Source organism: Ovis canadensis, chromosome 16 (genome assembly GCF_042477335.2).
Source record: "Ovis canadensis isolate MfBH-ARS-UI-01 breed Bighorn chromosome 16, ARS-UI_OviCan_v2, whole genome shotgun sequence".
In the NCBI taxonomy this organism is placed as follows: domain Eukaryota; kingdom Metazoa; phylum Chordata; class Mammalia; order Artiodactyla; family Bovidae; genus Ovis; species Ovis canadensis.
The window spans coordinates 3,587,000-3,658,039 of NC_091260.1; positions in this window are offsets into that span (position 1 = coordinate 3,587,000).

Below are 71,040 nucleotides of genomic sequence, written 5' to 3' on the forward strand. Positions count from 1 at the left end.
GTTTTCCCTGCACTGCCTTGACGTTCAAGCCGAGGATCGACTCCCCCCACGTGTGCACGTGGGACAGCCCTGTGGGAAAGCCTCGTGGGAAAGACTGGAGGGAAAGCCATAGATCCTTTGATCTATGCGATGGACTGCGTGACACTGCTGCTACCACTCTAGAGGAAAGCGCAAGTGCATGCCCGCATTCGAGACGAGGACTGACTCCCCTGGGGAGACTCCAGAAGTACCCCAAGATCCATGTCAGCACTGGAGAGGAATCCTCAGGTTCCGGCCCCGACTCCACACAAGGTCTTAGGCCCCGGCATCAACGGGAGAGAAATCCTGAGAGGCCCCCGAGGAACTCGCATGGGGACTATCCTTTCCTGAGGCCACCAGAGCGGGGCCCTGAGGTCCCCGTCGTAAGTCCAGAGCACCTGCCGCGAACTGAGAAAATCCAGGAGGTTTTGCCCTCCAGGCGAGATGAGGCCTATTTCCGCTGAGGCTTCTCGAGGCTAATCACACCTAACCTCTGGAACTTCAAAAAGGTCCTTCACACCCTTGCTGCAACTCAAGTAGTTCCCCGACATACCCCTCTCCAATCTAGAGGAAGCACGAGGGCCCCGCCCACATCCAGAGGAGCCCCATTTCCGCCTCGCCCCTTGAGATACGGGGTCCTTTCCCTGCTTGGTCGGGAAAGAATTCTGGGCATTCCCGTCACATCTCAAGAGGAGGCACTCTAAACAGGAAAGGCGAGAGGAACTCCAGCGTCGTGCCACCATTCCAAGAGTCCCCCAGAAGTCTCTGTCAATTCCAAAGGAACCTGTTTTCCCTGCACTGCCTGGACTTTCACGCCGAGGATCGACTCCCACCACTGTGGCACGTGGGGCAGCCCTGTGGGAAAGCCTCCTGGGAAAGCCTCGAGGGAAAGCCTAGATGTAAAGCCACATATCCCTTGTTCCAGGCGATGGGAAGTCTGCCACTGCTGCTACAGCTCTGGAGGAAAGTGCACGTGCATTCCCCCATTCGAGACGAGGACTTACTCTAGTGGGGTGAGTCCAGAAGTACCCCAAGATCCATGTCAGCACTGGAGAGGAATCCTCAGGTTCCGGCCCCGACTCCACACAAGGTCTTAGACACTGTCATCAAACGGAGAGGAACCCCTAGAGGCCCCTGAGCAACTCGCATGGGGACTGGCCTTTCCTGAGGCCACCAGAGCGGGTCCCTAAGGTCCCCGTCGTAAGTCGAGAGCACCTGCCGCAACTCGAGAAAATCTTGGAGGTTTTGCCCTCCAGGCGAGATGAGGCCCATTTCCGCTGAGGCTTCTCAAGGCTAATCACATCTAACCACTGGAACTTCCAAAGGGTCCTTCACACCCTTGCTGCAACTCAAGGAGTTCCCCGACATACCCGTCTCCACTCGAGAGGAAACACGAGGTTCCCGCACAGATCCAGGGGATCCCAGTTTCCGCCTCCTAGCTCGAGATGAGGGATCCTTTCCCTGATTCGTAGGGAAAGAATTCCCGGCGTTCCCGTCGCATCTCAAGAGGAGGCGCTCTCCACAGGAAAGGAGAGAGGAACTCCAGGGTCGTGCCACCATTCCAAGAGTCCCCCAGATGTGTCAGTCCATTGCAGAGGAACCTGTTTTCCCTGCACTGCCTTGACGTTCAAGCCGAGGATCGACTCCCACCACGTGTGCACGTGGGACAGGCCTGTGGGAAAGCCTCGTGGGCAAGCCTCGTGGGCAAGACTCCAGGGAAAGCCATCGATCCTTTGATTCACGCGACGGAATGCGTGACACTGCTGCTACCGCTCTGGAGGAATGCACAAGTGCATGCCCGCATTCGAGACGAGGACTGACTCCCCTGGGGAGACTCCAGATGTACCCCTAGATCCATGTCAGCACGGGAGAGGAATCCTCAGGTTCCGGCCCCGACTCCACACAAGGTCTTAGGCGCCGGCATCGACGGGAGAGGAATCCCGAGAGGCCCCCGAGGAACTCGCATGGGAACTGGTCTTTCCTGAGGCCACCAGAGCGGGTCCCTGAGGTCCCCGTCGTAAGTCGAGAGCACCTGCCGCAACTCGAGAAAATCCAGGAGGGTTTGACCTCCAGGCGAGATGAGGCCCATTTTTGCTGAGGCTTCTCAAGGCTAATCACATTTAACCACTGGAACTTCCAAAGGGTCCTTCACACCCTTGCTGCAACTCAAGAAGTTCCCCGACATACCCGTCTCCACTCGAGAGGAAGCACGAGGGTCCCGCACACATCCAGGGGAGCCGCGTGTTGGCCTCCTAGCTCGAGATGAGGGATCCTTTCCCTGTTTCGTAGGGAAAGAAATCCCGGCGTTCCCGTCGCATCTCGAGAGGAGGCGCTCTCCACAGGAAAGGCGAGAGGAACTCCAGGGTCGTGCCACCATTCCAAGAGTCCCCCAGATGTGTCAGTCCATTCCAGAGGAACCTGTTTGCCCTGCACTGCCTGGACATTCAAGCCGAGGATCGACTCCCACCACGTGTGCACGTGGGACAGCCCTGTGGGAAAGCCTCGTGGGAAAGCCTCGTGGGAAAGACTCGAGGGAAAACCATAGATCCTTTGATCCACGCGGCGGACTGCGTGACACTGCTGCTACCGTTCTGGAGGAAAGCGCAAGTGCATGCCCGCATTGGAGACGAGGACTGACTCCCCTGGGGAGACTCCAGAAGTACCCCAAGATCCATGTCAGCACTCGAGAGGAATCCTCAGGTTCCGGCCCCGACTCCACACAAGGTCTTAGGCCCCGGCATCGACGGGAGAGGAATCCCGAGACGCCCCCGAGGAACTCGCATGGGGACTGGCCTTTCCTGAGGCCACCAGAGCGGTTCCTTGAGGTCCCCGTCGTAAGGTGAGAGCACCTGCCGCAACTCGAGAAAATCCAGGAAGTTTTGCCCTCCAGGCGAGATGAGGCCCATTTCCGCTGAGGCTTCTCGAGGCTAATCACATCTAACCACTGGAACTTCCAAAGGGTGCTTCACACCCTTGCTGCAACTCAAGAAGTTCCCCGACATACCCGTCTCCACTCGAGAGGAAGCACGTGGTGTCCCGCACACATCCAGGGGAGCCCCGTTTCCGCCTCCTAGCTCGAGATGAGGGATCCTTTCCCTGTTTCGTAGGGAAAGAATTCCCGGAGTTCCCGTCGCATCTCAAGAGAAGGCGCTCTCCACAGGAAATGCGAGAGGAACCCCAGGGTCGTGCCACCATTCCAAGAGTCCCCCAGATGTGTCAGTCCATTCCAGAGGAACCTGTTTTCCCTGCACTGCCTTGACGTTCAATCCGAGGATCGACTCCCACCACGTGTGCACGTGGGACAGCCTCGTGGGAAAGCCTCGTGGGAAAGACTCGAGGGAAAACCATAGATCCTTTGATCCACGCGGCAGACTGCGTGACACTGCTGCTACTGCTCTGGAGGAAAGCACAAGTGCATGCCCGCATTCGAGACGAGGACTGACTCCCCTGGGGAGACTCCAGAAGTACCCCAAGATCCATGTCAGCACTGGAGAGGAATCCTCAGGTTCCGGCCCCGACTCCACACAAGGTCTTAAGACCCGGCATCGACGGGAGAGGAATCCCGAGAGGCCCCCAAGGAACTCGCATGGGGACTGGCCTTTCCTGAGGCCACCAGAGCGGTTCCCTGAGGTCCCCGTCGTAAGTCGAGAGCACCTGCCGCAACTCGAGAAAATCCAGGAGGTTTTGCCCTCCAGGCGAGATGAGGCCCATTTCCGCTGAGGCTTCTCGAGGCTAATCACGTCTAACCACTGGAACTTCCAAAGGGTGCTTCACACCCTTGCTGCAACTCAAGGAGTTCCCCGACATACCCGTCTGCACTCGAGAGGAAGCACGTGGGGTCCCGCACACATGCAGGGGAGCCCCGTTTCCGCCTCCTAGCTCGAGATGAGTGATCCTTTCCCTGTTTCGTAGGGAAAGAATTCCCGGCGTTCCCGTCGCATCTCAAGAGGAGGCGCTCTCCACAGGAAATGCGAGAGGAACTCCAGGGTCGTGCCACCATTCCAAGAGTCCCCCAGATGTGTCAGTCCATTCCAGAGGAACCTGTTTTCCCTGCACTGCCTTGACGTTCAATCCGAGGATCGACTCCCACCACGTGTGCACGTGGGACAGCCTCGTGGGAAAGCCTCGTGGGAAAGACTCGAGGGAAAACCATAGATCCTTTGATCCACGCGGCGGACTGCGTGACACTGCTGCTACCGCTCTGGAGGAAAGCGCAAGTGCATGCCCGCATTCGAGACGAGGACTGACTCCCCTGGGGAGACTCCAGAAATACCCCAAGATCCATGTCAGCACTGGAGAGGAATCCTCAGGTTCCGGCCCCGACTCCACACAAGGTCTTAGGCCCCGGCATCGACGGGAGAGGAATCCCGAGAGGCCCCCGAGGAACTCGCATGGGGACTGGCCTTTCCTGAGGCCACCAGAGCGTTTCCCTGAGGTCCCCGTCGTAAGTCGAGAGCACCTGCCGCAACTCGAGAAAATCCAGGAGGTTTTGCCCTCCAGGCCAGATGAGGCCCATTTCCGCTGAGGCTTCTCGAGGCCAATCACATCTAACCACTAGAACTTCCAAAGGGTCCTTCACACCATTGCTGCAACTCAAGAAGTTCCCCGACATACCCGTCTGCACTCGAGAGGAAGCACGTGGTGTCCCGCACACATGCAGGGGAGCCCCGTTTCCGCCTACTAGCTCGAGATGAGGGATCCTTTCCCTGTTTCGTAGGGAAAGAATTCCCGGCGTTCCCGTCGCATCTCAAGAGGAGGCGCTTTCCACAGGAAAGGCGAGAGGAACTCCAGGGTCGTGCCACCATTCCAAGAGTCCCCCAGATGTGTCAGTCCATTCCAGAGGAACCTGTTTTCCCTGCACTGCCTTGACGTTCAAGCCGAGGATCGACTCCCACCACGTGTGCACGTGGGACAGCCTCGTGGGAAAGCCTCGTGGGAAAGACTCGAGGGAAAAACATAGATCCTTTGATCCACGCGGCGGACTGCGTGACACTGCTGCTACCGCTCTGGAGGAAAGCGCAAGTGCATGCCCGCATTCGAGACGAGGACTGACTCCCCTGGGGAGACTCCAGAAGTACCCCAAGATCCATGTCATCACTGGAGAGGAATCCTCAGTTTCCGGCCCCGACTCCACACAAGGTCTTAGGCCCCGGCATCGACGGGAGAGGAATCCCGAGACGCCCCCGAGGAACTCGCATGGGGACTGGCCTTTCCTGAGGCCACCAGAGCGGTTCCCTGAGGTCCCCGTCGTAAGTCGAGAGCACCTGCCGCAACTCGAGAAAATCCAGGAGGTTTTGCCCTCCAGGCGAGATGAGGCCCATTTCCGCTGAGGCTTCTCGAGGCCAATCACATCTAACCACTGGAACTTCCAAAGGGTCCTTCACACCATTGCTGCAACTCAAGAAGTTCCCCGACATACCCGTCTGCACTCGAGAGGAAGCACGTGGTGTCCCGCACACATGCAGGGGAGCCCCGTTTCCGCCTCCTAGCTCGAGATGATGGATCCTTTCCCTGTTTCGTAGGGAAAGAATTCCCGGCGTTCCCGTCGCATCTCAAGAGGAGGCGCTCTCCACAGGAAAGGCGAGAGGAACTCCAGGGTCGTGCCACCATTCCAAGAGTCCCCCAGATGTGTCAGTCCATTCCAGAGAAACCTGTTTTCCCTGCACTGCCTTGACGTTCAAGCCGAGGATCGACTCCCACCACGTGTGCACGTCGGACAGCCCTGTGGGAAAGCCTCGTGGGAAAGAGTCGAGGGAAAACCATAGATCCTTTGATCCACGCGGCGGACTGCGTGACACTGCTGCTACCGCTCTGGAGGAAAGTGCAATGCATGCCCGCATTCGAGACGAGGACTGACTCCCCTGGGGAGACTCCAGAATTACCCCAAGATCCATGTCAGCACTGGAGAGGAATCCTCAGGTTCCGGCCCCGACTCCACACAAGGTCTTAGGCCCCGGCATCGACGGGAGAGGAATCCCGAGAGGCCCCCGAGGAACTCGCATGGGGACTGGCCTTTCCTGAGGCCACCAGAGCGGGTCCCTGAGGTCCCCGTCGTAAGTCGAGAGCACCTTCCGCAACTAGAGAAAATCCAGGAGGTTTTGCCCTCCAGGCGAGATGAGGCCCATTTCCGCTGAGGCTTCTCGAGGCCAATCACATCTAACCACTGGAACTTCCAAAGGGTCCTTCACACCCTTGCTGCAACTCAAGAAGTTCCCCGACATACCCGTCTCCACTCGAGAGGAAGCACGTGGTGTCCCGCACACATGCAGGGGAGCCCCGTTTCCGCCTCCTAGCTCGAGATGAGGGATCCTTTCCCTGTTTCGTAGGGAAAGAATTCCCGGCGTTCCCGTCGCATCTCAAGAGGAGGCGCTCTCCACAGGAAAGGCGAGAGGAACTCCAGGGTCGTGCCACCATTGCAAGAGTCCCCCAGATGTGTCAGTCCATTCCAGAGGAACCTGTTTTCCCTGCACTGCCTTGACGTTCAAGCCGAGGATCGACTCCCACCACGTGTGCACGTGGGACAGCCCTGTGGGAAAGCCTCGTGGGAAAGCCTCGTGGGAAAGACTCGAGGGAAAACCATAGATCCTTTGATCCACGCGGCAGAATGCGTGACACTGCTGCTACCGCTCTGGAGGAAAGCGCAATGCATGCCCGCATTCGAGACGAGGACTGACTCCCCTGGGGAGACTCCAGAAGTACCCCAAGATCCATGTCAGCACTGCGGAGGAATCCTCAGGTTCCGGCCCCGACTCCACACAAGGTCTTAGGCCCCGGCATCGACGGGAGAGGAATCCGGAGACGCCCCCGAGGAACTCGCATGGGGACTGGCCTTTCCTGAGGCCACCAGAGCGGTTCCCTGAGGTCCCCGTCGTAAGTCGAGAGCACCTGCCGCAACTCGAGAAAATCCAGGAGGTTTTGCCCTCCAGGTGAGATGAGGCCCATTTCCGCTGAGGCTTCTCGAGGCCAATCACATCTAACCACTGGAACTTCCAAAGGGTCCTTCACACCATTGCTGCAACTCAAGAAGTTCCCCGACATACCCGTCTGCACTCGAGAGGAAGCACGTGGTGTCCCGCACACATCCAGGGGAGCCCCGTTTCCGCCTCCTAGCTCGAGATGAGGGATCCTTTCCCTGTTTCGTAGGGAAAGAATTCCCGGCGTTCCCGTCGCATCTCAAGAGGAGGCGCTCTCCACAGGAAAGGCGAGAGGAACTCCAGGGTCGTGCCACCATTCCAAGAGTCCCCCAGATGAGTCAGTCCATTCCAGAGGAACCTGTTTTCCCTGGACTGCCTTGACGTTCAAGCCGAGGATCGACTCCCATCACGAGTGCACGTGGGACATCCCTGTGGGAAAGCTTCGTGGGAAAGCCTCGTGGGAAAGACTCCAGGGAAAATCATAGATCCTTTGATCCACGCGGCGGACTGTGTGACACTGCTGCTACCGCTCTGGAGGAAAACGCAATGCATGCCCGCATTCGAGACGAGGACTGACTCCCCTGGGGAGACTCCAGAAGTACCCCCAAGATCCATGTCATCACTGGAGAGGAATCCTCAGTTTCCGGCCCCGACTCCACACAAGGTCTTAGGCCCCGGCATCGACGGGAGAGGAATCCCGAGAGGCCCCCGAGGAACTCGCATGGGGACTGGCCTTTCCTGAGGCCACCAGAGCGGGTCCCTGAGGTCCCCGTCGTAAGTCGAGAGCACCTGCCGCAACTCGAGAAAATCCAGGAGGTTTTGCCCTCCAGGCGAGATGAGGCCCATTTCCGCTGAGGCTTCTCGAGGCTAATCATGTCTAACCACTGGAACTTCCAAAGGGTCCTTCACACCCTTGCTGCAACTCAAGAAGTTCCCCGACATACCCGTCTCCACTCGAGAGGCAGCACGTGGGTCCCGCACACATCCAGGGGAGCCCCGTTTCCGCCTCCTAGCTCGAGATGAGGGATCCTTTCCCTGTTTCGTAGGGAAAGAATTCCCGGCGTTCCCGTCGCATCTCAAGAGGAGGCGCTCTCCACAGGAAAGGCGAGAGGAACTCCAGGGTCGTGCCACCATTCCAAGAGTCCCCCAGATGTGTCTGTCCATTCCAGAGGAACCTGTTTTCCCTGCACTGCCTTGACGTTCAAGCCGAGGATTTACTCCCACCACGTGTGCACGTGGGACAGCCCTGTGGGAAAGCCTCGTGGGAAAGCCTCGTGGGAAAGACTCGAGGGAAAACCATAGATCCTTTGATCCACGCGGCGGACTGCGTGACACTGCTGCTACCGCTCTCGAGGAAAGCGCAAGTGCATGCCCGCATTCGAGACGAGGACTGACTCCCCTGGGGAGACTCCAGAATTACCCCAAGATCCATGTCAGCACTCGAGAGGAATCCTCAGGTTCCGGCCCCGACTCCACACAAGGTCTTAGGCGCCGGCATCGACGGGAGAGGAATCCCGAGACGCCCCCGAGGAACTCGCATGGGGACTGGCCTTTCCTGGGCCACCAGAGCGGGTCCCTGAGGTCCCCGTCGTAAGTCGAGAGCACCTGCCGCAACTCGAGAAAATCCAGGAGGTTTTGCCCTCCAGGCGAGATGAGGCCCATTTCCGCTGAGGCTTCTCGAGGCCAATCACATCTAACCAATGGAACTTCCAAAGGGTCCTTCACACCATTGCTGCAACTCAAGAAGTTTCCCGACATACCCGTCTGCACTCGAGAGGAAGCACGTGGTGTCCCGCACACATCCAGGGGAGCCCCGTTTCCGCCTCCTAGCTCGAGATGAGGGATCCTTTCCCTGTTTCGTAGGGAAAGAATCCAGGCGTTGCCGTCGCATCTCAAGAGGAGGCGCTCTCCACAGGAAAGGCGAGAGGAACTCCAGGGTCGTGCCACCATTCCAAGAGTCCCCCAGATGTGTCAGTCCATTCCAGAGGAACCTGTTTTCCCTGCACTGCCTTGACATTCAAGCCGAGGATCGACTCCCACCACGTGAGCACGTGGGACAGCCCTGTGGGAAAGCCTCGTGGGAAAGCCTCGTGGGAAAGACTCGAGGGAAAACCATAGATCCTTTGATCCACGCGGCAGACTGCGTGACACTGCTGCTACCGCTCTGGAGGAAAGCGCAAGTGCATGCCCGCATTCGAGACGAGGACTGATTCCCCTGGGGAGACTCCAGAAGTACCCAAAGATCCATGTCAGCACTGGAGAGGAATCCTCAGGTTCCGGCCCCGACTCCACACAAGGCCTTAGGCCCCGGCATCGACGGGAGAGGAATCCCGAGAGGCCCCCGAGGAACTCGCATGGGGACTGGCCTTTCCTGAGGCCACCAGAGGGGTTCCCTGAGGTCCCCGTCGTAAGTCGAGAGCACCTGCCGCAACTCGAGAAAATCCAGGATGTTTTGCCCTGCAGGCGAGATGAGGCCCATTTCCGCTGAGGCTTCTCGAGGCTAATCACGTCTAACCACTGGAACTTCCAAAGGGTCCTTCACACCCTTGCTGCAACTCAAGAAGTTCCCCGACATACCCGTCTCCAATCGAGAGGAAGCACGTGAGTCCCGCACATATCCAGGGGAGCCCCGTTTCCGCCTCCTAGCTCGAGATGAGGGATCCTTTCCCTGTTTCCTAGGGAAAGAATTCCCGGCGTTCCCGTCGCATCTCAAGAGGAGGCGCTCACCACAGGAAATGCGAGAGGAACTCCAGGGTCGTGCCACCATTCCAAGAGTCCCCCAGATGTGTCAGTCCATTCCAGAGGAACCTGTTTTCCCTGCACTGCCTTGACGTTCAAGCCGAGGATCGACTCCCACCACGTGTGCACGTGGGACAGCCCTGTGGGAAAGCCTCGTGGGAAAGCCTCGTGGGAAAGACTCGAGGGAAAACCATAGATCCTTTGATCCACGCGGCGGACTGCGTGACACTGCTGCTACCGCTCTGGAGGAAAGCGCAAGTGCATGCCCGCATTCGAGACGAGGACTGACTCCCCTGGGGAGACTCCAGAAGTACCCCAAGATCCATGTCAGCACTGGAGAGGAATCCTCAGGTTCCGGCCCCGACTCTACACAAGGTCTTAGGCCCCGGCATCGACGGGAGAGGAATCCCGAGACGCCCCCGAGGAACTCGCATGGGGACTGGCCTTTCCTGAGACCACCAGAGCGGTTCCCTGAGGTCCCCGTCGTAAGTCGAAAGCACCTGCCGCAATTCGAGAAAATCCAGGAGGTTTTGCCCTCCAGGCGAGATGAGGCCCATTTCCGCTGAGGCTTCTCGAGGCCAATCACATCTAACCACTGGAACTTCCAAAGGGTCCTTCACACCATTGCTGCAACTCAAGAAGTTCCCCGACATACCCGTCTGCACTCGAGAGGAAGCACGTGGGTCCCGCACACATCCAGGGGAGCCCCGTTTCCGCCTCCTAGCTCGAGATGAGGGATCCTTTCCCTGTTTCGTAGGGAAAGAATTCCCGGCGTTCCCGTCGCATCTCAAGAGGAGGCGCTCTCCACAGGAAAGGCGAGAGGAACTCCAGGGTCGTGCCACCATTCCAAGAGTCCCCCAGATGTGTCAGTCAATTCAAGAGGAACCTGTTTTCCCTGCACTGCCTTGACGTTCAAGCCGAGGATCGACTCCCACCACGTGTGCACGTGGGACAGCCTTGTGGGAAAGCCTCTGGGGAAAGCCTCGTGGGAAAGACTCGAGGGAAAACCATAGATCCTTTGATCCACGCGGCAGACTGCGTGACACTGCTGCTACCGCTATTGAGGAAAGCGCAAGTGCATGCCCGCATTCGAGACGAGGACTGACTCCCCTGGGGAGACTCCAGAAGTACCCCAAGATCCATGTCAGCACTGGAGAGGAATCCTCAGGTTCCGGCCCCGACTACACACAAAGTCTTAGCCCCCGGCATCGACGGGAGAGGAATCCCGAGAGGCCCCCGAGGAACTCGCATGGGGACTGGCCTTTCCTGAGGCCACCAGAGCGGGTCCCTGAGGTCCCCGTCGAAAGTCGAGAGCACCTGCCGCAACTCGAGAAAATCCAGGAGGTTTTGCCCTCCAGGCGAGATGAGGCCCATTTCCGCTGAGGCTTCTCGAGGCTAATCACGTCTAACCACTGGAACTTCCAAAGGGTCCTTCACACCCTTACTGCAACTCAAGAAGTTCCCCGACATACACGTCTCCACTCGAGAGGAAGCCCGTGGGTCCCGCACACATCCAGGGGAGCCCCGTTTCCGCCTCCTAGCTCGAGATGAGGGATCCTTTCCCTGTTTCGTAGGGAAAGAATTCCCGGCGTTCCCGTCGCATCTCAAGAGGAGGCGCTCTCCACAGGAAAGGCGAGAGGAACTCCAGGGTCGTGCCACCATTCCAAGAGTCCCCCAGATGTGTCAGTCCATTCCAGAGGAACCTGTTTTCCCTGCACTGCCTTGACGTTCAAGCCGAGGATCGACTCCCACCACGTGTGCACGTGGGACAGCCCTGTGGGAAAGCCTCGTGGGAAAGCCTCGTGGGAAAGACTCGAGGGAAAACCATAGATCCTTTGATCCACGCGGCGGACTGCGTGACACTGCTGCTACCGCTCTGGAGGAAAGTGCAAGTGCATGCCCGCATTCGAGACGAGGACTGACTCCCCTGGGGAGACCCCAGAAGTACCCCAAGATCCATGTCAGCACTGGAGAGGAATCCTCAGGTTCCGGCCCTGACTCCACACAAGGTCTTAGGCCCCGGCATCGACGGGAGAGGAATCCCGAGACGCCCCCGAGGAACTCGCATGGGGACAGGCCTTTCCTGAGGCCACCAGAGCGGTTCCCTGAGGTCCCCGTCGTAAGTCGAGAGCACCTGCCGCAACTCGAGAAAATCCAGGAGGTTTTGCCCTACAGGCGAGATGAGGCCCATTTCCGCTGAGGCTTCTCGAGGCCAATCACATCTAACCACTGGAACTTCCAAAGGGTCCTTCACACCCTTGCTGCAACACAAGAAGTTCCCCGACATACCCGTCTCCACTCGAGAGGAAGCACGTGGTGTCCCGCACACATGCAGGGGAGCCCCGTTTCCGCCTCCTAGCTCGAGATGAGGGATCCTTTACCTGTTTCGTAGGGAAAGAATTCCCGGCGTTCCCGTCGCATCTCAAGAGGAGGCGCTCTCCACAGGAAAGGCGAGAGGAACTCCAGGGTCGTGACACCATTCCAAGAGTCCCCCAGAAGTGTCAGTCCATTCCAGAGGAACCTGTTTTCCCTGCACTGCCTTGACGTTCAAGCCGAGGATCGACTCCCACCACGTGTGCACGTGGGACAGCCCTGTGGGAAAGCCTCGTGGGAAAGCCTCGTGGGAAAGACTCGAGGGAAAGACTCGAGGGAAAACCATAGATCATTTGATCCAGGAAGCGGACTGCGTGACACTGCTGCTTCCGCTCTGGAAGAAAGCCCACGTGCATGCCCCCATTCGAGACGAGGACTGACTCCCCGGGGGAGACTCCAGAAGTTCCCCAAGATCCATGTCAGCACTGGAGAGGAATCCTCTGGTTCCGTTCCCGACTCCACACAAGGTCTTAGGACCCGGCATCGAAGGGAGAGGAATCCCGAGAGGCCCCCGAGGAACACGAATGGGGACTGGCCTTTCCTGAGGCCACCAGAGCGGGTCCCTGAGGTCCCCGTCGTAAGTCGAGAGCACCTGCCGCAACTCGAGAAAATCCAGGAGGTTTTGCCCTCCAGGCGAGATGAGGCCCATTTCCGCTGTGGCTTCTCCAGGCTAATCACATCTAACCACTGGAACTTCCAAAGGGTCCTTCACACCCTTGCTGCAACTCAAGAAGTTCCCCGACATACCCGTGTCCACTCGAGAGGAAGCACGAGGGTCCCACACACATCCAGGGGAGCCGCGTGTTGGCCTCCTAGCTCGAGATGAGGGATCCTTTCCCTGTTTCGTAGGGAAAGAAATCCCGGCGTTCCCGTCGCATCTCAAGAGGAGGCGCTCTCCACAGGAAAGGCGAGAGGGACTCCAGTGTCGTGCCACCATTTCAAGAGTCCCCCAGATGTGTCAGTCCATTCCAGAGGAACCTGTTTTCCCTGCACTGCCTTGACGTTCAAGCCGAGGATCGACTCCCACCACGTGTGCACGTGGGACAGCCCTGTGGGAAAGCCTCGTGGGAAAGCCTCGTGGGAAAGACTCGAGGGAAAACCGCAGATCCTTTGATTCTCGCGCGGGAATGCGTGAAACTGCTGTTACCGCTCTGGAGGAAAGCACAAGTGCATGCCCGCATTCGAGACGAGGACTGACTTCCCTGGGGAGACTCCAGAAGTACCCCAAGATCCATGTCAGCACAGGAGAGGAATCCTCAAGTTCCGGCCCCGACTCCACACAAGGTTTTAGGCCCCGGAATCGAAGGGACAGGAATCCCGAGAGGCCCCCGAGGAACTCGCATGGGGACTGGCCTTTCCTGAGGCCACCAGAGCGGGTCCCTGAGGCCCCCATCGTAAGTCGAGAGCACCTGCTGCAACTCGAGAAAATCCAGGAGGTTTTGCCCTCCAGGCGAGATGAGGCCCATTTCCGCTGAGGCTTCTCGAGGCTAATCACATCTAACCACTGGAACTTCCAAAGGGTCCTTCACACCCTTGCTGCAACACAAAAAGTTCCCCGACATACCCGTCTCCACTAGAGAGGAAGCACGAAGGTCCCGCACACATCCAGGGGAGCCGCGTGTTCGCGTCCTAGCTCGAGATGAGGGATCCTTTCCCTGTTTCGTAGGGAAAGAATTCCCGGCGTTCCCGTCGGATCTCAAGAGGAGGCGCTCTCCACAGAAAGGCGAGAGGAACTCCAGTGTCGTGCCACCATTCCAAGAATCCCCAAGTTGGGTCAGTCCATTCCAGAGGAAACTGTTTTCCCTGCCTGCCTTGACGTTCAAGCCGAGGATCGACTCCCACCACGTGTGCACGTGGGACAGCCCTGTGGGAAAGCCTCGTGGGAAAGCCTCGTGGGAAAGACTCGAGGGAAGACCATAGATCCTTTGATCCACGCGGCGAAACGCGTGACACTGCTGCTACCGCTCTGGAGGAAAGCGCCAGTGCATGAACGCATTCGAGACGAGGACTGACTCCCCTGGGGAGACTCCAGAAGTACCCCAAGATCCATGTCAGCACTGGCGAGGAATCCTCAGGTTCCGACCCCAACTCCACACAAGGTCTTAGGCCCCGGAATCGACGGGACAGGAATCCCGAGAGGCCCCCGAGGAACTCGCATGGGGACGGGCCTTTCCTGAGGCCACCAGAGCGGGTCCCTGAGGTCCCCGTCGTAAGTCGAGAGCACCTGCCGCAACTCGAGAAAATCCAGTAGGTTTTGCCCTCCAGGCGAGATGAGGCCCATTTCCGCTGAGGCTTCTTGAGCCTACTCACATCTAACCACTGGAACTTCCAAAGGGTCCATGACACCCTTGCTGCAACTCAAGAAGTTCCCCGACATACCCGTCTCCACTCGAGAGGATGCACGAGGGTCCCACACACATCCAGGGGAGCCCCGTTTCCACCTCCTAGCTCGAGATGATGGATCCTTTCCCTCTTTCGTAGGGAAAGAATTCCCGGCGTTCCCGTCGCATCTCAAGAGGAGGCGCTCTCCACAGGAAAGGCGAGAGGAACTCCAGGGTCGTGCCACCATTCCAAGAGTCCCCCAGATGTGTAAGTCCATTCTAGACGAACCTTTTTTCCCTGCACTGCCTTGACGTTCAAGCCGAGGATCGACTCCCACCACATGTGCACGTGGGACAGCCCTGTGGGAAAGCTCGTCGGAAAGACGCAGGGGAAAGACTCGAGGGAAAACCATAGATCCTTTGACCACGTGGCGGACTAGGTGACACTGCTGCTACCGCTCTGGAGGAAAGCGCAAGTGCATGCCCGCATTCGAGACGAGGACTGACTCCCCTGTGGAGACTCCAGAAGTACCCCAAAATCCATGTCAGCACTGGAGAGGAATCCTCAGGTTCCGGCCCCGACTGCACACAAGGTCTTAGGCCCCGGCATCGATGGGAGAGGAATCCCGAGAGGCCCCCGAGGAACTCGCATGGGGACTGGCCTTTCCTGAGGCCACCAGAGCGGGTCCCTGAGGGCCCCGTCGTAAGTCAAGAGCACCTGCCGCAACTCTAGAAAATCCAGGAGGTTTTGCCCTCCAGGCGAGATGAGGCCCATTTCCGCTGAGGCTGCTCCAGGCTAATCACATCTAACCACTGGAACTTCCAAAGGGTCCTTCACACCCTTGCTGCAACTCAAGAAGTTCCCCGACATACCCATCTCCACTCGAGAGGAAGAACGAGGGTCCCGCACACATCCAGGGGAGCCCCGTTTCCGCCTCCTAGCTCGACATGAGGGATCCTTTCCCTGTTTCGTAGGGAAAGAACTCCCGGCGTTCCTGTCGCATCTCAAGAGGAGGCGCTCTCCACAGGAAAGGCGAGAGGAACTCCAGGGTCTTGCCACCATTCCAAGAGTCCCCCAGATGTGTCAGTCCATCCAGAGGAACCTGTTTTCCCTGCACTGCCTTGACGTTCAAGCCGAGGATCGACTCCCACCACGTGTGCACGTGGGAGAGCCCTGTGGGAAAGCCTCGTGGGAAAGAATCGAGTGAAAATCATAGATCCTTTGATCCACGAAGCGGACTGCGTGACACTGCTGCTACCGCTGGAGGAAAGCGCAAGTGCATGCCCGCATTCTAGACGAGGACGGACACCCCTGGGGAGACTGCAGAAGTACCCCAAGATCCATGTCAGCACTGGAGAGGAATCCTCAGGTTCCGGCCCCGACTCCACACAAGGTCTTAGGACCCGGCATCGAAGAGAGAGGAATCCCGACAGGCCCCCGAGGAACTCGCATGGGGAATGGCCTTTCCTGAGGCCACCAGAGCGTGTCCCTGAGGTCCCCGTCGTAAGTCGAGAACACCTGCCCCAACTCGAGAGAATCCAGGAGGTTTTGCCCTCCAGGCTAGATGAGGCCCATTTCCGCTGAGGCTTCTCGAGGCTAATCACATCTAAACACTGGAACTTCCAAAGGGTCCTTCACACCCTTGCTGCAACTCAAGAAGTTCCCCGACATACCCGTCTCCACTCGAGAGGAAGCACGAGGGTCCCGCACACATCCAGGGGAGCCCCGTTTCCGCCTCCTAGCTCGAGATGAGGGATCCTTTCCCTGTTTCGTAGGGAAAGAATTCCCGGCGTTCCCGTCGCATCTCAAGAGGAGGCGCTCTCCACAGGAAAGGCGAGAGGAACTCCAGGGTCGTGCCACCATTCCAAGAGTCCCCCAGATATGTCAGTCCATTCCAGAGGAACCTGTTTTCCCTGCACTGCCTTGACGTTCAAGCCGAGGATCGACTCCCCCCACGTGTGCACGTGGGACAGCCCTGTGGGAAAGCCTCGTGGGAAAGACTGGAGGGAAAGCCATAGATCCTTTGATCTATGCGATGGACTGCGTGACACTGCTGCTACCACTCTAGAGGAAAGCGCAAGTGCATGCCCGCATTCGAGACGAGGACTGACTCCCCTGGGGAGACTCCAGAAGTACCCCAAGATCCATGTCAGCACTGGAGAGGAATCCTCAGGTTCCGGCCCCGACTCCACACAAGGTCTTAGGCCCCGGCATCAACGGGAGAGAAATCCTGAGAGGCCCCCGAGGAACTCGCATGGGGACTATCCTTTCCTGAGGCCACCAGAGCGGGGCCCTGAGGTCCCCGTCGTAAGTCCAGAGCACCTGCCGCGAACTGAGAAAATCCAGGAGGTTTTGCCCTCCAGGCGAGATGAGGCCTATTTCCGCTGAGGCTTCTCGAGGCTAATCACACCTAACCTCTGGAACTTCAAAAAGGTCCTTCACACCCTTGCTGCAACTCAAGTAGTTCCCCGACATACCCCTCTCCAATCTAGAGGAAGCACGAGGGCCCCGCCCACATCCAGAGGAGCCCCATTTCCGCCTCGCCCCTTGAGATACGGGGTCCTTTCCCTGCTTGGTCGGGAAAGAATTCTGGGCATTCCCGTCACATCTCAAGAGGAGGCACTCTAAACAGGAAAGGCGAGAGGAACTCCAGCGTCGTGCCACCATTCCAAGAGTCCCCCAGAAGTCTCTGTCAATTCCAAAGGAACCTGTTTTCCCTGCACTGCCTGGACTTTCACGCCGAGGATCGACTCCCACCACTGTGGCACGTGGGGCAGCCCTGTGGGAAAGCCTCCTGGGAAAGCCTCGAGGGAAAGCCTAGATGTAAAGCCACATATCCCTTGTTCCAGGCGATGGGAAGTCTGCCACTGCTGCTACAGCTCTGGAGGAAAGTGCACGTGCATTCCCCCATTCGAGACGAGGACTTACTCTAGTGGGGTGAGTCCAGAAGTACCCCAAGATCCATGTCAGCACTGGAGAGGAATCCTCAGGTTCCGGCCCCGACTCCACACAAGGTCTTAGGCACTGTCATCAAACGGAGAGGAACCCCTAGAGGCCCCTGAGCAACTCGCATGGGGACTGGCCTTTCCTGAGGCCACCAGAGCGGGTCCCTAAGGTCCCCGTCGTAAGTCGAGAGCACCTGCCGCAACTCGAGAAAATCTTGGAGGTTTTGCCCTCCAGGCGAGATGAGGCCCATTTCCGCTGAGGCTTCTCAAGGCTAATCACATCTAACCACTGGAACTTCCAAAGGGTCCTTCACACCCTTGCTGCAACTCAAGGAGTTCCCCGACATACCCGTCTCCACTCGAGAGGAAACACGAGGTTCCCGCACAGATCCAGGGGATCCCAGTTTCCGCCTCCTAGCTCGAGATGAGGGATCCTTTCCCTGATTCGTAGGGAAAGAATTCCCGGCGTTCCCGTCGCATCTCAAGAGGAGGCGCTCTCCACAGGAAAGGAGAGAGGAACTCCAGGGTCGTGCCACCATTCCAAGAGTCCCCCAGATGTGTCAGTCCATTGCAGAGGAACCTGTTTTCCCTGCACTGCCTTGACGTTCAAGCCGAGGATCGACTCCCACCACGTGTGCACGTGGGACAGGCCTGTGGGAAAGCCTCGTGGGCAAGCCTCGTGGGCAAGACTCCAGGGAAAGCCATCGATCCTTTGATTCACGCGACGGAATGCGTGACACTGCTGCTACCGCTCTGGAGGAATGCACAAGTGCATGCCCGCATTCGAGACGAGGACTGACTCCCCGGGGGAGACTCCAGAAGTACCCCAAGATCCATGTCAGCACGGGAGAGGAATCCTCAGGTTCCGGCCCCGACTCCACACAAGGTCTTAGGCCCCGGCATCGACGGGAGAGGAATCCCGAGAGGCCCCCGAGGAACTCGCATGGGAACTGGTCTTTCCTGAGGCCACCAGAGCGGGTCCCTGAGGTCCCCGTCGTAAGTCGAGAGCACCTGCCGCAACTCGAGAAAATCCAGGAGGGTTTGACCTCCAGGCGAGATGAGGCCCATTTTTGCTGAGGCTTCTCAAGGCTAATCACATTTAACCACTGGAACTTCCAAAGGGTCCTTCACACCCTTGCTGCAACTCAAGAAGTTCCCCGACATACCCGTCTCCACTCGAGAGGAAGCACGAGGGTCCCGCACACATCCAGGGGAGCCGCGTGTTGGCCTCCTAGCTCGAGATGAGGGATCCTTTCCCTGTTTCGTAGGGAAAGAAATCCCGGCGTTCCCGTCGCATCTCGAGAGGAGGCGCTCTCCACAGGAAAGGCGAGAGGAACTCCAGGGTCGTGCCACCATTCCAAGAGTCCCCCAGATGTGTCAGTCCATTCCAGAGGAACCTGTTTTCCCTGCACTGCCTGGACATTCAAGCCGAGGATCGACTCCCACCACGTGTGCACGTGGGACAGCCCTGTGGGAAAGCCTCGTGGGAAAGCCTCGTGGGAAAGACTCGAGGGAAAACCATAGATCCTTTGATCCACGCGGCGGACTGCGTGACACTGCTGCTACCGTTCTGGAGGAAAGCGCAAGTGCATGCCCGCATTGGAGACGAGGACTGACTCCCCTGGGGAGACTCCAGAAGTACCCCAAGATCCATGTCAGCACTCGAGAGGAATCCTCAGGTTCCGGCCCCGACTCCACACAAGGTCTTAGGCCCCGGCATCGACGGGAGAGGAATCCCGAGACGCCCCCGAGGAACTCGCATGGGGACTGGCCTTTCCTGAGGCCACCAGAGCGGTTCCTTGAGGTCCCCGTCGTAAGGTGAGAGCACCTGCCGCAACTCGAGAAAATCCAGGAAGTTTTGCCCTCCAGGCGAGATGAGGCCCATTTCCGCTGAGGCTTCTCGAGGCTAATCACATCTAACCACTGGAACTTCCAAAGGGTGCTTCACACCCTTGCTGCAACTCAAGAAGTTCCCCGACATACCCGTCTCCACTCGAGAGGAAGCACGTGGTGTCCCGCACACATCCAGGGGAGCCCCGTTTCCGCCTCCTAGCTCGAGATGAGGGATCCTTTCCCTGTTTCGTAGGGAAAGAATTCCCGGAGTTCCCGTCGCATCTCAAGAGAAGGCGCTCTCCACAGGAAATGCGAGAGGAACCCCAGGGTCGTGCCACCATTCCAAGAGTCCCCCAGATGTGTCAGTCCATTCCAGAGGAACCTGTTTTCCCTGCACTGCCTTGACGTTCAATCCGAGGATCGACTCCCACCACGTGTGCACGTGGGACAGCCTCGTGGGAAAGCCTCGTGGGAAAGACTCGAGGGAAAACCATAGATCCTTTGATCCACGCGGCAGACTGCGTGACACTGCTGCTACTGCTCTGGAGGAAAGCACAAGTGCATGCCCGCATTCGAGACGAGGACTGACTCCCCTGGGGAGACTCCAGAAGTACCCCAAGATCCATGTCAGCACTGGAGAGGAATCCTCAGGTTCCGGCCCCGACTCCACACAAGGTCTTAAGACCCGGCATCGACGGGAGAGGAATCCCGAGAGGCCCCCAAGGAACTCGCATGGGGACTGGCCTTTCCTGAGGCCACCAGAGCGGTTCCCTGAGGTCCCCGTCGTAAGTCGAGAGCACCTGCCGCAACTCGAGAAAATCCAGGAGGTTTTGCCCTCCAGGCGAGATGAGGCCCATTTCCGCTGAGGCTTCTCGAGGCTAATCACGTCTAACCACTGGAACTTCCAAAGGGTGCTTCACACCCTTGCTGCAACTCAAGGAGTTCCCCGACATACCCGTCTCCACTCGAGAGGAAGCACGTGGGGTCCCGCACACATGCAGGGGAGCCCCGTTTCCGCCTCCTAGCTCGAGATGAGGGATCCTTTCCCTGTTTCGTAGGGAAAGAATTCCCGGCGTTCCCGTCGCATCTCAAGAGGAGGCGCTCTCCACAGGAAATGCGAGAGGAACTCCAGGGTCGTGCCACCATTCCAAGAGTCCCCCAGATGTGTCAGTCCATTCCAGAGGAACCTGTTTTCCCTGCACTGCCTTGACGTTCAATCCGAGGATCGACTCCCACCACGTGTGCACGTGGGACAGCCTCGTGGGAAAGCCTCGTGGGAAAGACTCGAGGGAAAACCATAGATCCTTTGATCCACGCGGCGGACTGCGTGACACTGCTGCTACCGCTCTGGAGGAAAGCGCAAGTGCATGCCCGCATTCGAGACGAGGACTGACTCCCCTGGGGAGACTCCAGAAATACCCCAAGATCCATGTCAGCACTGGAGAGGAATCCTCAGGTTCCGGCCCCGACTCCACACAAGGTCTTAGGCCCCGGCATCGACGGGAGAGGAATCCCGAGAGGCCCCCGAGGAACTCGCATGGGGACTGGCCTTTCCTGAGGCCACCAGAGCGTTTCCCTGAGGTCCCCGTCGTAAGTCGAGAGCACCTGCCGCAACTCGAGAAAATCCAGGAGGTTTTGCCCTCCAGGCCAGATGAGGCCCATTTCCGCTGAGGCTTCTCGAGGCCAATCACATCTAACCACTAGAACTTCCAAAGGGTCCTTCACACCATTGCTGCAACTCAAGAAGTTCCCCGACATACCCGTCTGCACTCGAGAGGAAGCACGTGGTGTCCCGCACACATGCAGGGGAGCCCCGTTTCCGCCTACTAGCTCGAGATGAGGGATCCTTTCCCTGTTTCGTAGGGAAAGAATTCCCGGCGTTCCCGTCGCATCTCAAGAGGAGGCGCTTTCCACAGGAAAGGCGAGAGGAACTCCAGGGTCGTGCCACCATTCCAAGAGTCCCCCAGATGTGTCAGTCCATTCCAGAGGAACCTGTTTTCCCTGCACTGCCTTGACGTTCAAGCCGAGGATCGACTCCCACCACGTGTGCACGTGGGACAGCCTCGTGGGAAAGCCTCGTGGGAAAGACTCGAGGGAAAAACATAGATCCTTTGATCCACGCGGCGGACTGCGTGACACTGCTGCTACCGCTCTGGAGGAAAGCGCAAGTGCATGCCCGCATTCGAGACGAGGACTGACTCCCCTGGGGAGACTCCAGAAGTACCCCAAGATCCATGTCATCACTGGAGAGGAATCCTCAGTTTCCGGCCCCGACTCCACACAAGGTCTTAGGCCCCGGCATCGACGGGAGAGGAATCCCGAGACGCCCCCGAGGAACTCGCATGGGGACTGGCCTTTCCTGAGGCCACCAGAGCGGTTCCCTGAGGTCCCCGTCGTAAGTCGAGAGCACCTGCCGCAACTCGAGAAAATCCAGGAGGTTTTGCCCTCCAGGCGAGATGAGGCCCATTTCCGCTGAGGCTTCTCGAGGCCAATCACATCTAACCACTGGAACTTCCAAAGGGTCCTTCACACCATTGCTGCAACTCAAGAAGTTCCCCGACATACCCGTCTGCACTCGAGAGGAAGCACGTGGTGTCCCGCACACATGCAGGGGAGCCCCGTTTCCGCCTCCTAGCTCGAGATGATGGATCCTTTCCCTGTTTCGTAGGGAAAGAATTCCCGGCGTTCCCGTCGCATCTCAAGAGGAGGCGCTCTCCACAGGAAAGGCGAGAGGAACTCCAGGGTCGTGCCACCATTCCAAGAGTCCCCCAGATGTGTCAGTCCATTCCAGAGAAACCTGTTTTCCCTGCACTGCCTTGACGTTCAAGCCGAGGATCGACTCCCACCACGTGTGCACGTCGGACAGCCCTGTGGGAAAGCCTCGTGGGAAAGACTCGAGGGAAAACCATAGATCCTTTGATCCACGCGGCGGACTGCGTGACACTGCTGCTACCGCTCTGGAGGAAAGTGCAATGCATGCCCGCATTCGAGACGAGGACTGACTCCCCTGGGGAGACTCCAGAATTACCCCAAGATCCATGTCAGCACTGGAGAGGAATCCTCAGGTTCCGGCCCCGACTCCACACAAGGTCTTAGGCCCCGGCATCGATGGGAGAGGAATCCCGAGAGGCCCCCGAGGAACTCGCATGGGGACTGGCCTTTCCTGAGGCCACCAGAGCGGGTCCCTGAGGTCCCCGTCGTAAGTCGAGAGCACCTTCCGCAACTAGAGAAAATCCAGGAGGTTTTGCCCTCCAGGCGAGATGAGGCCCATTTCCGCTGAGGCTTCTCGAGGCCAATCACATCTAACCACTGGAACTTCCAAAGGGTCCTTCACACCCTTGCTGCAACTCAAGAAGTTCCCCGACATACCCGTCTCCACTCGAGAGGAAGCACGTGGTGTCCCGCACACATGCAGGGGAGCCCCGTTTCCGCCTCCTAGCTCGAGATGAGGGATCCTTTCCCTGTTTCGTAGGGAAAGAATTCCCGGCGTTCCCGTCGCATCTCAAGAGGAGGCGCTCTCCACAGGAAAGGCGAGAGGAACTCCAGGGTCGTGCCACCATTGCAAGAGTCCCCCAGATGTGTCAGTCCATTCCAGAGGAACCTGTTTTCCCTGCACTGCCTTGACGTTCAAGCCGAGGATCGACTCCCACCACGTGTGCACGTGGGACAGCCCTGTGGGAAAGCCTCGTGGGAAAGCCTCGTGGGAAAGACTCGAGGGAAAACCATAGATCCTTTGATCCACGCGGCAGAATGCGTGACACTGCTGCTACCGCTCTGGAGGAAAGCGCAATGCATGCCCGCATTCGAGACGAGGACTGACTCCCCTGGGGAGACTCCAGAAGTACCCCAAGATCCATGTCAGCACTGCGGAGGAATCCTCAGGTTCCGGCCCCGACTCCACACAAGGTCTTAGGCCCCGGCATCGACGGGAGAGGAATCCGGAGACGCCCCCGAGGAACTCGCATGGGGACTGGCCTTTCCTGAGGCCACCAGAGCGGTTCCCTGAGGTCCCCGTCGTAAGTCGAGAGCACCTGCCGCAACTCGAGAAAATCCAGGAGGTTTTGCCCTCCAGGTGAGATGAGGCCCATTTCCGCTGAGGCTTCTCGAGGCCAATCACATCTAACCACTGGAACTTCCAAAGGGTCCTTCACACCATTGCTGCAACTCAAGAAGTTCCCCGACATACCCGTCTGCACTCGAGAGGAAGCACGTGGTGTCCCGCACACATCCAGGGGAGCCCCGTTTCCGCCTCCTAGCTCGAGATGAGGGATCCTTTCCCTGTTTCGTAGGGAAAGAATTCCCGGCGTTCCCGTCGCATCTCAAGAGGAGGCGCTCTCCACAGGAAAGGCGAGAGGAACTCCAGGGTCGTGCCACCATTCCAAGAGTCCCCCAGATGAGTCAGTCCATTCCAGAGGAACCTGTTTTCCCTGGACTGCCTTGACGTTCAAGCCGAGGATCGACTCCCATCACGAGTGCACGTGGGACATCCCTGTGGGAAAGCTTCGTGGGAAAGCCTCGTGGGAAAGACTCCAGGGAAAATCATAGATCCTTTGATCCACGCGGCGGACTGTGTGACACTGCTGCTACCGCTCTGGAGGAAAACGCAATGCATGCCCGCATTCGAGACGAGGACTGACTCCCCTGGGGAGACTCCAGAAGTACCCCCAAGATCCATGTCATCACTGGAGAGGAATCCTCAGTTTCCGGCCCCGACTCCACACAAGGTCTTAGGCCCCGGCATCGACGGGAGAGGAATCCCGAGAGGCCCCCGAGGAACTCGCATGGGGACTGGCCTTTCCTGAGGCCACCAGAGCGGGTCCCTGAGGTCCCCGTCGTAAGTCGAGAGCACCTGCCGCAACTCGAGAAAATCCAGGAGGTTTTGCCCTCCAGGCGAGATGAGGCCCATTTCCGCTGAGGCTTCTCGAGGCTAATCATGTCTAACCACTGGAACTTCCAAAGGGTCCTTCACACCCTTGCTGCAACTCAAGAAGTTCCCCGACATACCCGTCTCCACTCGAGAGGCAGCACGTGGGTCCCGCACACATCCAGGGGAGCCCCGTTTCCGCCTCCTAGCTCGAGATGAGGGATCCTTTCCCTGTTTCGTAGGGAAAGAATTCCCGGCGTTCCCGTCGCATCTCAAGAGGAGGCGCTCTCCACAGGAAAGGCGAGAGGAACTCCAGGGTCGTGCCACCATTCCAAGAGTCCCCCAGATGTGTCTGTCCATTCCAGAGGAACCTGTTTTCCCTGCACTGCCTTGACGTTCAAGCCGAGGATTTACTCCCACCACGTGTGCACGTGGGACAGCCCTGTGGGAAAGCCTCGTGGGAAAGCCTCGTGGGAAAGACTCGAGGGAAAACCATAGATCCTTTGATCCACGCGGCGGACTGCGTGACACTGCTGCTACCGCTCTCGAGGAAAGCGCAAGTGCATGCCCGCATTCGAGACGAGGACTGACTCCCCTGGGGAGACTCCAGAATTACCCCAAGATCCATGTCAGCACTCGAGAGGAATCCTCAGGTTCCGGCCCCGACTCCACACAAGGTCTTAGGCGCCGGCATCGACGGGAGAGGAATCCCGAGACGCCCCCGAGGAACTCGCATGGGGACTGGCCTTTCCTGGGCCACCAGAGCGGGTCCCTGAGGTCCCCGTCGTAAGTCGAGAGCACCTGCCGCAACTCGAGAAAATCCAGGAGGTTTTGCCCTCCAGGCGAGATGAGGCCCATTTCCGCTGAGGCTTCTCGAGGCCAATCACATCTAACCACTGGAACTTCCAAAGGGTCCTTCACACCATTGCTGCAACTCAAGAAGTTTCCCGACATACCCGTCTGCACTCGAGAGGAAGCACGTGGTGTCCCGCACACATCCAGGGGAGCCCCGTTTCCGCCTCCTAGCTCGAGATGAGGGATCCTTTCCCTGTTTCGTAGGGAAAGAATCCAGGCGTTGCCGTCGCATCTCAAGAGGAGGCGCTCTCCACAGGAAAGGCGAGAGGAACTCCAGGGTCGTGCCACCATTCCAAGAGTCCCCCAGATGTGTCAGTCCATTCCAGAGGAACCTGTTTTCCCTGCACTGCCTTGACATTCAAGCCGAGGATCGACTCCCACCACGTGAGCACGTGGGACAGCCCTGTGGGAAAGCCTCGTGGGAAAGCCTCGTGGGAAAGACTCGAGGGAAAACCATAGATCCTTTGATCCACGCGGCAGACTGCGTGACACTGCTGCTACCGCTCTGGAGGAAAGCGCAAGTGCATGCCCGCATTCGAGACGAGGACTGATTCCCCTGGGGAGACTCCAGAAGTACCCAAAGATCCATGTCAGCACTGGAGAGGAATCCTCAGGTTCCGGCCCCGACTCCACACAAGGCCTTAGGCCCCGGCATCGACGGGAGAGGAATCCCGAGAGGCCCCCGAGGAACTCGCATGGGGACTGGCCTTTCCTGAGGCCACCAGAGCGGTTCCCTGAGGTCCCCGTCGTAAGTCGAGAGCACCTGCCGCAACTCGAGAAAATCCAGGATGTTTTGCCCTGCAGGCGAGATGAGGCCCATTTCCGCTGAGGCTTCTCGAGGCTAATCACGTCTAACCACTGGAACTTCCAAAGGGTCCTTCACACCCTTGCTGCAACTCAAGAAGTTCCCCGACATACCCGTCTCCAATCGAGAGGAAGCACGTGAGTCCCGCACATATCCAGGGGAGCCCCGTTTCCGCCTCCTAGCTCGAGATGAGGGATCCTTTCCCTGTTTCCTAGGGAAAGAATTCCCGGCGTTCCCGTCGCATCTCAAGAGGAGGCGCTCTCCACAGGAAATGCGAGAGGAACTCCAGGGTCGTGCCACCATTCCAAGAGTCCCCCAGATGTGTCAGTCCATTCCAGAGGAACCTGTTTTCCCTGCACTGCCTTGACGTTCAAGCCGAGGATCGACTCCCACCACGTGTGCACGTGGGACAGCCCTGTGGGAAAGCCTCGTGGGAAAGCCTCGTGGGAAAGACTCGAGGGAAAACCATAGATCCTTTGATCCACGCGGCGGACTGCGTGACACTGCTGCTACCGCTCTGGAGGAAAGCGCAAGTGCATGCCCGCATTCGAGACGAGGACTGACTCCCCTGGGGAGACTCCAGAAGTACCCCAAGATCCATGTCAGCACTGGAGAGGAATCCTCAGGTTCCGGCCCCGACTCTACACAAGGTCTTAGGCCCCGGCATCGACGGGAGAGGAATCCCGAGACGCCCCCGAGGAACTCGCATGGGGACTGGCCTTTCCTGAGACCACCAGAGCGGTTCCCTGAGGTCCCCGTCGTAAGTCGAAAGCACCTGCCGCAATTCGAGAAAATCCAGGAGGTTTTGCCCTCCAGGCGAGATGAGGCCCATTTCCGCTGAGGCTTCTCGAGGCCAATCACATCTAACCACTGGAACTTCCAAAGGGTCCTTCACACCATTGCTGCAACTCAAGAAGTTCCCCGACATACCCGTCTGCACTCGAGAGGAAGCACGTGGGTCCCGCACACATCCAGGGGAGCCCCGTTTCCGCCTCCTAGCTCGAGATGAGGGATCCTTTCCCTGTTTCGTAGGGAAAGAATTCCCGGCGTTCCCGTCGCATCTCAAGAGGAGGCGCTCTCCACAGGAAAGGCGAGAGGAACTCCAGGGTCGTGCCACCATTCCAAGAGTCCCCCAGATGTGTCAGTCCATTCAAGAGGAACCTGTTTTCCCTGCACTGCCTTGACGTTCAAGCCGAGGATCGACTCCCACCACGTGTGCACGTGGGACAGCCTTGTGGGAAAGCCTCTGGGGAAAGCCTCGTGGGAAAGACTCGAGGGAAAACCATAGATCCTTTGATCCACGCGGCAGACTGCGTGACACTGCTGCTACCGCTATTGAGGAAAGCGCAAGTGCATGCCCGCATTCGAGACGAGGACTGACTCCCCTGGGGAGACTCCAGAAGTACCCCAAGATCCATGTCAGCACTGGAGAGGAATCCTCAGGTTCCGGCCCCGACTACACACAAAGTCTTAGCCCCCGGCATCGACGGGAGAGGAATCCCGAGAGGCCCCCGAGGAACTCGCATGGGGACTGGCCTTTCCTGAGGCCACCAGAGCGGGTCCCTGAGGTCCCCGTCGAAAGTCGAGAGCACCTGCCGCAACTCGAGAAAATCCAGGAGGTTTTGCCCTCCAGGCGAGATGAGGCCCATTTCCGCTGAGGCTTCTCGAGGCTAATCACGTCTAACCACTGGAACTTCCAAAGGGTCCTTCACACCCTTACTGCAACTCAAGAAGTTCCCCGACATACACGTCTCCACTCGAGAGGAAGCCCGTGGGTCCCGCACACATCCAGGGGAGCCCCGTTTCCGCCTCCTAGCTCGAGATGAGGGATCCTTTCCCTGTTTCGTAGGGAAAGAATTCCCGGCGTTCCCGTCGCATCTCAAGAGGAGGCGCTCTCCACAGGAAAGGCGAGAGGAACTCCAGGGTCGTGCCACCATTCCAAGAGTCCCCCAGATGTGTCAGTCCATTCCAGAGGAACCTGTTTTCCCTGCACTGCCTTGACGTTCAAGCCGAGGATCGACTCCCACCACGTGTGCACGTGGGACAGCCCTGTGGGAAAGCCTCGTGGGAAAGCCTCGTGGGAAAGACTCGAGGGAAAACCATAGATCCTTTGATCCACGCGGCGGACTGCGTGACACTGCTGCTACCGCTCTGGAGGAAAGTGCAAGTGCATGCCCGCATTCGAGACGAGGACTGACTCCCCTGGGGAGACCCCAGAAGTACCCCAAGATCCATGTCAGCACTGGAGAGGAATCCTCAGGTTCCGGCCCTGACTCCACACAAGGTCTTAGGCCCCGGCATCGACGGGAGAGGAATCCCGAGACGCCCCCGAGGAACTCGCATGGGGACAGGCCTTTCCTGAGGCCACCAGAGCGGTTCCCTGAGGTCCCCGTCGTAAGTCGAGAGCACCTGCCGCAACTCGAGAAAATCCAGGAGGTTTTGCCCTACAGGCGAGATGAGGCCCATTTCCGCTGAGGCTTCTCGAGGCCAATCACATCTAACCACTGGAACTTCCAAAGGGTCCTTCACACCCTTGCTGCAACACAAGAAGTTCCCCGACATACCCGTCTCCACTCGAGAGGAAGCACGTGGTGTCCCGCACACATGCAGGGGAGCCCCGTTTCCGCCTCCTAGCTCGAGATGAGGGATCCTTTACCTGTTTCGTAGGGAAAGAATTCCCGGCGTTCCCGTCGCATCTCAAGAGGAGGCGCTCTCCACAGGAAAGGCGAGAGGAACTCCAGGGTCGTGACACCATTCCAAGAGTCCCCCAGAAGTGTCAGTCCATTCCAGAGGAACCTGTTTTCCCTGCACTGCCTTGACGTTCAAGCCGAGGATCGACTCCCACCACGTGTTCACGTGGGACAGCCCTGTGGGAAAGCCTCGTGGGAAAGCCTCGTGGGAAAGACTCGAGGGAAAACCATAGATTCTTTGATCCACGCGGCGGACTGCGTGACACTGCTGCTACCGCTCTGGAGGAAAGCGCAAGTGCATGCCCGCATTCGAGACGAGGACTGACTCCCCTGGGGAGACTCCAGAATTACCCCAAGATCCATGTCAGGACTGGAGAGGAATCCTCAGGTTCCGGCCCCGAATCCACACAAGGTCTTAGGCCCCGGCATCGACGGGAGAGGGATCCCGAGAGGCCCCCGAGGAACTCGCATGGGGACTGGCTTTTCCTGAGGCCACCAGAGCGGGTCCCTGAGGTCCCCGTCGTAAGTCGAGATCACCTGCCGCAACTCGAGAAAATCAAGGAGGTTTTGCCCTCCAGGCGAGATGAGGATCATTTCCGCTGAGGCTTCTCGAGGCTAATCACGTCTAAACACTGGAACTTCCAAAGGGTCCTTCACACCCTTGCTGCAACTCAAGAAGTTCCCCGACATATCCGTCTGCACTCGAGAGGAAGCACGTGGTGTCCCGCACACATCCAGGGGAGCCCCGTTTCCGCCTCCTAGCTCGAGATGAGGGATCCTTTCCCTGTTTCGTAGGGAAAGAATTCCCGGCGTTCCTGTCGCATTTCAAGAGGAGGCGCTTTCCACAGGAAAGGCGAGAGGAACTCCAGGGTCGTGCCAAGATTCCAAGAGTCCCCCAGATGTGTCAGTCCATTCCAGAGGAACCTGTTTTCCCTGCACTGCCTTGACGTTCAAGCCGAGGATCGACTCCCACCACGTGTGCACGTGGGACAGCCCTGTGGGAAAGCCTCGTGGGAAAGCCTCGTGGGAAAGACTCGAGGGAAAATCATAGATCCTTTGATCCATGCGGCAGACTGCGTGACACTGCTGCTACCGCTCTGGAGGAAAGCGCAAGTGCATGCCCCCATTCGAGACGAGGACTTACTCCCTTGGGGAGACTCCAAAAGTACTCCAAGATCCATGTCAGTACTGGAGAGGAATCCTCATGTTCCGGCCCCGACTCCACACAAGGACTTAGGCCCCGGCATCTACGGAAGAGGAAACCCGAGAGGACCCGGAGCAATTCGGATGGGGAGGGGCCAGTCTTGAGGCCACCAGAGCGGGTCCCTAAAGTCCCCATCGTAAGTCGAGAGCACCTGCGGCAACTCGAGAAAATCAAGGAGGTTTGGCACTCCAGGCGAGATGACGCCCATTTCCGCTGAGGCTTCTGGAAGGTAATCACATCTAACCTCTGGAACTTCTAAAAGGTCCTTCACAGCCTTGCTGCAACTCAGAAGTTCCCTAACATACCCATCTCCACTCGAGAGGAAGCACGACGGTCCCGCCTACATCCAGAGGAGCCCCGTGTCCGCCTCGTAGCTCAAGATGAGGGATCCTTTCGCAGCTTTTTCGGGAAATAATTCTGGGAGTTCCTGTTGCATCTCAAGTGGAGGCGCTCCCCACAGGAAAGGCGAGAGGAACTCCAGCGTCGTGCCACCATTCCCAGAGTCCCCCAGATATCTCAGTCCATTCCAGAGGAACCTGTTTTCCGTGCATTGCCTCGAGTTTCACACCGAGCATCGACTCACACCACGGTGGCACTTGGGACAGCCCTGTGGGAAAGCCTCGTGGGCAAGACTCGAGGGAAAGCCATCGATCCTTTGATCCACGCGGCGGACTGCGTGACACTGCTGCTACCGCTCTGGAGGAATGCGCAAGTGCATGCCCGCATTCGAGACGAGGACTGACTCCCCTGGGGAGACTCCAGAAGTACCCCAAGATCCATGTCAGCACTGGAGAGGAATACTCAGTTTCCGGCCCCGACTCCACACAAGGTCTTAGGCCCCGGCATCGACGGGAGAGGAATCCCGAGAGGCCCCCGAGCAACTCGCATGGGGACTGGCCTTTCCTGAGGTCACCAGAGCGGGTCCCTGAGGTCCCCATCGTAAGTCGAGAGCACCTGCCCCAACTCGAGAAAATTCAGGAGGTTTTGCCCTCCAGGCGAGATGAGGCCCATTTCCTCTGAGGCTTCTCAAGGCTAATCACACCTAATTTGTGGAAATTCTAAAAGGTCCTTCACACACTTGCTGCAACTCAAGAAGGACCCCGACATACCTGTCTCCACTCTAGAGGGAGCACGAGGCTCCCTCGCACATCCAGGGGAGCCCCGTTTCTGCCTCATAGCTCGAGATGAGGGATCCTTTCCCTGCTTGGTTGGGAAAGAATTCCCGTCGTTCCCGTTGCATCTAAAGAGGAGGCCGTCTCCACAGGAAAGGCAAGAGGAACTCCAGGGCCGCGCCACCATTCCGAGTCCCCCAGATTTCTCAGTTCATTTCAGAGGAACCTGTTTTCCCTGCACTGCCTCGACTTTCTCGCCGAGGATCGACAGCCACAACGGTGGCACGTGAAGCAGCCCTGTGGGAAAGCCTAGTGGAAAGCCTCGTGGGAAAGCCTCGAGGGAAAGCCACAGATCCCTTGATCCACGCGACGGGAAGCGTGACACTGCAGCTACAGCTCTGGAGGAAAGCGCACGTGCATACCCCCATTCGAGACGAGGACTTACTCCCCTGGGAAGACCCCAGAAGTACCCCAAGATCCATGTGAGCACTGGAGAGGAATCCTCAGGTTCTGGCCCCGCTTCTACACAAGTCTTAGCCCTAGCATCAAAGGGAAAGGAATCCAGAGAGGCCCCCGAGCCACTCGCATTGGGACTGGCCTTTCCTGAGGCCACAAGAGCGGGTCCCTGAGGTCTCCGTCGTAAGTCAAGAGCACCTGCCGTAACTCGAGAAAATCCAGTAGGTTTTGCCCTCCAGTCGTGATGAGGCCCATTTCCGCTGAGGCTTCTCAAGGCTAATCACATCTAACCTCTGGAACTTCCAAAAGGTCCTTCACACCCTTGCTGGAACTCAAGAAGTTCCCCGACATACCCGTCTCCACTCTAGAGGAAGCACGAGGGTCCCACCCACATCCAGAGGAGCTCCGTTTCTGCCTCGTAGCTCGAGATGAGGGATCCTTTCGCTGCTTGGTCGGGAAAGAATTCCCGGGGTTCCCTTCGCACCTCAGAGGAGGCGCTCTCCACAGCAAAGGCGAGAGGAACTCCAGCGTCGTGCCACCATTCCAAGAGTCCCCCAGATGTCTTAGTCCATTCTAGAGGAACCTGTTTTCCCTGAACTGCCTCGACTTTCACGCCGAGGAGAGACTCCCACCACGGTGGCACGTGGGACATCCCTGTGGGAAAGCCTCGTGGGAAAGCCTAGCAGGAAAGACTTAGATCCCTTGATCCAGGCGATGGGAAGCGTGACACTGCTGCTACAGCTCTGGAGGAAAGCGCAAGTGCATGCCCGCATTCGAGACGAGGACTTACTCCCCTGGGGAGACTCCAGAAGTACCCCAAGATCCATGTCAGCATTGAAGAGGAATCCTCAGGTTCAGGGCCCGACACCACACAAGGTCTTAGGCCCTGGCATCGAACGGAGAGGAATCCCGAGAGGTCCCCGAGCAACTCGCAGGGGAATGGCCTTTACTGAGGCCACAAGAGCGGGTCCCTGAGGTCTCCATTGTAAGTCGAGAGCACTTGCCGCAACTCAAGAAAATCCAGGAGGTTTTGCTCTCCAGGCGAGATGAGGCCCATTTCCATGAGGCTTCTCGAGGCTAGTCACACCTAAACTCTGGAACTTCCAAAAGGTCCTTCACACCCTTGCTGCAACTCAAGAAGTTCGCCGACATCCTCGTCTCCACTCTAGAGGAAGCACGAGAGTCCCGGCACCATCCAGAGGAGCCCCGTTTCCGCCTTGTAGATCGAGATGAGGGATCCTTTCCCTGCTTGGTCGGGAAAGAATTCCCGGTATTCCCGTCGCACCTCAGAGGAGGCGCTCTCCACAGGAAAGGCGAGAGGAACTCCATCGTCGTTCCACCATTCCAAGAGTCCCCTTGATGTCTCAGTCCATTCTAGAGGAACCTGTTTCTCTGCACTGCCTCGAATTTCACGCCGAGGATCGACTCCCACCACAGTCTCACGTGGGACAGCCCTGTGGGAAAGCCTCGTAGGAAAGCCTCAGGGAAAGCCACAGATCCCTAGATCCACGCGACGGGAAGCCGGACACTGCTGCTACAGGTTGGAAGGAAAGCGCACGTGCATGCCCCCTCTTGAGACGAGGACTCACTCCCCTGGGGAGACTCCAGAAGTGACCCAAGATCCATTTCAACACTAGAGAGGAATCCTCATGTTCCGGGCCTGACTCCACACAAGGTCTTAGGCCCCGGCATCAAAGGGAGAGTAATCCCCACAAGCCCCCGAACAGCTCGAATGGGGACTGACAGTCCTGAGGCCACCAGAGTCAGTCCCTTTCGTCACCGTCATAAGACGAGAGCATCAGCCACAACTTGAGAAAATCCAGGACGTTCTCACCTAAAGGATAGATGAGGCCCATTTCAACTGAGGCATCTCTAGGATAATCACATCTAACCCTGGAGAGTAGAAAGGGTAATTCACAGCCTTGCTGCAACTCAAGAAGTTCCCCGACATACCCGTCTCCACTCGAGAGGAAGCAGGAGGGTCCTGGCCACATCCAGAGGAGCCCAGTTCCCGACTCGTAGCTCGAGATGAGGGATAATTTCGCTGCTTGTTCGGGAAAGAATTCTGGGAATTCCCGGCGCGTCTCAAGAGGAAGTGCTCTCCACAGGAAAGGCGAAAACTCCAGCGTCGTGCAACCATTCCCAGAGACCCCTAGATGTCTCAGTCCATTCCAGAGGAAGCTGTTTTCCCTGCACTGCCTTGACTTTCACGCCGAGGATCGACTCCCACCACTGTCTCACGTGGGACAGCCCTGCGGGAAAGCCTCGTGGGAAAGCCTCGTGGGAAAGCATCGAAGGAAAGCCACAGATCCCTTGATCCACGCGACGGGAAGCATGGCACTACTTCTACTGCTCTGGAGGAAAGCGCACGTGCATGCCCCCATTCGAGACGAGGACTTACTCCCCTGGGAGACTCCAGAAGTACCCCAAGATCCATGTCAGCACTGGAGAGGAATCCTCAGGTCCCGGTCTCGACTCCACACAAGGTCTTAGGCCCCGGCATCGAAGGGAGAAGAATCCCGAGAGGCCCCCGAGCAACTCGCATGGGAACTAGCCTTTCCTGAGGCCACCAGAGCGGGTCCCTGAGGTCCCCGTCATAAGTCGAGAGCACCTGCCCCAACTCGAGAAAATCCAGAAGGTTTTGCCCTCCAGGCGAGATGAGACCCATTTCCGCTGAGCCTTCTCAATGCTAATCACACCTAACTTCTCGAAATTCCAAAAGGTCCTTCACACACTTGCTTCAACTAAAGAAGTTTCCCGACATACAGGTCTCCATTCTAGAGGAAGAACGAGGGTCCCGCCCACATCCAGAGGAGCCCCGTTTCCGCCTCGTATCCGAGATGAGGGATCCTTTACCTGCTTGGTTGGGAAAGCATTCCCAGCGTTCACGTCGCATCTGAAGAGGAGGTGCTCTCCACAGGAAAGGCGAGAGTAACTCCAGGGTCGTGTCCACATTCCAAGAGTCCCGCAGATGTCTCAGTCCATTCCAGAGGAAACTGTTTTGCTCCACTGCCTCGACTTTCATGCCGAGGATGGACTCCCACCACGGTGGCACGTGGGACAGCCCTGTGGGAAAGCCTCCTGGGAAAGCCTCGGGGGAAAGCCTCGAGGGAAAGACACAGATCCCATGATCGACCCGACGGGAAGCGTGATATTTCTGCTCCAGCGCGGGAGGAAAGCCCATTTGCATGTCCCCTCTAGAGGCGAGGACTGACTCCCCTGGGGAGACTCCAGAAGTACCCAAAGTTCCATGTCAGCACTGGAGAGGAATCCTTAGGATCCGGCCCTGACTCCACACAAGGTCTTAGGCCCGGCATCGACGGGAGAGGAATCCCGAGAGGCTCCCGAGCCACTGGAATGGGTACTGGCCAGTCCTGAGGCCACCAGAGCGGGTCCCTTAGGTCACCGTCGTAAGACGAGAGCACCTGCCGCAACTCGAGTAAATCCAGGAGGTTTTTCCCTCCAGGCGAGATGAGGCCCATTTCCGCTGAGGCTTCTCCAGGCTAATCACTTCTAGCCTCTGGAACTTCCAAAAGGTCCTTCACACCCTTGCGGCAACTCAAGAAGTTGCCTGACATGCGCGTCTCCACTCTAGAGGAAGCACGAGTCTCCCATCCACATCCAGAGGAGCCCCGTTTCTGCCTCGTAGCTCGAGATGAGGGACATTTCGCTGCTTTGTCCGGAAAGAATTCCCGGCGTTCCCCTCTCACCACAAGAGGAGGCGCTCTCCACAGGAAAGGCGAGAGGAACTCCAGCGTCGTGCCACCATTCCAAGAGTCCCCGAGATGTCTCAGTCCATTCCAGAGGAACCTTTTTGCCCTGCACTGCCTCGGCTTTCACGCCGAGGATCGACTCCCACGCAGAGGATCGACTCCCACCACGCTGGCACGTGTGACAGCCCAGTGGTAAAGCCACGTGGAAAAGCCTCGTGGGAAAGCCTCTAGGGAAAGCCACAGATATCTTGATCCAGGAGATGGGAAGCGTGACACTGCTGCTGCCGCTATGGAGGAAAGCGCACGTGCATGCCCCCATTTGAGACGAGGACTTACTCCCCTGGGGAGACTCCAGAAGTACCCCAAGATCCAAGTCAGCACTGGAGAGGAATCTTCAGGTTCCAGCCCCGCCTCCACACAAGGTCTTAGGCCCCGGCATCAAAGGGAGAGAAATCCCGAGAGGCCCCCGAGCAACTTGCATTGGGACTGGCCTTTCCTGAGGCCACAAGAGCGGGTCCCTGAGGTCCCCGTCGTAAGTCGACGGCACCTGCCACAACTCGAGAAAATCCAGGAGGTTTTGCCCTCCAGGCGAGATTAGGCCCATTTCCACTGAGGCTTCGCAAGGCTAATCACATCTAAGCCCTGGAACTTCCAAAAGGTCCTTCAAACCCTTGCTGCAACTCAAGACGTTCCCCGACTTCCCTGTCTGCACTCTAGAGGAAGCATGAGGGTCCCGAACACATCCAGAGGAGCCCCGTTTCTTCCTCGTAGCTCAAGATGAGGGACACTTTCCCTGCTTGGTCGGGAAAGAATTCTGGGCATTCCTGTCGCATTTCAAGAGGAGGCGCTCTCCACAGCAAAGGCGAGCGGAACTCCAGCATCGTGCCACCATTCCAAGAGTCCCCCAAATATCTCAGTCCATTTCAGAGGAACCTGTTTTCCGTGCACTGCCTCGACTTTCACTCCAAGGATAGACTCAAACCAAGGTGGCACGTGGGACCCCTGTGGGGAAGCCTCGTGAGAAAGCCTCCTGGGAAAGCCTGGAGTGAAAGTCACAGATCCCTTGATCCAGGCGATGGAAAGCGTGACACTGCTGCTAGAGCTCTGGAGGAAAGCGCAGGTGCATGTCCCCATTCGAGATGAGGACTTACTCCCCTGAGGAGACTCCAAAAGTACCCCAAGATCCATGTCAGCACAGGAGAGGAATCCTCAGGTTCCGGCCCCGCATCCACACACGCCTTACGCCCCGGCATCGAAGGGAGAGGAATCCCCAAAGGCACCCGAGCAACTCGCAGGGGACTGGCCTTTCCTGAGGCCACCAGAGCGGGTCCCTGAGGTCCCCGACGTAAGTCGAGAGCACCTGCCGCAACTCGAGAAAATCCAGGAGGTTTTGCCCTCCAGGCGAGATGGGGTCCATTTCCGCTGAGGCGTCTCAAGGCTAATCACACCTAACATCTGGGACTTTCAAAAGGTCCTTCACACCCTTGCTGCAACTCAAGAAGTTCCCCGACATACCCGTCTCCACTCGAGAGGAGGCACGAGGGTCCCGCCCACATCCAGAGGAGCCCCGTTTCCGCCTCCTAGCTCGACATGAGGGATCCTTTGGCTGCTTGATCGGGAAAGAATTCTGGGCATTCCCGTTCCATCTCAAGAGGATGCGTTTTACACAGGAAAGGCGAAAGGAACACCATCGTCGTGTCACCAAACCAAGAGTCCCCCATTGTCTCAGTCCATTTCAGAGGAACCTGTTTTCCATGCACTGCCTCGACTTTCACGCCGAGGATCGACTCCCACCACGGTGGCACATGGGAGAGCCCTGTGGGAAAGCCTCGTGGGAAAGCCTGGTGGGAAAGTCTCCAGGGAAAGCCACAGATCCCTTGATAAACGCGACCGGAAGCGTGACACTGCTGCTACCGATCGGGAGGAAAGCGCACGTGCATGACCCCATTCGAGACGAGGACTTACTTCCCTGGGGAGACTCCAGAAGTAGCCCAAGATCCATGTCAGCACTGGAGAGGAATCCTCAGGTTCCGGCCCCGACTCCACACAAGGTCTTAGGCCCTGGCATCGATGGGAGAGGAATCCCGAGAGGCTCCCTATCAACTCGCATGCGGACTGGCCTTTCCTGAGGCCACCAGAGCCGGTCCCGGAGGACCCCATTGTAAGTCTTGAGCACCTGCCGAAACTCGAGAAAATCCAGGAGGTTTTGGCCTCCATGCGAGATGAGGACCATTTCCAGTGAGGCTTCTCGAGGCTAATCACACCTAACCTCTGGAACTTCCAAAAGGTCCTTCACACCCGTGCTGCAACTCAAGAAGTTCCCCGACATCCCCGTCTCCACTCGAGAGGAAGCACGAGGGTCCCGCCCACCTCCAGAGGAGCCCGTTTCCGCCTTGTAGCTCGAGATGAGGGATCCTTTCCCTGCTTGGTCGGGAAAGAATTCCCGGCGTTCCCGTCGCATCTCAAGAGGAGGCGCTCTCCACAGGAAAGGCGAGAGGAACAAGAGCGTCGTGCCACCATTCCAAGAGTCCCCCATATGTCTCCGCCCATTCCAGAGGAACCTGTTTTCCCTGCACTGACTGGACTTTCACGCCAAGGATCGACTCCAACCACGGGGGCACATGGGACAGACCTGTGGGAAAGCCTCTTGGGAAAGCCTCGTGGGAAAACCTCGAGGTATAGCCACAGATCCCTTGATCCACGCGACGGGAAGCGTGACGCTGCTGCTGCTGCTCTGGAGGAAAGCGCACGTGCATGCCCCCATTCGAGACGAGGACTTACTCCGCTGAGGAGACTCCAGAAGTACCCCAAGATCCGTGTCAGCACTGGAGAGGAATCCTCAGGTTCCGGCCCCGACTCCACACAAGGACTTAGGATCAGGCATCCAACGGTGAGGAATCCCCAGAGGCCCGCGAGCAACTCGCATGGGGACTGGCCTTTCCTGAGGCCACCAGAGCGGATCCCTGAGGTCCCCGACGTAAGTCGACAGCACCTGCCGCAACTCGAGAAAATCCAGGAGGTTTTGCCCTGCAGGCGAGATGAGGCCCATTTTCGCTGAGGAGTCTCGTGGCTAATCACACCTAAACTCTGGAACTTCCAAAAGGTCCTTCACACCCTTGCTGCAACTCAAGTAGTTCCCCAACATACCCCTCTCCACTCTAGAGGAAGCACGAGGGTCCCGCCCACATCCAGAGGAGCCCCATTTCCGCCTCGCCCCTTGAGATGAGGGATCCTTTCCCTGCTTGGTCGGGAAAGAATTCTGGGCATTCCCGTCGCATCTCAAGAGGAGGCACTCTCCACAGAAAAGGCGAGAGGAACTCCAACGTCGTGCCGCCATTCCAAGAGTCCCCCAAATATCTCAGTCCATTCTAGAGGAACCTGTTTTCCCTGCACTGCCTCGACTTTCACGCCGAGGATCGACTACCACCACGGTGGCACGTGGGACAGCCCTGTGGGAAAGCCTCGTGGGAAAGCTTCGAGGGAAAGCCACAGATCCCTTGATCCACGCGACGGTAGCGTGACACTGCTGCTACCACTCTGGAGGAAAGCGCACGTGCATGCCCCCATTGGAGACGAGGACTTACTCCCCTGGGAAGACTCCAGAAGTACCCCACGATCCATGTCAGCACTGGAGAGGAATCCTCAGGTTCCGGCCCGGATTCCACACAAGGTTTTAGGCCCTGGCATCGAAGGGAGAGGAATCCTGTGAGGCCCCCGAGAAACTCGCATGGGGACTTGCCTTTCCTGAGGCCACCAGAGCGGGTCCCTGAGGTCCCCGTCGTAAGTCGAGAGCACCTCCCGCAACTCGAGAAAATCCACGAGGTTTTGCCCTCCAGGTGAGATGAGGCCCATTTCCGCTGAGGCGTTTCGAGGCTAATCACACCTAACATCTGGGACTTTCAAAAGGTCCTTCACACCCTTGCTGCAACTGAAGAAGTTCCCCGACATACCTGTCTCCACTCGAGAGGAAGCACGAAGGTCCCGCCCACATCCAGAGGAGCCCCGTTTCCGCCTCCCAGCTTGACATGAGGGATCCTTTCCCTGCTTGGTCGGGAAAGAATTCTGGGCATTCCCGTCCCATCTCAAGAGGATGCGTTCTCCACAGGAAACGCGAAAGGAACACCAGGGTCGTGTCACCAAACCAAGAGTCCCCCATTGTCTCAGTCCATTCCAGAGGACCTGTTTTCCCTGTGCTGCCTCTACTTTCACGCCGAGGATCGACTCCGACCACGGTGGCACGTTGGACAGCTCTGTACGAAATCCTCGTCTGAAAGCCTCGAGGGAAATCCTCGAGGGAAAGCCACAGATCCCATGATCAACGTGATGGCAAGCGTCACACTGCTGCTACAGCTCGGGAGGAAAGCGCACGTGCATGTCCCTTAGAGCGGAGGGCTGACTTCCCTGGGGAGACTCCAGAATTACCCCAATATCCATTTCAGCACTGGAGAGGAATACTCAGGTTCCGGCCCCGACTCCACACAACACCTTAGGCCCTGGCATCGACGGGAGTGTAATCCCAGGAGGCCACCGAACAAGTCGTATTGGGACTGGCCAGTCCTGAGGTCACCAGAGCGGGTTCCTTAGGTCACCGTGGTAAGACGAGACCACCTGTCAAAACTCGAGAAAATCCAGGAAGTTCTCCCATCCAGGCTCGATGAGGCCCATTTCCGCTGAGGCGTCTCGAGGCTAATCACATCTAACCTCTGGAACTTCCAAAGGGTCCTTCACACCCTTGTTGCAACTCAAGAAGTTCCCCGACATACCCCTCTCCACTCGAGAGAAAGCACGTGGGTCCCGCCCACATCCAGAAGAGCTCCGTTTCCGCCTCGTAGGTGAAGATGAGGGATCCTTTCGCTGATTGTTCAGGAGAGAATCCTGGGCGTTCCCGTCGCATCGCAAGAGGAGGTGCTCTCCACAGGAAAGGTGAGAGCAACTCCAGTGTCGTGCCACCATTCCAAGAGTCCCCCAGATGTCTCAGTCCATTCCGGAGGAACCTGTTTTCCCTGCACTGCCTCGACTTTCACGCCGAGGATCGACTCCCACCACAGTCTCACGTGGGACAGCCCTGTGGGAAAGCCTCGTGGGAAAGCCTCGAGGGAAAGCCACAGATCCCTTGATCCACGCGACGGGAAGCGTGACACTGCTGCTACAGGTCGGAAGGAAAGCGCACGTGCATGCCCCCTCTCGAGACGAGGACTCACTCCCCTGGGGAGACTCCAGAAGTGACCCAAGATCCATTTCAACACTGGAGAGGAATCCTCATGTTCCGGGCCCAACTCCACACAAGGTCTTAGGCCCCGGCATCAAAGTGAGAGGAATCCCAAGATGCCCGCGAGAAACCTGCATGGGGACTGGCCTTTCCTGAGGCCACCAGATCGTGTCCCTGAGGTCCCCGTGGTAAGTCGAGAGCACCAGCCGCAACTCGAAGAAATCCAGGAGGTTTTGCCCTCCAGGCGAGAAGAGTCCCATTTCCACTGATGCTTCTCGAGGCTAATCACCCCTAACCTCTGGAACTTCCAAAAGGTCCTTCACTCCCTTGCTGCCACTCGAGAAGTTCCCCGACTTACCCGTCTCCACTCTAGAGGAAGCACGAGGGTCCTGGGCACATCCAGAGGAGCCTCGTTTCCGCCTAGTGGCTCGAGATGAGGCATCCTTTCGCTTCTTGGTCGGGGAAGAATTCTCGGCGTTCCCGCTGCATTTCAAGAGGAGGCGGTCGCAATAGGAAAGGCGAGAGGAACTCCAGCGTCGTGCCACCATTCCGAGAGGCCCCAGATGTCTCAGTCCATTCCAGAGGAACCTATTCTCCATGCACTGCCTCGACTTTCACGCCGAGGATCGACTCCCACCACGGTGGCAGGTGGGACAGCCCTGTGTTAAAGCCTCGAGGGAAAGCCACGTGGGAAAGCCTCGTGGGAAAGCTGCGAGGGAAAGCCACAGATCCCTTGATCCACGTGACGGGAAGCGTGACACTGCTGCTACCACTCTGGAGGAAAGCGTACGTGCATGCCCCCATTGGAGACGAGGACTTACTCCCCTGGGAAGACTTCAGAAGTACCCCACAATCCATGTCAGCAGTGGAGAGGAATCCTCAGGTTCCGGACCCACTTCCACACAAGGTCTTCGGCCCCGGCAATGAAGGGAGAGGAATCACTAGAGGCCCGCGAGCTTCTCGCATTAGGACTGGCCTTCATAAGACTCATGGTCATAAGACAAGAGCACCTGCCACAACTTGAGAAAATCCAGGACGTTCTCACCTCCAGGATAGATGAGGCCCATTTCCACTGAGGAGTCTCTAGGATAATCACATCTAACCCTGGAAAGTACAAAGGGTCCTTCACAGCGTTGCTGCAACTCAAGAAGTTCCCCGAAATACCCGTCTCCACTCGAGAGGAAGCACGAGGGTCCCGGACACATCCGGAGGAGCCCAGTTTCCGCCTCGTTGCTCGAGATGAGGGATACTTTCGCTGCTTGTTCGGGAAAGAATTCTGGGCATTCCCGTCACGTCTCAAGAGGAGGTGCTCTCCACAGGAAAGGCGAGAACTCCAGCGTCGTGCAACCATTCCCAGGGACCCCTAGATGTCTCAGTCCATTCCAGAGGAACCTGTTTTCCCTGCACTGCCTCGACTTTCTCGCCGAGGATCGACACCCACCACGGTGGCACGTGAAGCAGCCCTGTGGGAAAGCCTCGTGGGAAAGCCTCGAGGGAAAGCCACAGATCCCTTGATCCACGCGACGGGAAGCGTGGCACTACTGCTACTGCTCTGGAGGAAAGCCCACGTGCATGCCCCCATTCGAGACGAGGACTTACTCCCCTGGGGAGACTCCAGAAGTACCCCAAGATCCATGTCAGCACTGGAGAGGAATCCTCAGTTTCCGGCCCCGACTCCACACAAGGTCTTAGGCCCCGGCATCAAAGGGAGAAGAATCCCGAGAGGCCGCCGAGCAACTCGCATGGGGACTAGCCTTTCCTGAGGCCACCAGAGCGGGTCCCTGAGGTCCCCGTCGAAAGTCGAGAGCACCTGCCCCAACTCAAGGAAATCCAGGAGGTTTTGCCCTCCAGGTGAGATAAGACCCATTTCCGCTGAGCCTTCTCAATGCTAACCACACCTAACTTCTGGAACTTAAAAAAGGTCCTTCACACCCTTTTACAACTCAAGAAGTTTCCCGACATACAGACCTACATTCTAGAGGAAGAACGAGAGTCCCGCCTACATCCAGAGGAGCTCCGATTCCGCCTCGTAGCTCGAGATAAGGGATCCTTTCCCTGCTTGGTCGGGAAAGCATTCCCGGCGTTCCCCTCGCATCTGAAGTGGAGGTGCTCTCCACAGGAAAGTCGAGAGTAACTCCAGGGTCGTGTCCCCATTCCAAGAGTCCCGCAGATGGCTCAGACCATTCCAGAGGAACCTGTTTTGCTCCACTGCCTCGACTTTCACGCCGAGGATGGACTCCCACCACGGTGGCACGTGGGACAGCCCTGTGGGAAATCCTCGTGGGAAAGCCTAGGGGGAAAGCCTCGAGGGAAACCCACACATCCCATGATCGACTCGACGGGAAGCGTGACATAGCTGCTCCAGTGCGGGAGGAAAGCCCATTTGCATGTCCCCTCTGGAGACGAGGACTGAATCCCCTGAGGAGACTCCAGAAGTACGCAAATTTCCATGTCAGCACTGGAGAGGAATCCTCAGGTTCAGGCCCCGACTCCACACAAGGTCTTAGGCCCCGGCATCGAAGGGAGAGGAATCCCGAGAGGCCCCCGAGGAACTCGCATGGGGACTGGGATTTCCTGAGGCCACCTGAGCGGGTCCCTGAGGGCCCCGTCGTAAGTCGAGAGCACCTGCCGCAACGCGAGAAAATCCAGGAGGTTTTGCCCTCCAGGCGAGATGAGGCCCATTTCCGCTGAGGCTTCTCGAGGCTAATCACATCTAACCACTGGAACTTCCAAAGGGTCCTTCACACCCTTGCTGCAAGTCAAGAGTTCCCGGACATACCCGTCTCCACTCGAGAGGAAGCACGAGCATCCCGCACACATCCAGGGGAGCCTCGTGTTCGCCTCCTAGCTCGAGATGAGGGATCCTTTCCCTGTTTCGTAGGGAAAGAATTCCCGGCGTTCCCATCGCATCTCAAGAGGGGGCGCTCTCCACAGGAAAGGCGAGAGGAACTCCAGGGTCGTGCCACCATTCCAAGAGTCCCCCAGATATGTTAGTCCATTCCAGAGGAACCTGTTTTCCCTGCACTGCCTTGACGTTCAAGCCGAGGATGGACTCCCACCACGTGTGCACGTGGGACAGCCCTGTGGGAAAGCCTCGTGGGAAAGAATCGAGTGAAAATCATAGATCCTTTGATCCAGGAAGCGGACAGCGTGACACTGCTGCTACCGCTGGAGGAAAGCGCAAGTGCATGTCCGCATTCTAGACGAGGACGGACACCCCTGGGGAGACTGCAGAAGTACCCCAAGATCCATGTCAGCACTGGAGAGGAAACCTCAGGTTCCGGCCCCGACTCCACACAAGGTCTTAGGCGCCGGCATCGACGGGAGAGGAATCCGGAGAGGCGCCCGAGGAACTCGCATGGGGACTGGCCTTTCCTGAGGCCACCAGAGAGGGTCCCTGAGGTCCCCGTCGTAAGTCGAGAGCACATGCCGCAACTCGAGAAAATCCAGGAGGTTTTGCCCTCCAGGCCAGATGAGGCCCATTTCCGCTGAGGCTTCTCGAGGCTAATCACATCTAACCACTGGAACTTCCAAAGGGTCCTTCACACCCTTGCTGCAACTCAAGAAGTTCCCCGACATACCCGTCTCCACTCGAGAGCAAGCACGAGGGTCCCGCACACATCCAGGGGAGCCGAGTATTCGCCTCCTAGCTCGAGATGAGGGATCCTTTCCCTGTTTCGTAGGGAAAGAATTCCGGCGTTCCCGTCGCATCTCAAGAGGAGGCGCTCTCCACAGGAAAGGCGAGAGGAACTCCAGGGTCGTGCCACCATTCCAAGAGACCCCCAGATGTGTCAGTCCATTCCTGAGGAACCTGTTTTCCCTGCACTGCCTTGACGTTCAAGCCAAGGATCGACTCCCACCACGTGTGCACGTGGGACAGCCCTGTGGAGAAGCCTGGTGGGAAAGCCTCGTGGGAAAGACTCGAGGGAAAACCATAGATCCTTTGATCCACGCGGCGGACTGCGTGACACTGCTGCTACCGCCCTGGAGGAAAGCACAAGTGCATGCCCGCATTCGAGACGAGGACTGACTCCCCTGGGGAGACTCCAGAAGTACCCCAAGATCCATGTCAGCACTGGAGAGGAATCCTCAGGTTCGGGCCCCGACTCCACACAAGGTCTTAGGCCCCGGCATCGACGGGAGAGGAATCCTTAGAGGCCCCGAGGAACGCCCATGGGGACTGGTCTTTCCTGAGGCCACCAGAGCGGGTCCCTGAGGTCCCGGTCGTAAGTCGAGAGCACCTGCCGCAACTCGAGAAAATCCAGGAGGTTTTGCCCTCCAGGCGAGATGAGGCCCATTTTCGCTGAGGCTTCTCGAGGCTAATCACATCTAACCACTGGAATGTCCAAAGGGTCCTTCACACCCTTGCTGCAACTCAAGAAGTTCCCCGACATACCCGTCTCCACTCGAGAGGAAGCACGAGGGTCCCGCACTCATCCAGGGGAGCCGCGTGTTCGCCTCCTAGCTCGAGATGAGGGATCCTTTCCCTGTTTCGTAGGGAAAGAATTCCCGGCGTTCCCGTCGCATCTCAAGCGGAGGCGCTCTCCACAGGAAAGGCGAGAGGAACTCCAGGGTCGTGCCACCATTCCAAGAGTCCCCCAGATGTGTCAGTCCATTGCAGAGGAACCTGTTTTCCCTGCACTGCCTTGACGTTCAAGCCGAGGATCGACTCCCACCACGTGTGCACGTGGGACAGGCCTGTGGGAAAGCCTCGTGGGCAAGCCTCGTGGGCAAGACTCGAGGGAAAACCGCAGATCCTTTGATCCTCGCGCGGGAATGCGTGAAACTGCTGTTACCGCTCTGGAGGAAAGCAAAAGTGCATGCCCGCATTCGAGACGAGGACTGACTTCCCTGGGGAGACTCCAGAAGTACCCCAAGATACATGTCAGCACAGGAGAGGAATCCTCAAGTTCCGGCCCCGACTCCACACAAGGTTTTAGGCCCCGGAATCGACGGGACAGGAATCCCGAGAGGCCCCCGAGGAACTCGCATGGGGACTGGCCTTTCCTGAGGCCACCAGAGCGGGTCCCTGAGGGCCCCGTCGTAAGTCGAGAGCACCTGCCGCAACTCGAGAAAATCCAGGAGGTTTTGCCCTCCAGGCGAGATGAGGCCCATTTCCGCTGAGGCTTCTCGAGGCTAATCACATCTAACCACTGGAACTTCCAAAGGGTCCTTCACACCCTTGCTGCAAGTCAAGAGTTCCCGGACATACCCGTCTCCACTCGAGAGGAAGCACGAGCATCCCGCACACATCCAGGGGAGCCTCGTGTTCGCCTCCTAGCTCGAGATGAGGGATCCTTTCCCTGTTTCGTAGGGAAAGAATTCCCGGCGTTCCCATCGCATCTCAAGAGGGGGCGCTCTCCACAGGAAAGGCGAGAGGAACTCCAGGGTCGTGCCACCATTCCAAGAGTCCCCCAGATATGTTAGTCCATTCCAGAGGAACCTGTTTTCCCTGCACTGCCTTGACGTTCAAGCCGAGGATGGACTCCCACCACGTGTGCACGTGGGACAGCCCTGTGGGAAAGCCTCGTGGGAAAGAATCGAGTGAAAATCATAGATCCTTTGATCCAGGAAGCGGACAGCGTGACACTGCTGCTACCGCTGGAGGAAAGCGCAAGTGCATGTCCGCATTCTAGACGAGGACGGACACCCCTGGGGAGACTGCAGAAGTACCCCAAGATCCATGTCAGCACTGGAGAGGAAACCTCAGGTTCCGGCCCCGACTCCACACAAGGTCTTAGGCGCCGGCATCGACGGGAGAGGAATCCGGAGAGGCGCTCGAGGAACTCGCATGGGGACTGGCCTTTCCTGAGGCCACCAGAGAGGGTCCCTGAGGTCCCCGTCGTAAGTCGAGAGCACATGCCGCAACTCGAGAAAATCCAGGAGGTTTTGCCCTCCAGGCCAGATGAGGCCCATTTCCGCTGAGGCTTCTCGAGGCTAATCACATCTAACCACTGGAACTTCCAAAGGGTCCTTCACACCCTTGCTGCAACTCAAGAAGTTCCCCGACATACCCGTCTCCACTCGAGAGGAAGCACGAGGGTCCCGCACACATCCAGGGGAGCCGAGTATTCGCCTCCTAGCTCGAGATGAGGGATCCTTTCCCTGTTTCGTAGGGAAAGAATTCCCGGCGTTCCCGTCGCATCTCAAGAGGAGGCGCTCTCCACAGGAAAGGCGAGAGGAACTCCAGGGTCGTGCCACCATTCCAAGAGACCCCCAGATGTGTCAGTCCATTCCTGAGGAACCTGTTTTCCCTGCACTGCCTTGACGTTCAAGCCAAGGATCGACTCCCACCACGTGTGCACGTGGGACAGCCCTGTGGAGAAGCCTGGTGGGAAAGCCTCGTGGGAAAGACTCGAGGGAAAACCATAGATCCTTTGATCCACGCGGCGGACTGCGTGACACTGCTGCTACCGCCCTGGAGGAAAGCACAAGTGCATGCCCGCATTCGAGACGAGGACTGACTCCCCTGGGGAGACTCCAGAAGTACCCCAAGATCCATGTCAGCACTGGAGAGGAATCCTCAGGTTCGGGCCCCGACTCCACACAAGGTCTTAGGCCCCGGCATCGACGGGAGAGGAATCCTTAGAGGCCCCGAGGAACGCCCATGGGGACTGGTCTTTCCTGAGGCCACCAGAGCGGGTCCCTGAGGTCCCGGTCGTAAGTCGAGAGCACCTGCCGCAACTCGAGAAAATCCAGGAGGTTTTGCCCTCCAGGCGAGATGAGGCCCATTTTTGCTGAGGCTTCTCCAGGCTAATCACATCTAACCACTGGAATGTCCAAAGGGTCCTTCACACCCTTGCTGCAACTCAAGAAGTTCCCCGACATACCCGTCTCCACTCGAGAGGAAGCACGAGGGTCCCGCACTCATCCAGGGGAGCCGCGTGTTCGCCTCCTAGCTCGAGATGAGGGATCCTTTCCCTGTTTCGTAGGGAAAGAATTCCCGGCGTTCCCGTCGCATCTCAAGCGGAGGCGCTCTCCACAGGAAAGGCGAGAGGAACTCCAGGGTCGTGCCACCATTCCAAGAGTCCCCCAGATGTGTCAGTCCATTGCAGAGGAACCTGTTTTCCCTGCACTGCCTTGACGTTCAAGCCGAGGATCGACTCCCACCACGTGTGCACGTGGGACAGGCCTGTGGGAAAGCCTCGTGGGCAAGCCTCGTGGGCAAGACTCGAGGGAAAACCGCAGATCCTTTGATCCTCGCGCGGGAATGCGTGAAACTGCTGTTACCGCTCTGGAGGAAAGCAAAAGTGCATGCCCGCATTCGAGACGAGGACTGACTTCCCTGGGGAGACTCCAGAAGTACCCCAAGATACATGTCAGCACAGGAGAGGAATCCTCAAGTTCCGGCCCCGACTCCACACAAGGTTTTAGGCCCCGGAATCGACGGGACAGGAATCCCGAGAGGCCCCCGAGGAACTCGCATGGGGACTGGCCTTTCCTGAGGCCACCAGAGCGGGTCCCTGAGGGCCCCGTCGTAAGTCGAGAGCACCTGCCGCAACTCGAGAAAATCCAGGAGGTTTTGCCCTCCAGGCGAGATGAGGCCCATTTCCGCTGAGGCTTCTCGAGGCTAATCACATCTAACCACTGGAACTTCCAAAGGGTCCTTCACACCCTTGCTGCAAGTCAAGAGTTCCCGGACATACCCGTCTCCACTCGAGAGGAAGCACGAGCATCCTGCACACATCCAGGGGAGCCTCGTGTTCGCCTCCTAGCTCGAGATGAGGGATCCTTTCCCTGTTTCGTAGGGAAAGAATTCCCGGCGTTCCCATCGCATCTCAAGAGGGGGCGCTCTCCACAGGAAAGGCGAGAGGAACTCCAGGGTCGTGCCACCATTCCAAGAGTCCCCCAGATATGTTAGTCCATTCCAGAGGAACCTGTTTTCCCTGCACTGCCTTGACGTTCAAGCCGAGGATGGACTCCCACCACGTGTGCACGTGGGACAGCCCTGTGGGAAAGCCTCGTGGGAAAGAATCGAGTGAAAATCATAGATCCTTTGATCCAGGAAGCGGACAGCGTGACACTGCTGCTACCGCTGGAGGAAAGCGCAAGTGCATGTCCGCATTCTAGACGAGGACGGACACCCCTGGGGAGACTGCAGAAGTACCCCACGATCCATGTCAGCACTGGAGAGGAAACCTCAGGTTCCGGCCCCGACTCCACACAAGGTCTTAGGCGCCGGCATCGACGGGAGAGGAATCCGGAGAGGCGCCCGAGGAACTCGCATGGGGACTGGCCTTTCCTGAGGCCACCAGAGAGGGTCCCTGAGGTCCCCGTCGTAAGTCGAGAGCACATGCCGCAACTCGAGAAAATCCAGGAGGTTTTGCCCTCCAGGCCAGATGAGGCCCATTTCCGCTGAGGCTTCTCGAGGCTAATCACATCTAACCACTGGAACTTCCAAAGGGTCCTTCACACCCTTGCTGCAACTCAAGAAGTTCCCCGACATACCCGTCTCCACTCGAGAGGAAGCACGAGGGTCCCGCACACATCCAGGGGAGCCGAGTATTCGCCTCCTAGCTCGAGATGAGGGATCCTTTCCCTGTTTCGTAGGGAAAGAATTCCCGGCGTTCCCGTCGCATCTCAAGAGGAGGCGCTCTCCACAGGAAAGGCGAGAGGAACTCCAGGGTCGTGCCACCATTCCAAGAGACCCCCAGATGTGTCAGTCCATTCCTGAGGAACCTGTTTTCCCTGCACTGCCTTGACGTTCAAGCCAAGGATCGACTCCCACCACGTGTGCACGTGGGACAGCCCTGTGGAGAAGCCTGGTGGGAAAGCCTCGTGGGAAAGACTCGAGGGAAAACCATAGATCCTTTGATCCACGCGGCGGACTGCGTGACACTGCTGCTACCGCCCTGGAGGAAAGCACAAGTGCATGCCCGCATTCGAGACGAGGACTGACTCCCCTGGGGAGACTCCAGAAGTACCCCAAGATCCATGTCAGCACTGGAGAGGAATCCTCAGGTTCGGGCCCCGACTCCACACAAGGTCTTAGGCCCCGGCATCGACGGGAGAGGAATCCTTAGAGGCCCCGAGGAACGCCCATGGGGACTGGTCTTTCCTGAGGCCACCAGAGCGGGTCCCTGAGGTCCCGGTCGTAAGTCGAGAGCACCTGCCGCAACTCGAGAAAATCCAGGAGGTTTTGCCCTCCAGGCGAGATGAGGCCCATTTTTGCTGAGGCTTCTCCAGGCTAATCACATCTAACCACTGGAATGTCCAAAGGGTCCTTCACACCCTTGCTGCAACTCAAGAAGTTCCCCGACATACCCGTCTCCACTCGAGAGGAAGCACGAGGGTCCCGCACTCATCCAGGGGAGCCGCGTGTTCGCCTCCTAGCTCGAGATGAGGGATCCTTTCCCTGTTTCGTAGGGAAAGAATTCCCGGCGTTCCCGTCGCATCTCAAGCGGAGGCGCTCTCCACAGGAAAGGCGAGAGGAACTCCAGGGTCGTGCCACCATTCCAAGAGTCCCCCAGATGTGTCAGTCCATTGCAGAGGAACCTGTTTTCCCTGCACTGCCTTGACGTTCAAGCCGAGGATCGACTCCCACCACGTGTGCACGTGGGACAGGCCTGTGGGAAAGCCTCGTGGGCAAGCCTCGTGGGCAAGACTCGAGGGAAAACCGCAGATCCTTTGATCCTCGCGCGGGAATGCGTGAAACTGCTGTTACCGCTCTGGAGGAAAGCAAAAGTGCATGCCCGCATTCGAGACGAGGACTGACTTCCCTGGGGAGACTCCAGAAGTACCCCAAGATACATGTCAGCACAGGAGAGGAATCCTCAAGTTCCGGCCCCGACTCCACACAAGGTTTTAGGCCCCGGAATCGACGGGACAGGAATCCCGAGAGGCCCCCGAGGAACTCGCATGGGGACTGGCCTTTCCTGAGGCCACCAGAGCGGGTCCCTGAGGGCCCCGTCGTAAGTCGAGAGCACCTGCCGCAACTCGAGAAAATCCAGGAGGTTTTGCCCTCCAGGCGAGATGAGGCCCATGTCCGCTGAGGCTTCTCGAGGCTAATCACATCTAACCACTGGAACTTCCAAAGGGTCCTTCACACCCTTGCTGCAAGTCAAGAGTTCCCGGACATACCCGTCTCCACTCGAGAGGAAGCACGAGCATCCCGCACACATCCAGGGGAGCCTCGTGTTCGCCTCCTAGCTCGAGATGAGGGATCCTTTCCCTGTTTCGTAGGGAAAGAATTCCCGGCGTTCCCATCGCATCTCAAGAGGGGGCGCTCTCCACAGGAAAGGCGAGAGGAACTCCAGGGTCGTGCCACCATTCCAAGAGTCCCCCAGATATGTTAGTCCATTCCAGAGGAACCTGTTTTCCCTGCACTGCCTTGACGTTCAAGCCGAGGATGGACTCCCACCACGTGTGCACGTGGGACAGCCCTGTGGGAAAGCCTCGTGGGAAAGAATCGAGTGAAAATCATAGATCCTTTGATCCAGGAAGCGGACAGCGTGACACTGCTGCTACCGCTGGAGGAAAGCGCAAGTGCATGTCCGCATTCTAGACGAGGCCGGACACCCCTGGGGAGACTGCAGAAGTACCCCAAGATCCATGTCAGCACTGGAGAGGAAACCTCAGGTTCCGGCCCCGACTCCACACAAGGTCTTAGGCGCCGGCATCGACGGGAGAGGAATCCGGAGAGGCGCCCGAGGAACTCGCATGGGGACTGGCCTTTCCTGAGGCCACCAGAGAGGGTCCCTGAGGTCCCCGTCGTAAGTCGAGAGCACATGCCGCAACTCGAGAAAATCCAGGAGGTTTTGCCCTCCAGGCCAGATGAGGCCCATTTCCGCTGAGGCTTCTCGAGGCTAATCACATCTAACCACTGGAACTTCCAAAGGGTCCTTCACACCCTTGCTGCAACTCAAGAAGTTCCCCGACATACCCGTCTCCACTCGAGAGCAAGCACGAGGGTCCCGCACACATCCAGGGGAGCCGAGTATTCGCCTCCTAGCTCGAGATGAGGGATCCTTTCCCTGTTTCGTAGGGAAAGAATTCCCGGCGTTCCCGTCGCATCTCAAGAGGAGGCGCTCTCCACAGGAAAGGCGAGAGGAACTCCAGGGTCGTGCCACCATTCCAAGAGACCCCCAGATGTGTCAGTCCATTCCTGAGGAACCTGTTTTCCCTGCACTGCCTTGACGTTCAAGCCAAGGATCGACTCCCACCACGTGTGCACGTGGGACAGCCCTGTGGAGAAGCCTGGTGGGAAAGCCTCGTGGGAAAGACTCGAGGGAAAACCATAGATCCTTTGATCCACGCGGCGGACTGCGTGACACTGCTGCTACCGCCCTGGAGGAAAGCACAAGTGCATGCCCGCATTCGAGACGAGGACTGACTCCCCTGGGGAGACTCCAGAAGTACCCCAAGATCCATGTCAGCACTGGAGAGGAATCCTCAGGTTCGGGCCCCGACTCCAAACAAGGTCTTAGGCCCCGGCATCGACGGGAGAGGAATCCTTAGAGGCCCCGAGGAACGCCCATGGGGACTGGTCTTTCCTGAGGCCACCAGAGCGGGTCCCTGAGGTCCCGGTCGTAAGTCGAGAGCACCTGCCGCAACTCGAGAAAATCCAGGAGGTTTTGCCCTCCAGGCGAGATGAGGCCCATTTTTGCTGAGGCTTCTCCAGGCTAATCACATCTAACCACTGGAATGTCCAAAGGGTCCTTCACACCCTTGCTGCAACTCAAGAAGTTCCCCGACATACCCGTCTCCACTCGAGAGGAAGCACGAGGGTCCCGCACTCATCCAGGGGAGCCGCGTGTTCGCCTCCTAGCTCGAGATGAGGGATCCTTTCCCTGTTTCGTAGGGAAAGAATTCCCGGCGTTCCCGTCGCATCTCAAGCGGAGGCGCTCTCCACAGGAAAGGCGAGAGGAACTCCAGGGTCGTGCCACCATTCCAAGAGTCCCCCAGATGTGTCAGTCCATTGCAGAGGAACCTGTTTTCCCTGCACTGCCTGGACGTTCAAGCCGAGGATCGACTCCCACCACGTGTGCACGTGGGACAGGCCTGTGGGAAAGCCTCGTGGGCAAGCCTCGTGGGCAAGACTCGAGGGAAAACCGCAGATCCTTTGATCCTCGCGCGGGAATGCGTGAAACTGCTGTTACCGCTCTGGAGGAAAGCAAAAGTGCATGCCCGCATTCGAGACGAGGACTGACTTCCCTGGGGAGACTCCAGAAGTACCCCAAGATACATGTCAGCACAGGAGAGGAATCCTCAAGTTCCGGCCCCGACTCCACACAAGGTTTTAGGCCCCGGAATCGACGGGACAGGAATCCCGAGAGGCCCCCGAGGAACTCGCATGGGGACTGGCCTTTCCTGAGGCCACCAGAGCGGGTCCCTGAGGGCCCCGTCGTAAGTCGAGAGCACCTGCCGCAACTCGAGAAAATCCAGGAGGTTTTGCCCTCCAGGCGAGATGAGGCCCATTTCGGCTGAGGCTTCTTGAGGCAAATCACATCTAACAACTGGAACTTCCAAAGGGTTCTTGACACCCTTCCTGCAACTCAAGAAGTTCCCCGACATACCCGTCTCCACTCGAGAGGAAGCACGAGGGTCCCACACAAATCCAGGGGAGCCCCGTTTCCACCTCCTAGCTCGAGATGAGGGATCCTTTCCCTCTTTCGTAGGGAAAGAATTCCCGGCTTTCCCGTCGCATCTCAAGAGGAGGCGCTCTCCATAGGAAAGGCGAGAGGAACTCCAGGGTCGTGCCATCATTCCAAGAGACCCCCAGATATGTCAGTCCTTCCAGACGAACCTTTTTTCCCTGCACTGCCTTGACGTTCAAGCCGAGGATCGACTCCCACCACGTGTGCACGTGGGACAGCCCTGTGGGAAAGCCTCGTGGGAAAGCCTCGTGGGAAAGACTCGAGGGAAAACCATAGATCCTTTCATCCACGCGGCGGACTGCGTGACACTGCTGCTACCCCTCTGGAGGAAAGTGCAAGTGCATGCCCGCATTCGAGACGAGGACTGACTCCCCTGGGGAGACTCCAGAAGTACCCCAAGATCCATGTCAGCACTGGAGAGGAATCCTCAGGTTCCGGCCCCGAGTCCACACAAGGTCTTAGGCCCCGGCATCGACGGGAGAGGAATCCCAAGAGGCCCCCGAGGAACTCGCATGGGGACTGGTCTTTCCTGAGGCCACCAGAGCGGGTCCCTGAGGGCCCCGTCGTAAGTCGAGAGCACCTGCCGCAACTCGAGAAAATCCAGGAGGTTTTGCCCTCCAGGCGAGATGAGGCCCATTTCCGCTGAGGCTTCTCGAGGCTAATCACATCTAACCACTGGAACTTCCAAAGGGTCCTTCACACCCTTGCTTCAACTCAAAAAGTTCCCCGACATACCCGTCTCCACTAGAGAGGAAGCACGAGGGTCCCGCACACATCCAGGGGAGCCGCGTGTTCGCGTCCTAGCTCGAGATGAGGGATCCTTTCCCTGTTTCGTAGGGAAAGAATTCCCGGCGTTCCCGTCGGATCTCAAGAGGAGGCGCTCTCCACAGAAAGGCGAGAGGAACTCCAGTGTCGTGCCACCATTCCAAGAATCCCCAAGTTGTGTCAGTCCATTCCAGAGGAAACTGTTTTCCCTGCCTGCCTTGACGTTCAAGCCGAGGATCGACTCCCACCACGTGTGCACGTGGGACAGCCCTGTGGGAAAGCTCGTCGGAAAGACGCGGGGGAAAGTCTCGAGGGAAGACCATAGATCCTTTGACCACGTGGCGGACTAGGTGACACTCCTGCTACCGCTCTGGAGGAAAGCGCAAGTGCATGCCCGCATTCGAGACGAGGACTGACTCCCCTGTGGAGACTCCAGAAGTACCCCAAAATCCATGTCAGCACTGGAGAGGAATCCTCAGGTTCCGGCCCCGACTCCACACAAGGTCTTAGGCCCCGGCATCGATGGGAGAGGAATCCCGAGAGGCCCCCGAGGAACTCGCATGGGGACTGGCCTTTCCTGAGGCCACCAGAGCGGGTCCCTGAGGGCCCCGTCGTAAGTCAAGAGCACCTGCCGCAACTCGAGAAAATCCAGGAGGTTTTGCCCTCCAGGCGAGATGAGGCCCATTTCCGCTGAGGCTGCTCCAGGCTAATCACATCTAACCACTGGAACTTCCAAAGGGTCCTTCACACCCTTGCTGCAACTCAAGAAGTTCCCCGACATACCCAGCTCCACTCGAGAGGAAGAACGAGGGTCCCGCACACATCCAGGGGAGCCCCGTTTCCGCCTCCTAGCTCGACATGAGGGATCCTTTCCCTGTTTCGTAGGGAAAGAACTCCCGGCGTTCCCGTCGCATCTCAAGAGGAGGCGCTCTCCACAGGAAAGGCGAGAGGAACTCCAGGGTCGTGCCACCATTCCAAGAGTCCCCCAGATGTGTCAGTCCATTCCAGAGGAACCTGTTTTCCCTGCACTGCCTTGACGTTCAAGCCGAGGATCGACTCCCACCACGTGTGCACGTGGGACAGCCCTGTGGGAAAGCCTCGTGGGAAAGAATCGAGTGAAAATCATAGATCCTTTGATCCACGAAGCGGACTGCGTGACACTGCTGCTACCGCTGGAGGAAAGCGCAAGTGCATGCCCGCATTCTAGACGAGGACGGACACCCCTGGGGAGACTGCAGAAGTACCCCAAGATCCATGTCAGCACTGGAGAGGAATCCTCAGGTTCCGGCCCCGACTCCACACAAGGTCTTAGGACCCGGCATCGAAGGGAGAGGAATCCCGACAGGCCCCCGAGGAACTCGCATGGGGAATGGCCTTTCCTGAGGCCACCAGAGCGTGTCCCTGAGGTCCCCGTCGTAAGTCGAGAACACCTGCCCCAACTCGAGAGAATCCAGGAGGTTTTGCCCTCCAGGCTAGATGAGGCCCATTTCCGCTGAGGCTTCTCGAGGCTAATCACATCTAAACACTGGAACTTCCAGAGGGTCCTTCACACCCTTGCTGCAACTCAAGAAGTTCCCCGACATACCCGTCTCCACTCGAGAGGAAGCATGAGGGTCCCGCACACATCCAGGGGAGCCCCGTTTCCGCCTACTAGCTCGAGATGAGGGATCCTTTCCCTGTTTCGTAGGGAAAGAATTCCCGGCGTTCCCGTCGCATCTCAAGAGGAGGCGCTCTCCACAGGAAAGGCGAGAGGAACTCCAGGGTCGTGCCACCATTCCAAGAGTCCCCCAGATATGTCAGTCCATTCCAGAGGAACCTGTTTTCCCTGCACTGCCTTGACGTTCAAGCCGAGGATCGACTCCCCCCACGTGTGCACGTGGGACAGCCCTGTGGGAAAGCCTCGTGAGAAAGCCTCGTGGGAAAGACTCGAGGGAAAGGCTCGAGGGAAAACCATAGATCATTTGATCCAGGAAGCGGACTGCGTGACACTGCTGCTTCCGCTCTGGAGGAAAGCCCACGTGCATGCCCCCATTCGAGACGAGGACTGACTCCCCGGGGGAGACTCCAGAAGTTCCCCAAGATCCATGTCAGCACTGGAGAGGAATCCTCTGGTTCCGTTCCCGACTCCACACAAGGTCTTAGGACCCGGCATCGAAGGGAGAGGAATCCCGACAGGCCCCCGAGGAACACGAATGGGGACTGGCCTTTCCTGAGGCCACCAGAGCGGGTCCCTGAGGTCCCCGTCGTAAGTCGAGAGCACCTGCCGCAACTCGAGAAAATCCAGGAGGGTTTGCCCTCCAGGCGAGATGAGGCCCATTTCCGCTGTGGCTTCTCCAGGCTAATCACATCTAACCACTGGAACTTCCTAAGGGTCCTTCACACCCTTGCTGCAACTCAAGAATTTCCCCGACATACCCGTCTCCACATGAGAGGAAGCACGAGGGTCCCGCACACATCCAGGGGAGCCCCGTTTCCGCCTCCTAGCTCGAGATGAGGGATCCTTTCCCTGTTTCGTAGGGAAAGAACTCCCGGCATTCCCGTCGCATCTCAAGAGGAGGCGCTCTCCACAGGAAAGGTGAGAGGAACTCCAGGGTCGTGCCACCATTCCAAGAGTCCCCCAGATGGGTCAGTCCATTCCGGAGGAACCTGTTTTCCCTGCACTGCCTTGACGTTCAAGCCGAGGATCGACTCCCACCACGTGTGCACTTGGGACAGCCCTGTGGGAAAGCCTCGTGGGTAAGCCTCGTGGAAAGACTCTAGGGAAAACCGCAGATCCTTTGATCCTCGCGCGGGAATGCGTGAAACTGCTGTTACCGCTCTGGAGGAAAGCACAAGTGCATGCCCGCATTCGAGACGAGGACTGACTTCCCTGGGGAGACTCCAGAAGTACCACAAGATCCATGTCAGCACTGGAGAGGAATCCTCAAGTTCCGGCCCCGACTCCACACAAGGTCTTAGGACCCGGCATCGACGGGAGTGGAATCCCGAGAGGCCCCCGAGGAACACGAATGGGGACTGGCCTTTCCTGAGGCCACCAGAGCGGGTCCCTGAGGTCCCCGTCGTAAGTCGAGAGCACCTGCCGCAACTCGAGAAAATCCAGGAGGTTTTGCCCTCCAGGCGAGATGAGGCCCATTTCCGCTGAGGCTTCTCAAGGCTAATCACATCTAACCACTGGAACTTCCAAAGGGTCCTTCACACCCTTGCTGCAACTCAAGAAGTTCCCCGACTTACCCGTCTCCACTCGAGAGGAAGCACGAGGTTCCCGCACACATTCAGTGGATCCCCGTTTCCGCCTCCTAGCTCGAGATGAGGGATCCTTTCCCTGTTTCGTAGGGAAAGAATTCCCGGCGTTCCCGTCGCATCTCAAGAGGAGGCGCTCTCCACAGGAAAGGCGAGAGGAACTCCAGGGTCGTGCCACCATTCCAAGAGTCCCCCAGATGTGTCAGTCCATTGCAGAGGAACCTGTTTTCCCTGCACTGCCTTGACGTTCAAGCCGAGGATCGACTCCCACCACGTGTGCACGTGGGACAGGCCTGTGGGAAAGCCTCGTGGGCAAGCCTCGTGGGCAAGACTCGAGGGAAAGCCATCGATCCTTTGATTCACGCGACGGAATGCGTGACACTGCTGCTACTGCTCTGGAGGAATGCACAAGTGCATGCCCGCATTCGAGACGAGGACTGACTCCCCTGGGGAGACTCCAGAAGTACCCCAAGATCCATGTCAGCACTGGAGAGGAATCCTCAGGTTCCGGCCCCGACTCCACACAAGGTCTTAGGCCCCGGCATCGACGGGAGAGGAATCCCGAGAGGCCACCGAGGAACTCGCATGGGAACTGGTCTTTCCTGAGGCCACCAGAGCGGGTCCCTGAGGTCCCCGTCGTAAGTCGAGAGCACCTGCCGCAACTCGAGAAAATCCAGGAGGGTTTGACCTTCAGGCGAGATGAGGCCCATTTTTCCTGAGGCTTCTCGAGGCTAATCACATTTAACCACTGGAACTTCCAAAGGGTCCTTCACACCCTTGCTGCAACTCAAGAAGTTCCCCGACATACCCGTCTCCACTCGAGAGGAAGCACGAGGGTCCCGCACACATCCAGGGGAGCCGCGTGTTGGCCTCCTAGCTCGAGATGAGGGACCCTTTCCCTGTTTCGTAGGGAAAGAAATCCCGGCGTTCCCGTCGCATCTCAAGAGGAGAAGCTCTCCACAGGAAAGGCGAGATGGACTCCAGTGTCGTGCCACCATTTCAAGAGTCCCCCAGATGTGTCAGTCCATTCCAGAGGAACCTGTTTTCCCAGCACTGCCTTGACGTTCAAGCCGAGGATCGACTCCCACCACGTGTGCACGTGGGACAGCCCTGTGGGAAAGCCTCGTGGGAAAGACTGGAGGGAAAGCCATAGATCCTTTGATCTATGCGATGGACTGCGTGACACTGCTGCTACCACTCTAGAGGAAAGCGCAAGTGCATGCCCGCATTCGAGACGAGGACTGACTCCCCTGGGGAGACTCCAGAAGTACCCCAAGATCCATGTCAGCACTGGAGAGGAATCCTCAGGTTCCGGCCCCGACTCCACACAAGGTCTTAGGCCCCGGCATCAACGGGAGAGAAATCCTGAGAGGCCCCCGAGGAACTCGCATGGGGACTATCCTTTCCTGAGGCCACCAGAGCGGGGCCCTGAGGTCCCCGTCGTAAGTCCAGAGCACCTGCCAAGAACTGAGAATATCCAGGAGGTTTTGCCCTCCAGGCGAGATGAGGCCTATTTCCGCTGAGGCTTCTCGAGGCTAATCACACCTAACTTCTGGAACTTCCAAAAGGTCCTTCACACCCTTGCTGCAACTCAAGTAGTTCCCCGACATACCCCTCTCCAATCTAGAGGAAGCACGAGGGCCCCGCCCACATCCAGAGGAGCCCCATTTCCGCCTCGCCCCTTGAAATTCGGGGTCCTTTCCCTGCTTGGTCGGGAAAGAATTCTGGGCATTCCCGTCACATCTCAAGAGGAGGCACTCTAAACAGGAAAGGCGAGAGGAACTCCAGCGTCGTGCCACCATTCCAAGAGTCCCCCAGAAGTCTCTGTCAATTCCAAAGGAACCTGTTTTCCCTGCACTGCCTCGACTTTCACGCCGAGGATCGACTCCCACCACTGTGGCACGTGGGGCAGCCCTGTGGGAAAGCCTCCTGGGAAAGCCTCGAGGGAAAGCCTAGATGTAAAGCCACATATCCCTTGTTCCAGGCGATGGGAAGTCTGCCACTGCTGCTACAGCTCTGGAGGAAAGTGCACGTGCATTCCCCCATTCGAGACGAGGACTTACTCTAGTGGGGTGAGTCCAGAAGTACCCCAAGATCCATGTCAGCACTGGAGAGGAATCCTCAGGTTCTGGCCCCGACTCCACACAAGGTCTTAGGCACTGTCATCAAACGGAGAGGAACCCCTAGAGGCCCCTGAGCAACTCGCATGGGGACTGGCCTTTCCTGAGGCCACCAGAGCGGGTCCCTAAGGTCCCCGTCGTAAGTCGAGAGCACCTGCCGCAACTCGAGAAAATCCAGGAGGTTTTGCCCTCCAGGCGAGATGAGGCCCATTTCCGCTGAGGCTTCTCAAGGCTAATCACATCTAACCACTGGAACTTCCAAAGGGTCCTTCACACCCTTGCTGCAACTCAAGGAGTTCCCCGACATACCCGTCTCCACTCGAGAGGAAACACGAGGTTCCCGCACAGATCCAGGGGATCCCCGTTTCCGCCTCCTAGCTCGAGATGAGGGATCCTTTCCCTGATTCGTAGGGAAAGAATTCCCGGCGTTCCCGTCGCATCTCAAGAGGAGGCGCTCTCCACAGGAAAGGAGAGAGGAACTCCAGGGTCGTGCCACCATTCCAAGAGTCCCCCAGATGTGTCAGTCCATTGCAGAGGAACCTGTTTTCCCTGCACTGCCTTGACGTTCAAGCCGAGGATCGACTCCCACCACGTGTGCACGTGGGACAGGCCTGTGGGAAAGCCTCGTGGGCAAGCCTCGTGGGCAAGACTCGAGGGAAAGCCATCGATCCTTTGATTCACGCGACGGAATGCGTGACACTGCTGCTACTGCTCTGGAGGAATGCACAAGTGCATGCCCGCATTCGAGACGAGGACTGACTCCCCTGGGGAGACTCCAGAAATACCCCAAGATCCATGTCAGCACTGGAGAGGAATCCTCAGGTTCCGGCCCCGAGTCCACACAAGGTCTTAGGCGCCGGCATGGCCGGGAGAGGAATCCCGAGAGGCCCCCGAGGAACTCGCATGGGGACTGGCCTTTCCTGAGGCCACCAGAGCGGGTCCCTGAGGTCCCCGTCGTAAGTCGAGAGCACCTGCCGCAACTCGAGAAAATCCAGGAGGTTTTGCCCTCCAGGCGAGATGAAGCCCATTAACGCTGAGGCTTCTCGAGGCTAATCACATCTAACCACTGGAACTTCCAAAGGGTCCTTCACACCCTTGCTGCAACTCAAGAAGTTCCCCGACATACCCGTCTCCACTCGAGAGGAAGCACGAGGGTCCCGCACACATCCAGGGGAGCCCCGTTTCCGCCTCCTAGCTCGAGATGAGGGATCCTTTACCTGTTTCGTAGGGAAAGAATTCCCGGCGTTCCCGTCGCATCTCAAGGGGAGGCGCTCTCCACAGGAAAGGCGAGAGGAACTCCAGGGTCGTGACACCATTCCAAGAGTCCCCCAGATATGTCACTCCATTCCAGAGGAACCTGTTTTCCCTGCACTGCCTTGACGTTCAAGCCGAGGATCGACTCCCACCACGTGTGCACGTGGGACAGCCCTGTGGGAAAGCCTCGTGGGAAAGCCTCGTGGGAAAGACTCGAGGGAAAGACTCGAGGGAAAACCATAGATCATTTGATCCAGGAAGCGGACTGCGTGACACTGCTGCTTCCGCTCTGGAGGAAAGCCCACGTGCATGCCCCCATTCGAGACCAGGACTGACTCCCCGGGGGAGACTCCAGAAGTTCCCCAAGATCCATGTCAGCACTGGAGAGGAATCCTCTGGTTCCGTTCCCGACTCCACACAAGGTCTTAGGACCCGGCATCGACGGGAGAGGAATCCCGAGAGGCCCCCGAGGAACACGAATGGGGACTGGCCTTTCCTGAGGCCACCAGAGCGGGTCCCTGAGGTCCCCATCGTAAGTCGAGAGCACCTGCCGCAACTCGAGAAAATCCAGGAGGTTTTGCCCTCCAGACGAGATGAGGCCCATTTCCGCTGTGGCTTCTCCAGGCTAATCATATCTAACCACTGGAACTTCCAAAGGGTCCTTCACACCCTTCCTGCAACTCAAGAAGTTCCCCGACATACCCGTCTCCACTCGAGAGGAAGCACGAGGGTCCCACGCACATCCAGGGGAGCCCCGTTTCCGCCTCCTAGCTCGAGATGAGGGATCCTTTCCCTGTTTCGTAGGGAAAGAATTCCCGGCGTTCCCGTCGCATCTCAAGAGGAGGCGCTCTCCACAGGAAAGGCGAGAGGAACTCCAGGGTCGTGCCACCATTCCAAGAGTCCCCCAGATGTGTCAGTCCATTCCGGAGGAACCTGTTTTCCCTGCACTGCCTTGACGTTCAAGCCGAGGATCGACTCCCACCACGTGTGCACGTTGGACAGCCCTGTGGGAAAGCCTCGTGGGAAAGACTGGAGGGAAAGCCATAGATCCTTTGATCTATGCGATGGACTGCGTGACACTGCTGCTACCACTCTGGAGGAAAGCGCACGTGCATGCCCCCATTGGAGACGAGGACTTACTCCCCTGGGAAGACTCCAGAAGTACCCCACGATCCATGTCAGCACTGGAGAGGAATCCTCAGGTTCCGGCCCGGATTCCACACAAGGTTTTAGGCCCTGGCATCGAAGGGAGAGGAATCCTGAGAGGCCCCCGAGAAACTCGCATGGGGACTGACCTTTCCTGAGGCCACCAGAGCGGGACCCTGAGGTCCCCGTCGTAAGTCGAGAGCACCTGCCACAACTCGAGAAAATCCACGAGGTTTTGCCCTCCAGGCGAGATGAGGCCCATTTCCGCTGAGGCGTCTCGAGGCTAATCACACCTAACATCTGGGACTTTCAAAAGGTCCTTCACACCCTTGCTGCAACTCAAGAAGTTCCCCGACATACCTGTCTCCACTCGAGAGGAAGCACGAGGGTCCCGCACACATCCAGAGGAGCCCCGTTTCTGCCTCCCAGCTCGACATGAGGGATCCTTTCCCTGCTTGGTCGGGAAAGAATTCTGGGCATTCCCGTCCCATCTCAAGAGGATGCGTTCTCCACAGGAAACGCGAAAGGAACACCAGGGTCGTGCCACCAAACAAGAGTCCCCCATTGTCTCAGTCCATTCCAGAGGACCTGTTTTCCCTGTGCTGCCTCTACTTTCACGCCGAGGATCGACTCCGACCACGGTGGCACGTTGGACAGCTCTGTACGAAATCCTCGTGAGAAAGCCTCGAGGGAAATCCTCGAGGGAAAGCCACTGATCCCATGATCGACGCGATGGCAAGCGTCACACTGCTGCTATAGCTCGGGAGGAAAGCGCACGTGCATGTCCCTTCTCGAGCGCAGGGCTGACCTCCCTGGGCAGACTCCAGAATTACCCCAATATCCATTTCAGCACTGGAGAGGAATTCTCAGGTTCCGGCCCCGACTCCACACAACATCTTAGGCCCCGGCATCGACGGGAGTGTAATCCCAGGAGGCCACCGAACAAGTCGTATGGGAACTGGCCAGTCCTGAGGTCACCAGAACGGGTTCCTTAGGTCACCGTCCTAAGACGAGACCACCTGCCAAAACTCGAGAAAATCCAGGAAGTTCTCCCATCCAGGCTCGATGAGGCCCATTTCCGCTGAGGCGTCTCGAGGCTAATCACATCTAACCTCTGGAACTTCCAAAGGGTCCTTCACACCCTTGTTGCAACTCAAGAAGTTCCCCGACATACCCCTCTCCACTCGAGAGGAAGCACGTGGGTCCCACCCACATCCAGAAGAGCTCCGTTTCCGCCTCGTAGGTGGAGATGAGGGATCCTTTCGCTGATTGTTCGGGAGAGAATCCTGGGCGTTCCCGTCGCATCGCAAGAGGAGGTGCTCTCCACAGTAAAGGTGAGAGCAACTCCAGCGTCGTGCCACCATTCCAAGAGTCCCCCAGATGTCTCAGTCCATTCCGGAGGAACCTGTTTTCCCTGCACTGCCTCGACTTTCACGCCGAGGATCGACTCCCACCACAGTCTCACGTGGGACAGCCCTGTGGGAAAGCCAAGTGGGAAAGCCTCGTGGCAAAGATTCGAGGGAAATCCACAGATCCCTTGATCCACGCGACAGGAAACGTGACACTGCTACTACCACTCGGGAGGAAAGGGCATGTGCATGCCCCCACTCGAGATGAGGACTGACTCCCCTCTGGAGACTCCAGAAGTACCCCAAGTTCCATGTCTGCACTGGAGAGGAATCCTAATTTTCTGTCCCCAACTCCACCCAAGGTCTTAGGCCCCGGCATCGATGGGAGAGGAATCCCGAGAGGCCCCCTAGCAACTCGCATAAGGACTGGCCTTTCCTGAGGCCATAGGGAGGGTCCCTGAGGTCCCCATCGTAAGCCAAGAGCACCTGCCACACCTCAAGAACATCCAGGAGGTTCTCCCCTCCAGGTGAGATGAGGCCCATTTCCGCTGAAGCGTCTCCAGCCTAAGCATACCTAACCTCTGGCACTTCCAAAGGTTTCCTAACACCCTTGATGCAACGCAAGCAGTTCCCCGACATACCTATCTCCACTCGAGAGGAAGCACTAGGGTCCCGCCCACATCCAGAGGAGCCCCGTTTCCCCCTCGTAGCTCGAGAAGAGGGATCATTTCCCTGCTAGTTCAGGAAAAAATTCCCGGCGTTCCCCTGGCATCTCAAGAGGAGGTGCTCTCCACTGGAAAGGCGAAAGGAACTTCAGGGTCGTGTCAGCATTCCACGAGTCCCCCAGATGTCTCAGTCCATTCCAGAGGAACCTGTTTCCCTGTACTGCCTCGACTTTCACGCCGAGGATCGACTCACATCAAGGTGGCACGTGGGACAGCCCTGTGGGAAAGCCTCGTGGGAAAACCTCGTGGGAAAGCCTCGAGGGAAAGACACAGATCCCTTGATCCACGCGATGGGAAGTGTGACACTGCTGCTGCAGCTCGGAAGGAAAGCGCTCGTGCATGCCCCCACTTGAGACGAGGACTGACTCCCCTTTGGATTCTCCAGAAGTACCCCAAGATCCATTTCAGCACAGGGGAGGAATCCTTAGGTTCCGGCCCCGACTCCTCACCAGGTCTTAGACCCCGGCATCGACAGAGCGGAATCCCGAGAGGCCCCTAGGAACTCACATGGGGACTGGCCTTTCCTGAGGACATCTGAGCAGGTCCCTGAGGTCCTCGTCGTAAGTCGAGTGCACCTGCTGCACCTAGAGAAATCCAGGAGGTTCTCCCCTCCAGGCGAGATGAGGCCCGTTTCCGCTGAGGCGTCACGAGGCTAATGTCACCTAACCTGTGGACCTTCCATAGGGTCCTTCGCACCCTTGCTGCAACTCAAGAAGTTCCCCGACATACCCGTCTCCACTCGAGAGGAAGCAAGCGGGTCCTGCCCACATCCAGAGGAGCCCCGTTTTCACCTTGTAGCTCGATATGAGGGATCATTTACCTGCATGGTCGGGTAAGATTTCCCGGCGTTCTTGTCACATGTCAAGTGGAGGCGCTCTCCACAGGAAAGGCGAGAGGAACTCCAGCTTTGTGCCACGTTTCCAAGAGTCCCCCAGATATCTCCGTCCATTCCAGAGGAACATGTTTTTCCTGGATTGCCTCGAATTTCACGCCGAGGATCGACTCACACCAAGATGGGACGTGGGACAGCCCTTTGGGAAAGCCTCGTGGGAAAGCCTCGAGGGTAAGCCACAGATCCTTTGATCGAGGCGACGGGAAGCATGACACTGCTGCTACAACTCCAGAGAAAAGCGCTCGTTCATGCCCCTACTCGAGCCGAGGACCTACTTCCCTGTGGAGACTCAAGAAGTACCCCATGATCCATGTCAGCACTGGAGAGGAGTCCTCAGGTTCCGGCCACGAATCCACACAAGGTCTTAGGAACCAGCAACGACGGGAGTGGAATCATGAGAGGCCCCCGAGCAACAAGCATGGGGACTGACTTTTCCTGAGGCCACCAGAGCGGGTCCCTGAGGTCCCATCGTAAGTCGAGATCACCTGCTGCAACTCGAGAAAATCCACGAGGTTCTCCCCTCCAGGCGAGATGAGGCCCATTTCCGCTGAGGCGTCTCGAGGCTAAGCACACCTAAAGTCTGGAACTTCGGAAGGGTCCTTCACACCCTTGCTGAAACTAAAAAGTTCCCCGACATATCCGTCTCCACTCGAGAGAAAGCACGAGGGTCCCGCCCACATCCATAGGAGCCCCGATTCCACCTCATAGCTTTAGTTTAGGGATCTTTCCGTACATCGTCGGGAAAAAAATGCCCGGCATTACCGTCGCATCACAAGAGGAGGCACTCTCAACAGGAAAGCCGAGAGGAATTCCAGGGTCATGCCACAATAACAAGAGTCCCCCAGATGTCTCAGTCCATACCAGAGGAAACTCTTTTCCCGGCACTGCCTCGACTTTCACGCGGAGGATCGACTCACACAATGGGGGTAATTGGGACCGCCCTGTAGGAAAGCCTCCTGGGTAAGCCTCGAGGGAAAGCCACAGATCCCTTGATCCACGCTTCAGGAAGCAAGTCGCAACTGCTACAGCTTGGGAGGAAAGCGCAAGCGCATGCACCCACTGCAGACCAGGTATGACTCCCCTGTGAAGACGCCAGAAGTACCCCCAAGATCCATGTCAGCACTGGAGAGGACGCCTGAGGCTCTGACCCCGACTCCACAGAAGGTCTTAGGACCCGGAATCGTCTTCAGAGGAATGCCGAGAGGCCCCATAGTTACTCGCATGGGGACTGGCCTTTCCTGAGGCAAACAGATCCCGTACTTGATGTCCCACTCGTAACTTGAGAGCACCTCTCCCAACCCAGGAAAATCCAGGAGGTTCTCCCCTCCAGTCGAGATGAGGTCCATTTCCTCTGAGGCGTCTCGAGGCTAATCACACTTAACCTCTGGAAATACAAAAGGGTCCTTCACACCCTTGCTACAAATCAAGAAGTTCCCTGACAGTCCCGTCTCCACTCCGGAGTAAAAACGAGGCACCAGCCCACATTCAGAGGATCCCCTTTTCCGCATTTTTGCGGCCGATGAGTGACCCTTACACATCAGCTGAACTTTCGGGACTACTCTCCAGACCATGCCGAGGCCTAAGAACTGGTGTTGAGTCAGGGCCCAAATCTGATGATTCGCATGGAGGGGAGAACCTCCTGGATTTTCTCGAGTTGCGGCAGGTGAGAGGAGAGAGCACTTACGACGGGGACCTCAGGGACCCGCTCTGGTGGCCTCAGAAAGGCCAGCCCCATGCGAGTTGCTCGGGGGCCTCTAGGGATTCCTCTACCGTCGATGCCGGGGCCTAAGACCGTGTGTGGAGTCGGGCCCAGAACCTGAGGATTCATCTGCAGTGCTGACAAAGACCTTTGGGTACCTCTGGAATCTCCACATGGGACTCAGTCCTCGTCTCTAGTGTGGGCTTGCACGTGCGCTTTCCTGACAAGCTGTAGCAGCAATGTCACGCTTCCCGTCGTGTCGATCAAGGGATCTGTGGCTTTCCCTCGAGGCTTTCCCACAGGGCTGTCCCACGTGCCACCGTGGTGGGAGTCGATCATCGGCGTGAATGTCGAGGCAGTGCAGGGAAAACAGGTTCCTCTTGAATGGACTGAGACATCTTGGGGACATTGGAATGGTGGCACGACCCTGGAGTTCGTCTCGCCTTTCCTGTGGAGAGCGCCTCCTCTTGAGATGCGACGGAAACGCCGGGAATTCTTTGACGACTAAAAAGGGAAAGGATCCCTCATCTCGAGCTACGAGGTGGTAACGGGGCTCCTTTGGATGTGGGCGGGACCCTCGTGCTTCCTCTCGAGTGGAGACGGGTATGTCGGGGAACTTCTTGAGTTGTAGCAAGGGTGTGAAGGACCCTTTGGAATTTCCAGATGTTTTCTGTGATTAGCCTCGAGGCGCCTCAGCGGAAATGCGCCTCATCTCGCCTGGAGGGGAGAACCTCTCGGATTTCTCGAGTTGCGGCAGGTGCTCTCGACTTTCGACGGGGACCTCAGGGACCCGCTCTGGTGGCCTCAGGAAAGGCCAGGCCCCATGCGAGTTGCTAGGGGGCCTCTTGGGATTCCTCTCCCGTTGATGCCGGGGCCTAAGACCTTGTGTGGAGTCGGGGCCGGAACCTGAGGATTCCTCTCCAGTGCTGACATGAATCTTTGGGTACCTCTGGAGTTTCCCCAGGGGCATCAGTCCTCGTGTCGAGTGGGGCATGCACGTGCGCTTCTAGCAGCAGAGTCACGCTTCCCATCATGTGGATCAAGGAATCTGTGGATTTCCCTCGAGGCTTTCCCACGAGGCTTTCCCACATGGCTGTCCCACATGCCACCGTGGTGTGAGTCGATCCTCTGCGTGAATGTCGAGGCAGTGCAGGGAAAACAGGTTCCTCTGTAATGGACTGAGACATCCGGGGGACTCTTGGAATGGTGGCACGACCCTGGAGTCCCTCTCGCTTTTCCTCTGGAGAGTGCTTCCTCTTGAGATGCGATGGGAATGCCGGGAATTCTTACCCCACCAAGCAGGGAAAGGATCCCACATCTCGAGCGATAAGGAGGAAACGGTGCTCCTCTGGATGTGGGCGGGACCCTCGTGTTTTCCTGGAGTGGAGACGGCTACATCGGGGAACTTCTTGAGTTGCAGCAAGGGTGTGAAGGACCCTTTGGAAGTTCCAGTGGTTAGATGTGATTAGCCTCGAGAAGCCTCAGCGGAAATGGGCCTCATCTCGCCTGGAGGGCAAAACCTCCTGGATTTTCTCGAGTTGCGGCAGGTGCTCTCGACTTACGACCGGGACCTCAGGGACCCGCTCTGGTGGCCTCAGGAAAGGCCAGTCCCCATGCGAGTTCCTCGGGGGCCTCTGGGGATTCCTTTCCCGTCGATGCTGGGGCCTAAGACCTTGTGTGGAGTCGGGGCCGGAACCTGAGGATTCCTCTCCAGTGCTGACATGGATCTTGGTGTACTTCTGGAGTCTCCCCAGGGGAGTCAGTCCCCGTCTCGAATGCGGGCATGCACTTGCGCTTTCCTCCAGAGCGGTAGCAGCAGTGTCACGCAGTCCGCCGCAGGTATCAAAGTATCTATGGTTTTCCCTCGAGTCTTTCCCACGAGGCTTTCCCACCAGGCTTTCCCACAGGGCTGTCCCACGTGCACACGTGGTGGGAGTCGATCTCGGCTTCAACGTCAAGGCAGTGCAGGGAAAACAGGTTCCTTTGGAATGGACTGACACATCTGGGGGACTCTTGGAATGGTGGCATGACCCTGGAGTTCCTCTCGCCTTTCCTGTGGAGAGCGCCTCCTCTTGAGATGCGACGGGAACGCCGGGAATTCTTTCCCTACGAAACAGGGAAAGGATCCCTCATCTCGAACTAGGAGGCTGAAACGGGGCTAACCTGGATGTGTGCGGGACCCTCGTGCTTCCTCTCGAGTGGAGACGGGTATGTCGGGGAACATCTTGAGTTGCATCAAGGGTGTGAAGGACCCTTTGGAAGTTCCAGTGGTTAGATGTGATTAGCCTCGAGAAGCCTCAGCGAAAATGGGCCTCATCTCGCCTGGAGGGAAAAACCTCCTGGATGTTCTCGAGTTGTGGCAGGTGCTCTCGACCTACGATGGGGACCTCAGGGACCCGCTCTGGGTGGCCTCAGGAAAGGCCAGTCCCCATGCGAGTTCCTCGGGGGCCGCTCGGGATTCCTCTCCCGTCGATGCCGGGGCCTAAGACCTTGTGTGGAGTTGGGGTCGGAACCTGAGGATTCCTCTCCAGTGCTGACATGGATCTTGGGGGTACTTCTGGAGTCTCCCCAGGGGAGTCAGTCCTCGTCTCAAATGCGGGCATGCACTTGCGCTTTCCTCCAGAGCGGTAGAAGCAGTGTCACGCAGTCCGCCGTGTGGAGCAAAGGATCTATTGTTTTCCCTCGAGTCTTTCCCACGAGGCTTTCCCACACGGCTGCCCCACGTGCACACGTGGTGGGAGTCGATCCTCGGCTTGAACGTCAAGGCAGTGCAGGGAAAACAGGTTCCTCTGGAATGGACTGACACATCTGGGGGACTCTTGGAATGGTGGCACGACCCTGGAGTCCTCTCGCCTTTCCTGTGGAGAGCGCCTCCTCTTGAGATGCGACGGGAACGCCGGGAATTCTTTCCCTACGAAACAGGGAAAGGATCGCTCATCTCGAGCTAGGAGGCGGAAACGGGGCTCCCCTGGATGTGTGCGGGACCATCTTGCTTCCTTTCGAGTGGAGACGGGTATGTCGGGAAACTTCTTGAGTTGCAGCAAGGGTGTGAAGGACCCTTTGGAAGTTCCAGTGGTTAGATGTGATTAGCCTCGAGAAGGCTCAGCGGAAATGGGCGTCATCTCACCTGGAGGGCAAAACCTCCTGGATTTTCTCGAGTTGCAGCAGGTGCTCTCGACTTACGATGGGGCCCTCAGGGTCCCGCTCTCGTGGCCTCAGGAAAGGCCAGTCCCCATGCGAGTTCCTCGGGGGCGTCTCGGGATTCCTCTCCCGTCGATGCCGGGGCCTAAGACCTTGTGTGGAGTCGGGGCCAGAACCTGAAAATTCCTCTCCAGTGCTGACATGGATCTTGGGGTACTTCAGGAGTCTCCTCAGGGGAGTCAGTAGTCGTCTCGAATGCGGGCAAGCACTTGCGCTTTCCTCCAGAGCGGTAGCAGCAGTGTCACGCAGTCCGCCGCGTGGATCAAAGGATCTATGGTTTTCCCTCGAGTCTTTCCCACGAGGCTATCCCACCAGGCTTTCCCACAGGGCTGCCCCACGTGCACACGTGGTGGGAGTCGATCTCGTCTTCAACGTCAAGGCAGTGCAGGGATAACAGGTTCCTCTGGAATGGACTGACACATCTGGGGGACTCTTGGAATGGTGGCACGACCCTGGAGTGCCTCTCGCCTTTCCTGTGGAGAGCGCCTCCTCTTGAGATGCGACGGGAACGCCGGGAATTCTTTCCCTACGATAAAGTGAAAGGATCCCTCATCTCGAGCTAGGAGGCGGAAACGGTGCTCCCCTGGATGTGTGCGGGACCCTCGTGCTTCCTCTCGAGTGGAGACGGGTATGACGGGGAACTTCTTGAGTTGCAGCAAGGGTGTGAAGGACCCTTTGGAAGTTCCAGTGGTTAGATGTGATTAGCCTCGAGAAGGCTCAGCGGAAATGGGCCTCTTCTCGCCTGGACGGCAAAACCTCCTGGATTTTCTCGAGTTGCGGCAGGTGCTCTCGACTTACGACGGGGACCTCAGGGACCCGCTCTGGTGGCCTCAGGCAAGGCCAGTCCCCATGCGAGTTCCACGGGGGCCTCTCGGGATTCCTCTGCCGTCGATGCCGGGGCCTAAGACCTTGTGTGGAGTCGGGGCCGGAACCTGAGGATTCCTCTCCAGTGCTGACATGGATCTTGGGGTAATTCTGGAGTCTTCCCAGGGGAGTAAGTCGTCGTCTCGAATGCGGGCATACACTTGCGCTTTCCTCCAGAGCGGTAGTTGCAGTGTCACGTAGTCCGCCGCATGGAGCAAAGGATCTATGGTTTTCCCTCGAGTCTTTCCCACGAGACTTACCCACAGGGCTGTCCCACGTGCACACGTGGTGGGAGTCGATCCTCGGCTTGAACGTCAAGGCAGTACAGGGAAAACAGGTTCCTCTGGAATGGACTGACACATCTGGGGGACTCTTGGAATGGTTGCACGACCCTGGAGTTCCTCTCGCCTTTCCTGTGGAGAGCGCCTCCTCTTGAGATGCGACGGGAACGCCGGGAATTCTTTCCCTACGAATCAGGGAAAGGATCCCTCATCTCGAGCTAGGAGGCGGAAACAGGGCTCCCCTGGATGTGTGCGGGACCCTCGTGCTTCCTATCGAGTGGGGACGGGTATGTCGGGAAACTTCTTGAATTGCAGCAAGGGTGTGAAGGACCCTTTGGAAGTTCCAGTGGTTAGATGTGATTCGCCTCGAGAAGCCTCAGCGGAAATGGGCCTCATCTCGCCTGGAGGGCAAAACCTCCTGGATTTTCTCGAGTTGCGGCAGGTGCTCTCGACTTACGACCGGGACCTCAGGGACCCGCTCTGGTGGCCTCAGGAAAGGCCAGTCCCCATGCGAGTTCCTCGGGGGCCTCTCTGGATTGCTCTCCCGTCGCTGCCGGAACCTAAGACCTTGTGTGGAGTCCGGGCCGGAACCTGAGAATTCCTCTCCAGTGCTGACCTGGATCTTGGGGTACTTCTGGAGTCTCCCCAGGGGAGTCAGTCCTCGTCTCGAATGCGGGCATGCACTTGCGCTTTCCTCCAGAGCGGTAGCAGCAGTGTCACGCAGTCTGCCGCGTGGAGCAAAGGATCTATGGTTTTCCCTCGAGTCTTTCCCACGAGGCTTTTCCAAGGGGCTTTCCCACAGGGCTGTCCCACGTGCACACGTGGTGGGAGGTTATCTGGGCTTCAGCGTCAAGGC